At 36.8% G+C, this 72,089-nt stretch overlaps 3 protein-coding genes across 3 annotated transcripts; 1 reads left to right on the top strand and 2 right to left on the bottom strand.

The window, feature by feature from the left end:
• Positions 1 to 7,032: 7,032 nt before the first annotated feature.
• Positions 7,033 to 10,044, bottom strand: LOC145047542 (mitogen-activated protein kinase kinase kinase 1-like). Its single transcript, XM_078995835.1, has 8 exons — positions 8,748 to 10,044; positions 8,502 to 8,586; positions 8,353 to 8,415; positions 8,121 to 8,278; positions 7,967 to 8,039; positions 7,822 to 7,881; positions 7,601 to 7,711; positions 7,033 to 7,527 (listed from the first exon to the last, which is right to left on the bottom strand). Exons 1-8 carry the CDS (start codon positions 9,830 to 9,832, stop codon positions 7,351 to 7,353), a joined length of 1,812 nt encoding a protein of 603 aa, XP_078851961.1. The 5' UTR covers positions 9,833 to 10,044; the 3' UTR covers positions 7,033 to 7,350.
• Positions 10,045 to 45,543: 35,499 nt separating this feature from the next.
• Positions 45,544 to 49,151, top strand: LOC145047541 (uncharacterized). The gene is made up of 5 exons (XM_078995834.1): positions 45,544 to 46,676; positions 46,784 to 47,496; positions 47,624 to 47,713; positions 47,859 to 48,536; positions 48,639 to 49,151. Exons 1-5 carry the CDS (start codon positions 46,577 to 46,579, stop codon positions 48,759 to 48,761), a joined length of 1,704 nt encoding a protein of 567 aa, XP_078851960.1. The 5' UTR covers positions 45,544 to 46,576; the 3' UTR covers positions 48,762 to 49,151.
• Positions 49,152 to 65,809: 16,658 nt separating this feature from the next.
• LOC145046574 (uncharacterized) lies at positions 65,810 to 67,058 on the bottom strand. The gene is made up of 3 exons (XM_078994859.1): positions 66,933 to 67,058; positions 66,368 to 66,561; positions 65,810 to 66,326 (listed from the first exon to the last, which is right to left on the bottom strand). Exons 1-3 carry the CDS (start codon positions 67,056 to 67,058, stop codon positions 65,810 to 65,812), a joined length of 837 nt encoding a protein of 278 aa, XP_078850985.1.
• Between the last annotated feature and the right edge of the window lie 5,031 nt (positions 67,059 to 72,089).

Here is a 72,089-nt window from a genome sequence, read left to right as displayed (position 1 = left end):
AATATCTCTTCATTTCCTCAGTTTGAGTTCAAATACCCCCGAAGGTGTACCCGAATCCCTCAAACCAAGGCTCTGATACCAATTTGTAACACTGAATTTTTCAAACAAAATTTTCGATTTTTATAAAAGCATAATTCCATCAATATTCATAGAATCAACCCCTTTTTTTTAATTGTTCAACATTATATTACAAAATCCCAAGATCAAAATGTCAAGCTCCAAACGTGTGTGTACGGATCAAGCCGGCGCCTTCCCACAGTCGTCACTAGCACCTGAAACAAATAACATCAACACTGTAAGCACAAGGCTTAGTGAGTTCCCAAAATACTACATATAACACATATTAGCCACTCGAGGCTATAACTCTGTGGGTCCGTGCACCCAAACTCTGTGAACCCTCGGGTTCTAACTCTGTGAACCTTCCGGTTCTAGCTCTGTAAACATGCACAACATTAAACACATAAAAGAAATGCAGTACAACACATAACATATATGGCATACAAATACTCTAACACATAACACTGGTTACCTACTCAAGGTAAAGTATAGTGAGAAAACTCACCTCGTGTGTCTCGGTAAACCGTAACCCTGAAATCACTAAACACTCGATCCGCCGAGCTGAAGTCCCCCTATAGCAAAATATATCTCTAATTAACACTTTCTCAACTAGGGTTGACCATACCATAACAGGACAATCTAGGTCAACGCTGGTCAACGGTCAACTTGACCGGACTCGGCGAGTGCACTATAGCGACTCGGCGAGTCTGAGCGCAATCACCAATTTCCCTGAAACCCTGACGAGCATCCCTTCCCAACTCGACGAGCTCCACCTGGCACGAGTTGTGGGGCCACCACGACTCAACTCGCCGAGTCTCAAGAATGACTCGGCGAGTCCGGTTTGACTCGGTCCACCTGACCATCCTGACTCCCCCTTGACCCACTGAGTTCACTCATCCCAACTCGGCGAGGCCACTCGCTGAGTGGTTGTGCAACATTCAAGCTACTCGCCGAGTCTGTTCTTCGGACTCGGCGAGTCCGTGCCATGCACTGGCTCAATCTTGCTCTAAAGGCCAGATCTGTAACACTAATCCATAGATCCAGTCCTCCCATGCTTATTTAGCACGTAAAGTCACAATCTTGATGCATAAATAACCTCTACATGATCACAAATGATGATTTTGACTCTATTACTTCAACACAAGGCCAAGGACTCCATTTTCACCCATAAAGCTTGATGAGTGAGGCCTTCTGGACCTCTATGGATCCAGATCCATGGTCTCAACTCAAAGAAGGAACAAAAGGGCACCAAATCACCCCATAAATGATCATATTAAGCCCTAACTTGCATCAAGTTTCACCAAACAGGAAATGGTCCGAAAATAATACCTCTAGAGTGATGATCCAAGCTCCAAATCCACGAAATAGCAACCTCCTTTTCTTCCTCTTGCCTAGAGCCTCCTTCTTCTTGCTAAACAACACTCACAAGGTCAAGATTTGCTCTCAATCTCTCACCAAACGCTCAAGAACTCTAGGGACACACTCTGGGGGTTGGATGAGCGCAAATGACGGTCATAAGGCCCTTTAAATAGGCCACAAACCCGGAGATTTAGGGTTTCACTACACAGCGCAGACTCGTCGAGTCCATACCTTGGACTCGCCGAGTCCAAGCGCGCACCTTCGCTCAATCCCGCGTCTCTACTCGGCGAGTCTGAGCCCCGACTCGCCGAGTCCCTCTTACAAAATAACATAATTAAACTTTCATTATACCTGGTAAAAATTCGGATGTTACAACAATCTTCACTCTGTAAGGAGGACATAGCACATAACATAGAATGAAAATCAATACCTCTTTTCACCAAATTTTCTCTAGTAGGAAGCCTGTCACGAAGGACTCGCCAAAAGAGCTCATTAAGCTTTATAGGAGCTAATATACACCATCTAGTTTGGACTCAATCTTCCTGCAACATAATACAATCAATATGTTTGTTGGTATTGTAAACTTCAAAACTCCTATCCGTGCCAATTAACCATTCCCATTTATCTGGACAATTACTAAAATTCACTTGATTCAATAACTCCATAAGTTTCTCCAATTGAGCAACCGTACCACCTCCTTCACGAAAAGGACGATGCCAAAAAAAAGACCACCTTTCACCAACCCACTTTTTAGCAACACAACAATCTTTATTCAAATCCAAGGCATAAATCCTAGGAAACCTAACCACCAACTATCTTCCACCTTTCATTTTAATGGATGTAGCTCCCATCCCACCATGCATTCCAAGAATATTTTGAATCACCTTCACTTAAATCAGATCAAATTCATTATAAAAGCGCCAACCTCCATTTAGAAAGTTATTATGAGGTTTTCACCACACTTTTTTTAAAAAATATATACAAGTCTTCTTTATAAAGTTTTTGTAATTCTAATGCATGTTATCACAATGATGAGACCGATAACCACATATGGGATCAAAATCAAGAAATTCATTTATAAAGTCATAGAAATAGACAAATAATCATACAACATATGGTACAAAATCTTAGTCAAGCGTTCAAACAAATAGATGATTGATAACAATACATATCATAACTAAGAAACAACATCACATATTTTTATGTTTGCAGTGTTTCTATGGGTGCAACAAAAAAAAAAAAAAAACAGAGAGAAGGGAGAAAGGGGTGGGGTCGTGGGGAGAGGGATGTGCGAATGGGGGCCAAATAACTAACATGACTTATATATTAGAAGATCTTAATGTAGATGGTAGCAGAGTGAAAGGAGAGGAACTAAAATAATTGCGAAGTTTAGAACAATGGTGTTATATTCATCAAAGATTCAAGACCAAACATGTAAATTATTCTATATCTGGATTTTACAAGTTTTAAGGTTTACCATATTTAAAATCCAAATTAGGTTCTAAGTTCTAATTGCAAATGGTTTATTAGCTGACGTTTTACAGCTAGAGGACATTCTTTTGGAAAAATTATTTACAATTTATAGAATATCGGAATTAAGCGATTCAATTTTTTATAGAAACGTTTTTTTTTTTTTTTTTTTTTTTTTGGTTTACAAAGGTTTAAGCAAAGAGTTAGTTAGTAAGTTGACCACAAAAGATTTCAGTTTGGTTTTCTCCCAACCATCTAAGTACATAAGTCATCACCAAATGATTTCTCTACCCGTACCCTTTTATCCTGTCGGGACTCTAATTCTTATTTATTGAGATATGAAAATACATTTTCAAAAAATAATGTATTTCTTGATTTCATTGTGATGCCTTTGTGAAGGTATGTATTTTAGGCAAATGCACTAAAAAAACGATAGGAACTACCATTTTGTGCATATCCATAATCGTCACTTATCATTATAAAATTCTGAAATATACAAACTTATTTACAAAAAAACAAGGATGTTGCAACCAACCCTCTCTTAACATGAGGCCAAACATAGTTTAGATTGGGTGTTGTGGTGCTTTTTATCTTTTTAATTGTTTTGTATCATCTTTTCTAACGTTTCTTAGTTTTTATATAAATATTTTGTCATTCTAATAAAAATCAAATAATAAAGAAAGTAAAAAAAAAAAAAAAAGTAAACCACAATGACGGATGGAAAAACTAATAACAAAAATACTGAAAAAGTTATAAAAAAAAAAAAAAAAAAAACCTGTGTACTTATGAGTAAAGTAGGTCTTTGGCATCAATAGAGTAGTCATTTCTTTCACAATTTACATATTAGCATCTAAACTTAGGAGATTGCAAGAGGGCCGATATCAAAGAAAGAGAGAGGATCGACTAGTTGAGTTTGCAAAGTGCCATACACCAAACGTGATAGTATTAAACTTATGTTAATAATAAAATATACATTGTACTTATGATTATATATCATTGATTTTGAGCACATGGAACAAAAAACATAATCATTTCACCATGTATGCAATTATAAGAAACAACTACGAAGATTTCACAGGATTTGGGGTCAATGTGTCTTGTTGAGTTGGAACGTCTAGGCACTAAATAGTAAATAGAGATACAATTTAGACTAGTATTGGAAATCAAATTTCAAGACAAAGTGATCTCCCAATATCTGGATATATGTAAGATCGATGAATTACAAGGCAAATCTCCCTTGGCAGTTGGTATTAGCAAATGACTTACTAACTGCCAAAGGAGTAATTACCTGGTAATACATCCATACATTAAAATAATCTTCAAGGGCACTTGATTGATGAAACACATAAGAAACCATTTATAGGCCAAAAAGAAATATGTATACATTAATTTTAGCATATACTTTGCACATCCCTTCTCTCTCCTCATTCACCCAACATCAAATTGAGCATGTTTGCAAATGATACTTTTGTGCCATGACCTTTTACAATTCCAAAAGACATAATAATTAAAATGTGTCATACAAAAATGAGTACGGATTATGTTGCCATATATTAAGTAAAGTGTTGAAAACCATGGATTCGCTTTTTAGGATGCCAATTATGTAAGCAATACCAAGGTCCACAAAATCCTTGTAAAAGGTTCTTGGTCAAGATTGCAAATGTACACTAAAGTATTCCTATATCACCTAACATGTTTCAATAGCTTCAATGTAAATCGATATTTTGTCTATTAATATAATATAATATAATATTTTGTTTTAATAACAAATCGATATTTTGTCTATTATGTAACATTTGAAAATAAATCGATATTTTGTCATTCATGTTACATAATTTTTTGCCTGTTAACTTCAATTGTACACCAAATTATTGGTATATCACTAGCATTTTGTCTATAGATATAAAATACCAATAAACTAAAAAAGCTATCAAAATATATAAAAACTTTAACTTTTGTTTTAAAGTACCATTGTAACCATGAAAAATGATTATTACCGATACGAATTAAAGTTTATTACATGTTCACAATGTTTTTTTTAAGGTTAATGATATTTTCAAATTACTTTAGATGGTTTGTTATCCTATTATATCATTAAATATCTTCCTACATTTTATTCTTATTCATCTTCCTACTATATTAAATTTTGACATATGTCACATTTAATGACATATTTAATAAAATTAATAAAAATGTATTCCACTTGTCACCATTTGATATGGTAGGAATAAAATGTAGGCGGATGTTTAATTTCTTTAACCTATATATTTATCTATTTGTTTATTTGTTTTAGAATGACCTATAAATAATCTTTGTGAAAACGCTTTACTAGTATATCTATTTTGAGTTTGTTAATTTGTTTAGTTGGTGCTGATATGAAAAAAAGAAAATAGCAACCGTCTTCCTATTATTAATACTCTTAAAATAGATATCATCCAATACTTCATATCTTTATAAAAAACTAGACGGAATATCTAGCTTTGCACGGAATGAAATTATGAATTTAAACTTTTGGTAATCATATGATATTGAAATATATATGTTATTTATATTAGTCATAAGATAACACTTATTACATTTAATTGATATAATATTATAATTAATTTGAACAACAGATAAAATAACACTTAAAAAAATCAAATCATTTAATGATTTTTATTCACAATTTATGTTTGTATAAAATTAATTATTTCTCAAATATTTTAATTAATTACTGTTAAGATTTATCATTTTTTAATTTTTTAGGATGATTTTTTAAATTTATTTTGTTGATTATTTAAATTATCAATCACTGTTTGCAATATAACATAATTAATTTATAATTTTATGTTGTTTTTAACTATTACTATTATTATAAGTTAATTGAAAACAAATTAATTGAATTTTACTTAGTAGATCAGAGGGTGTAGGAGGGAAGCTTCTTTCACTTTTTGTGGGCCATAGCCCATTTTCTCCCACTTTTCTTTTTTTCACCTAAAAGCTAAGGAATGGGTGGGAAGTCTTTACCTTATTTTTTTAAATATATTTCATACATATATTATACTTATTTTGTAGGAAACTAAAAACCATGAATTTTGATATATTTTTTTAGTAGGTATATAATTTTATAAATATTAAAAAAGATAAAAAAAAATTATCCAATACCATGAAGAAAGAGAGTGCGGCACCCCCTCCCCCATCTCTTTCCCGCGGGTTGCTTCCCTCACCCAAGGAGTGGTGTTCAAGAGTGAAGGAAGCTCCCTTCACCTCTTTCCCGCTCTCATTCCGTCCAGCCTTAGACCGGAGGGTGTAAGAGGGAAGCTTCCCTCATTTTCTGTGGGTCATACCCTCATTCCCTCACCTAAAAGCCAAGGCGGGAAGCCCTTCCATCACTTTTTTTTAAATATATTTCACATACATATATTATACTCATTTTGTAGGGAATTAAAAACCATGAGTTTTGATATATTATTTATATTTTTTTAGTATGTATATAATTTTATAAATATTAAAAAAAAAAAAACCTGACCAATAGCATGAAGGGAGAGAGTGCAGCACCCCCTCCCCCCATCTCTTTCCCGCAACTTTTTTCCTCACCCACGGAGTGGTGTGCATGAGTGAGGGAAGTTTTCCTCACCCATTTCTCGCACCCACTCCATCCAGTCTTATAAAAAGTAGTCGCTGCACATCTTTTAGTTAATTTAACTTTTAGATTTAGGTTCTTTTACATTTATTATATTTAATATATTTTTGTAGACTATTTTAAAATATATACGTTGAATTTTTTAAACCTTTATTGGATATTTAATTTAGGTTTTAAATTTCACACTATATTTTAAGTTTATTTGATATATTAATATATATTATGCATTTAACACTACATTAAAATCAACAAATTAAATATATCATATTTATAATTCAAGAAGCCTTCAATTTATGACAATGTTTATACTTAACAACATATTTAAGTTAATAAACTAAACATTTCATGTAGAAATACGAAGAGTTTGCCATTTCAAATTAATGTGGTGAAATGAAAAATATACTATATAATATAGTATGATAATGAAATGACCATAACAACAAATAACACCCTTATACCATTATCATCGTTGTCATTAAAAGAAAAACAAAACATAACATTATAATTTATAGAAATAAACACCATTGTATATAATAAACACTCTTATTAAGTGTAACATTTTTTTTACAAGAATGATATTATAGCCTATTTACAACAAAAAAACTAAAATTACAAGAAATACTAACATTAGTATGTTGAAATTTTTCTATTTTCAACTCTTTGTACAACAAAATCACTCTACAAAGGTGGTTGGTTATATACATCTACTAGCTACAACATACCCCTCTCTCCACAAATAAAATCAACATGAGAAACAATACATAACACATCATCTTCACAATTCTCAATTCCTCTCATCCCAATAAATGCTGCTGATTAATAATAGATAGCACTCTCTTAATTCATACAGACCTGTTGTTGTTGTTATTAACAAAGGGGTGCATCAATAATTGAGCAGCAGTTGGACGATTATTAGGGTCAACTTGTAAGCATTTAACAATGAAATCTTGGGCCTCTACTGACAATGTCTCAGGAATAGGAGGGGGTTCACCCCTCCCGATTCTGAACAATGCTTGCATCTGTCAATATTACAACAATTATAAAATTTATAAACAATAAAAGATTCAAGATATATTTTCTATTTTTTTTTACCCCTTCTAAGTGAGAGTATGGAATTTTTCTTGTTAACATCTCCAACACAGTGCAACCAAGACTCCATATATCAACTGCAAGTCCATACCCGTTGTTTTTTCTGTTCACAACCTGAGGACACAATCGTAATTTGTCCTCCTATTACATTGTTGTAGTTTGAAAGTACAACGTTTTAATATAAAAAATAAATATGGGGATATATGATAAAATAATAGACAAACCTCTGGTGCCATCCAATATGGTGTCCCTTTGCAAGATTTAATGTCATTCAATTTGGTTGCCTGTGTTATGTTTAATAAATATAATAAAAGAAAATGACACAAAAGAAAGAAAGAAAAGGCTCTAGTTAGTTAGTTAGTTAGTTACCTTTGCTAACCCAAAATCTGCAAGCTTCACAGATCCGGTTACATCAACCAATATATTAGCACATTTTATATCCCTGCAAAATTAATATCAACTCCTCAAACTAGAAAAAAAGATGCATTGATTAGCATAAAATACAAAAGCAATAAACTTTAACCTGTGAACAACATTCCGCTCATGTAGGTAACTCAATCCACTCAAAATCTGTCTGGTGTATACAGAGACTTGGGAATCTCCCAAATGATATTTTTGATAAAGACTTGCTAGTGAACCTTTAGTTACAAGCTCAAGGAAAATGTAAAGTTTTCCATCACCCTGAAGCACAATTTCAAAGTTAACTCATGTAAATATGGTAATAAAAAACAAAGGAATGTCGACAAATTGCATACTGTATCTGTCCCAAGATATCGAACTATGTTCTCGTGTTTGAATTGGCTTAATAGAGAAATCTCCTGAAGGGGAAAGCGAATATAAATTAGTATAAAGAAAATCATGATTGAAGATGGAAGAAGAACCAAATTATGGATTGTTATATCACCTGTTCGAGTTGAACAATGCTCTGCTGTCCTTGGCTTCCTTCATCAAGAAGTGAAACCTCCTTCACAGCAAAGAATATTCCATGTCTGCAAATAAGTGTCTGTCACGTGATATTAAATAGTTTCAAAGAAAACGATCTTCTGATAATCAAGTCATGTCTACATAGCAGCAAAGATGCAAAACCTTATTGGTGAATGGTGATGACAGAAGTTGTAGTATAATCGCACTGAAATGTTAATGTACTTACTCGGTGAAGCCTTCATAAACGGTTCCATATGACCCCCTTCCAAGAAAGTCACCTTTCTGCCAGTTTTTGTACCTCAGAGGTCCATTAGGTGAATCGGAATCCTCAAGTTCAGTGGCTGCGTTTGAGGAAATTTCATCTTCATCTTCATCATCCAAGGTATTTGAACTACTTGGTGAAACGATGTCATCGTTTCCCAACGTTATCCCCCTGTTTTGATTTTCCTCCTTAACACCAATTTGTTCATGAACATCGATGTTGGCATATTCATCTGAAGCCCCAATTATTCCAATTGGTCCAGCCGATGCAGAGTCGTCGTTAGCAAACCCCCGAATTAGCTCCCAGCTGGAACCCAGGTTATCCACCACCACTCGTGACTTTGATATACCCGGTGGAGGAGCAAGTAACGGCGGCCGTACACCCTTGATTCCACTTTGAACCTCCACATGACGTTTCTCACGAGATTTACACGCGCCGTCGTCATCGAAGACCGGAGAGCTCTCGGCATTAACTAAGCCAACACCAGTTCCCAATTGCGGACCAGTTACGCATTTTACCTCATTAATTCCCCATTCATTGACATCATCATCACGTTCCTCAACCTCGTCTGTCCGAAAAACCCTAGCTTCTTCTGCATGCGGTAACCTAGAACATTCTGATTCACGCTTGACCTCGTCATCATTAACTTTAACTTTACTTCCAAAAATCTTCGACAAACCACTTCCCTGTGATTTTCGAGTCGCATTCTGAGCAGGATCAGGAAACTTAAAACTCGGCGGAGAATCAGCATCCGTAGGGATGGAAGCTTTACGAGCTTTCCAAGCAGCCACCGGAATCTCGAAGTCTTCCGGCCCTGAAAGCCCTAGAGAGCGGCAAATCAAGTCGACTTCACCATCAATCCCTCCAATCCTGAAACTAGTTCGATCAGAGAGCAAAGCAATATCAAGTGATCGAGTACGATGAGCTGATCCACCATGAGAGGATGAGGATGAGGATGACGATGATGATGTAGAGGCGTCATAATCGATGTTCTTGATTGCATTTCTTCGTTCAAGCTTCGGTCCTAACCGGTTGGGCTTCCTTGACATATTCGTGTTGCTTTGTTTGCCTCTACAGAATTCTTCACCAGCATAGATAGAGAGAGAGAGAGAGAGAGAGAGAGAGATAGAGTTTCTCTTTATATGTGTATATATCTATATATGAATCATGAAGAATTAACTGTGCATGAAATGAATAGTGTGCAATGGGACGATGGACCATTCAACAGGATAACCATTTGTCTGAATTCAGAAGAGTCTGCGCATAAAGGTGAAACGTCCTTTCAGGTCTTTGAGAAGCGGTGACCATATTTGGACCACCAAATTCGACAAATATATGATTATAAAATAAATACATAAACAAATAAATTATAGTTTATGGTTCGATAAAATTCACAATTTTTGTTCCTGGTTAAAAATTTAATAGGTTGTATTCTTAATAAGAATCAATCCCATAACTATGACGTTTTCTTGATAGCTCTTGGTCTATCCTCTCTCCATGAATGTCAGAGTTTTGTTTTGCTACAAAGGAAGAGCAATGAATTGTTGATTGTTGCTAAATTGTGGTCTTGGGTGTGTTCATAAAAGATGATCTTTGGTTTGATATCTCAGTTGAAAGAAATGTATGATTTTGATTCATCTCTTTCTAGTCTTAATGTTGCAAGGAATCATTGAATATGTGATCCTAGTGGATTTTGGTGTTAATGATTGATTTCTCCACTTAATCCATAATTCTTCATGTATTTTACTCCAAGTAACTTTCGCATCTCTTCAGACTTTACTTTGTTAATTGGATTTGTCGAAATGTCAGTTTTATGTTCATTTGTACTCATGTGCTTTACTACAACATCACATTTTTGTATGCACTCACAAATAAAGTGAAAACTTGTGTCAATGTGTTTGTTCCTTCTATAAAACCCTTGTTTTTCATCAAATCCAATACTGACTTGTTATCCACATTTAGCTCAAATGGACCAGGGTTTCTTCCTATTAACACAAGTAGTCCGATGATCCAAATACCTTGACATGTTGCACTAGTAGTTGCCGTAAACTTTGCCTCACATGATGATAACGCAACACACTTTTGTTTCTATGAGCTCTAAGTTACAAGGTTTACTTCCAAGTAAAAAGCCATACTAGTTGTACTTCTTCTGTCAATACCTCGTGCTAGGTCATTGTCAGTGTACCTAGTCATGTCATTCTCTTTTCCACCTCTTGTGTACGATAACCCAGATTCAATAATACCTTTAACATATTGTACTATATGTTTCACAACTAGTTGGTGTTACTTGGTTGGTTTCTCAATGAAACGACTTATAATGCCTATATAGTAAGCTATGTCGGCTGAGTGTAAGTAAGATACATTAAACCATTTATAATGCTTCGATATGAGGTAGAGTCCAAGAATTATATTTATAGACATCGTTATGAATAGCTAAATGTTGAACTTATGTAAAAACTTATACATTATTAATGCAATGGTTATTGTACTTTGATTTCTATAATGCATGTGTTGTGATACTTGACATGACGTCCTCCGCCCCCGAATGTTTTCGCTAATTCGGTTTGGGGGTGTGACGCATACCCCTAACAAGAAATGGTAAGAGAAGCTTCACTCATCATGGATTGAACCATGTTTAATATGGTCCGATTACACCTTTCATCCACACCATTAAGTTGTGGTGTCCTAGGAGGAGTGAATTGTGAAACTATTACACATTCCTTGAGATAGTCGTGGAACTCGATACTAAGATACTCTCTGCCTCTATCAGATCGGAGCATCTTTATCTTCATGCCTAAATGATTCTCGACTTATGTTTAAACTCTTTGAACTTTTTAATGGTTTCTGATTTATGTTTGATTAAGTATATATAACCATATATGCTATAATCATTTGTAAATGTCAATTAAAATCGATTAGCATCCCTTGTGTTGGATCTGAAGGGTCCACACACATCTATGTGTATGGGATACAACAAACCTTCACCTCTTTCACAAGATCCAATGAAAGGTGATTTTCTCATCTTGCCCAAAAGACAAGATTCAAATTCCTTATTTGTCCTTAAGTCAAATTATTCCAACACTCTATCCTTTTGGATTTGGGTGATGCATTTCTTGTTAATGCCGACGAATCAATATGAAATACACTATTTCCTAAGCGATCAACACAAATCACAGTTTTATACAAACCGTTACAAGGTAAAGCTTCAAACATAAAAACCCGATTCTTATAAGCCAAAATTGAACCATTCATATCATTAAACAAATATCCAAAACCTTGTCTAAATAGTGCATAAAAAGAAAAAAGCTTACTGTTATTTTTGACGAATAACAACAATCCATCAACTCCATCCTAGCATCACCACCAAGCACAAGACAATAAGTTATGATCTTGGTAACAGGAGAAGACCGGCTATTTCCCATGATCATATTCATCCTTCCATGCTCCACCTCATCACTTTCTCTTAGTCCCTGCAAATCAAAACAAATGTGAAAATCATATCCTATATCAAGGACCCAAGAACGAGTAGATTGTGAGTTATTAGTTTGAAAAGTGTAAATACCTGCTGACAATGGATTCACTTTGCCATCCTTGATGACCTGTAAGTACTTGGGGCAGCTTCGTTTCCAATCATCCTTTTAATTGCAATAGAAGCAAGTGACCTCTTTGGGATCACTAAAATAAGGAATTTCATAATTGGGTTTGCTTTTAGCCCATTTTTAGACGAACCAACATGGGCCTTACCCTTCTGGTTGGAGCTAGGAGCACCTTTCCTTTGATAGGTTTTGTTACATAAAATAGATCTAGTGTTTTTTCTGCTACAACGAGAGGCTAATCACCTTTTACTTCTGTTTGGTGAAGATTAGCTTGATACTTATGTGTTGAGTTCAATTATTGGATTATTATTATTGATTACTTGTGTTTTGGTATATATAAACGCTACCATGCTTTATTTCTAGTTTATATTGCTCATAAATAAGATTTTGTGTGTTAATTGACCATATTAATTGCATGAATCTACCCCTAATTATTTATGACCATTAAATAGTTAGAGCTATGATTAGTCACATCTTAGTTAAAAGTAATTAAATATAGTAACTTGAGTTGTGTTAGAGAGCATAATAAGTATTAATTTGTGCTTGGTTGCTTAACTTGACCATAGAAGAGTAACTAATATCATTCATAGTCCAATTGTGATATTATCAATTTCGTGTTTAACTTGAGCATGACCATTGTGTTGTCATACGTAAATCGATAGGCCTAGTAATATGAGCATAAGAGCTAGATAATTGGTAATCAATATAATCTATTCACTAGAAATCAACCATAGGAGAAAGTAAAATCGGATCTAGACAAGTATTCTTTTAATTCTTGAAGTTGTTTTGTTTTCGTTGGTTGTTTATTTTCTAGTTGATATTAAGTTATTCTAACCTTGAAAAATCACAAGTAGTTAATTTATTAAATTGAATTCTGTTCCCTGTGATCGACACCCGACTTATCATTTACCATCATATTTTGTACATTTTCATGTCATTTGTTTAAATAATGTTCAACTCATGTCTTTTATTAAATTGAAATTGGATCTAGGGTATTTTTTTATTATCATTTACCATCACATTTTGTACATTATCATGTCGTTTTTTTAAATAATGTTCAACTCATGTCTTTTATCAGAATTCCCTTACTATTAGAATTTTTTTGTGTCAATTTTAGATGGTTCGAGTGGAGTGGTACTTTCGGAGCATCTGGATGCATATTTGGAGCCTAAATGGATTTGGAACCGAAGGAGGATGTCGAGGAATTCTTGGAAGATGTTTTGGTTAAGAAAAATTCGATCGAATTGATCATACGAAGATAGATTACTACAATCTGAAGCCTAAAGTATGTTGCTGACAGCTTTGACCCCATGTCAGTGTTTTGACCATATCTCATGACTTGTAACTCCGATTGACGATATTCAAAATTTTCTGCAAACTAGACAAAATTTTGGAAGACTTTCGTATTTGTGAAAAAGGCAAAAAAATGTGATCACAGAGGCCAAAAATGTGATCGTATATGTAACATCCGAAAAATACAACCAATTTAAATTTTTTCAAAACAACCCGATTTTCATTAAAATGTTTACAAAAAGGTTTTCAATACAAATCACTAGGGTAATCCCAGAATCACATTGCTGCAAAATCACGAGGAGCGGTACGATCGCGCCTTCTCCTTGCCACGGTCTCCTGAAGAACCTGAAAAACATTAAACCACAACTGTAAGCCCGAAAGCTTAGTGAGATACCCCCAAAATACCAACCACATGTACGCCCTTCCGGGCTGCGACCTTTCGGTCCAAAACATATAAAACATACATAACATAACAGAACATAGAACAGCCATGCATATCGGGTCTACGGTGTGACTGGTCCGCCGTATCGGGCCTTCAGTCCATCGGATCCATCCTCTAGGTCTAGTCATGTCCTTCGAGTCTACAGTGGGACTGGTCCGCCCGCATCGGGCCTTCAACCCACCTGGTCCACTCTCTGAGTCTACAGTGTGACTGGTCCGCCCGCATCGGGCCTTCAGTCGGCCTGGTCCACTCTCCGAGCCTCGGCACGTCTGGTCCGCCCTCGTGGGGCCTACAGCCTATCCGGACCGCTCGCTGGGCCTTCGGAATAACCGGTCCGCCCTGGGTATCTTGGCCTACAGCACAAAGCAGGACCCGCCTCAACCCATCTCTAGTCCAAACAACCATGTGCGCAAAACATACAATCATATAACAGTCATAGCCAACAAACCGAACAAACAGATCACATAGCATATCATTACCCTACCCAGGTTACCGACCTAACCGGTCACTAGCATAGCATCACTTATATATATATATATCGGGAAACTGACCTTAACAAGGTCCCCTAGCATGTACCATCCTAGCTACCAGAATGCAAACACATCAAACAATAACATAACAACCATATCCGAATCTCAATCCAATAAAGGGCCGGCCTTAGTGCCTTAGACCCTGTTGATATAGTGAGGATAACTCACCTCGAAACTGTCGGCTGAAAGGATAAGATCCCGCTGCTCCGGAGTCTAACACGAACTCCTCCACTGAACATCAAAACATACAACTCAATAAATACCCTTAATTACCAAAATACCCCTGGAAGACAACTAGTCAACCCTAGACAAGTCAAGGTCAACCCCTGACTGACCCTACTCGCTAAGTCAACCCGATGACTCGCCGAGTCCTTATGCTCAGAACTTCCCTCAATTAGCGACCCAACTCGCCGAGTCACCCCAAGACTCGTCGAGTCCAACAACTCCGAGTCCACTCGCACCCAACTCACCGAGTCATCCCTTGACTCACCGATTCATCGACTCACCCAGAAATATTGGGACTTCCTCGACAAGACTCACCGAGTCCAAATGAACTCGCCGAGTCCAAGGCTATCTTCAACCTACTCGCCGAGTTGTTCTTCCAACTCGTCGAGTTCCAGGCCATCTTCAAGTAACTCGTCGAGTCCACCCATGTGACTCGTCGAGTACCACTGGTCTGAATCCATACAGAAGCATCTCAGGCCATGCAATTGATCCAAAACATAGATCCAACCTCCTACAATCCATCCATCACGTAAAGTGGCAAACTTTACGTGAATCTAAAGAGATCTAGGCCTTATTCTCCTTAGAACCAAAGTTTGGGACATGATAGCTCCATTAACAACACAAGAACAGGGACTTTAATGCTCTTAAGATCTTCTCCACTCCAGATCTGAGGTAGCAACCTCAGATCCATACCCCAAACATCAAGATATCACACAACCAAGCTCCCTACTCAACCCCAAAATGAGAAACTAGGAAGATACAACCCAAAAACGAAAGTATTACCTCTAAAAGATGCCTCAATAGCAACCAAACTCGAATCCAAGCAAAGCCCTTTGATCCAAGCCACTTCTCCTTCAAGATTTCTTCAACCAACACCTCTCCAAGCTCTAATTTGCTCAATAAATGGACTCTCCACGAATTTAGGGTTTCTAGGACTCAAGGGGGGAATAAGGGAGGCTGTGGAGGGGTATAATGCTCTTTATATAGGGCCCAACCCCGAAAATTAGGGTTTTCTCCATACAGCACCTACTCGCCGAGTCCATCTTTGGACTCGCCGAGTAGGCCACTTGATACGCGACCATAGTCGCGACCTGACTCGCCGAGTCTATCCATGGACTCGCCGAGTCACCCTCCGAAACTTACACTTTTAGCCCTTCAACTCTACTCTTGCGATCCCGGGATGTTACAGTATAAGTGATCTTTTTTTATCGCATTTTTGCCACAAAGTTTCCTGGGGTTGAAATAAGTCATCTGAAGAAAAACAAACCAAAATATGTGAATGAATTTTTCAGTTTTGCAATTGCATTTTTGTCCTGAAAACGTTGAAAATAGCATCCTGCATCATTTAGAGGTAAATTCTGAAAAGGATCAGAAAATATGCGATTGTATTTTCAAAATATGCAATTGCATTTTTCAGTTTCTTTCACCATAAGTTTTCGTCTCGCATACAAATATGGCCCTCATTATCAAAGCCATAGGTAAAACGATTCCAGACGGCATAATACCCTTCTAAAGGCGAATTCTGATACCTTCAACAATTTCTGAATATCTGAAGATTGTGAATCATCTCACACATTTAGTTTAGAATATTAATTAGTAAATGTTTCTTTTTACTAGTTTAGTTTTGTTTTTAGCGATATGTGGCTAAACCCTAGTTTTCAGTTCTGCATAGACTAGTACTTTTCATGTGATTAGTTTACATATTTGGTTTTTGATTTGTGTTTCTATCTAGATTTTTCAGTTTTGAGCTTAATGAATGTTTGATTTTTAATTCTTGTTAGTCTGATAACCCGGATAGGGTTTTTATCATTCCAATTAATAAGTTAATAGAATCCATAATTGTTCTTGCCAATTGGTAAAAGTAACAAGTATCAGATTGGTTCCGTGTGTAACATCCTGAGATTTTGCAGGTATTTTCGAATCCTCTTTTCTATTATTAAATTGTCAATTGTAGTCCCTTGGGTTGGAAGAGTCAAGCCATAAGAAGTTTAAGGGCTAAAGTTGCAACTTTGGGATCAGGAAGAGTATGCTAAGCGTATATAAGGTATGATAAGCGTACTAGGCATGTCCTAGTACGTTGGGCGTACACTTGTGGATGCTAAGCGTACTCACGTCAGATCGAAACCCTAATATTTAGGGTTTGGGTGCTATATAAACATTCTTATGAGCTCAAAACCCTCAATTATCTCAGCCTTCATAACTTTGAGCCGTTTCCCCAAACCCTAACCCCTTTCTTGAGTGTGTGAGCTAAAAGAGTGTGCTTTGAATAGTTAAAGAATAAGGTGTTGCATCAAGAAGTTGGAGAAGGAAGACAAGCTTGTAGATCTGAGGTTTCTTTTTGCTCTAGAAGCTCCAGGAGGTAAAAAAAACTCCAACCGTGATGCTTGTATGATGTAGATATTTCTATGCTAGCTTTATGAAATCATTTCTTGTCCCAAAAGCCCTAAGCTGGTGCATGTTATGTTTTGAACGAAATAAGCTGGCCTTTAAGACCCTAGAAAGGTTCCTAAGTGATAAAAATGATGTACCAATGGCTAAAAGTGTCCCATGCATGTAGCAGAAAGGTCTTAATGGATTAAGACCATGTATTAAGAGCTTTATGGACGTCCAAAGTCTTAAAGTTCAAAACTTTATGGTTCTAAGGCACATTTAGTCGATGTATCTGGAGTTTGTGCTTAAGTCATTAAGCACTTATTAGGGTTTTGGTGAAACCTTACGTACGTCCAGCATAATTTCTATACACTCAACATACTGAGTCTACCACCCCGATGGTGGTCAACTCAAAATGGAAGCACGCCCAGCATACGAGAGGAGTATGCCCCGCGTACGCCCTCTGTTGGGCTTTTGACGATTTGGGCTTCGGGATTGGACTCCTTTTTGGACTAGTTTGACATGGGCCTTGATGGGATTTCTAAATACATATGTTTTAGGCTAGTAGTGGTAATAGATCTTAAAATGAGGCCCGAATTGGGAGTTAGTGCCCAATTGGGAAAATTGGGCCAATAATGGGCCTTATGTATATGGACTTTTGGATAGTGAATTTGATATTGGGCCTTGGCCCAAATTAGAGAAGAAGGCAAAAATGGACTGTGTAGACTCTTAATCAAGATTGATATCCCATGTGTTGACTTGGTATTCGTCATTTTAGATAGTTCGGGATCTTCGGTGAGACATCAGTTGGAGACTTTCAGTCGAGTTCAGCACTACTTGCAAGGTGAGTTGTCTTTACTATACTAACAGGGTCGAAGGCACCAATGTCGGGCCTTTTCGGATTTGTATCCGGGTTTATTAGATGATATGCTTATTGATTTGCATCCTGGTAGTTAGGATGGTAAGATGCTTAGTGATCTGGTAGGTCGGTATCCTGGTATGTAGGATAATACTATGTTAGTGATTGGTTAGGTCGGTATCCTGGTTATAGGATGTTGTTATGATTAGTGATATGTTAGATTGGTTTGACTGTTATATATGCTAGTGTATGATATCTATGTGCACATGATTGTTTTATTTGAGGGTTGGGTTGAGGCGGACCTGCTTTGTGCTAAAGGCTAACATACCCAGGGCGGAACGGATAGACTGCAGACCCAGGAGGGCATGTCAGTTAGGCCAAAGGCCCGGAGAATGGTCCAGATGGGCTGAAGTCCTAGGAGGGCGGTCCAGACATGCTGAAGGTTCTGAGAGTGGGCCATATAGATTGTAGGCATGGTGCGGGCGGTCCAGTTATGCTGTAGACTCTATATGCATGCTCCTTGTTTATATGATATGATTATGATTGTAGAGCATTGGTATTTTAGGGAAACTCACTAAGCTTCGATCTTATAGTTTTGGATTTTGTTTCAGGTACTTCATATGATCGTGGGAAGGCGAAGGCGCGATCGTGCACCTTCTCGCAATTTATGACTTTGTTTCTTGGATACTCTGATACGAAACTATTTTGAAAACAAAATTTGTAATAAATATTAGTTTTGAATGTTTTAAAAAGTTTTAAATTGGCTTGAAATTTTATGGTTGTTACACCATGTTTGGGATTTAATTCTGATACAAATTGTGAAAATCACATCTTTATGCTTCCGAGATTGTGAGAAGTATTGGGTATTGCTGAGAATTTTACACAAATAATAAATTTGTTATTCTGATTTCATTAAGAGCTTGTTCAAATGAATAGTAAAAGGTTAGGGTTAATTCAAATAGCTAGTTTTGGTTAAGTAATTTAGGTACAAGAGATTATACTAAAGCTTGTTAGTATTTCTCAATATCAACTTATATTGAACGCATTCTGAATAACCAAATTTGAACTGATTGCATGATTTGGAAAGTCGCAGCAGAACTGAATTCGTTTTTATTATTTATTTTCATGTAATTTATTTTCACTGCAATTTTTAGTTTTTAGTTTAATTCAAAAACCCCCTTTTAATAATTTTTTGTTTTGCCTAGAATATGCTTGATGCGAAAAGACATTAACTGTTAGGTTGTGTCCCTGAGGATTCGACCCTCCTTCCATGCATTATATTACTAGTGCAACTAGCAGCTAAATTTTATTTGCTTAATATGTTCGCGACAACGTGTTAACAATGACTTATTAGGAATTAGGGTTTGAGATAAAGAGTTGGGTTATATGAATATGTTGTTTTGAAAAAAGGTGGATGAATCAGATCTATAAAAATTAAGCATCAACAAGATATGGTTTGGTAAGGAGATGGTGTTGAAATAGGGAGGGGTGACTGAACCATATTTGTCATCTAAGAAGATAGGGATTTGGTGGTCGTTAGAGAAGGTTTGGATAATGGTGGTTGCATTTTTTTACATTGTTAGTCAATATAAAAGTTTGTGGATTGCGATGGTGCTGGATATGAAAAAAAGGTACTAGTCATTGGATAAGCTCATGGGTTAAGAAATGGTAGGTATGTCGAACAAGACGCGAGGCGCTGTAAAAGTCGTAGTTTTAGGGTTAGAAGTTTTAACCTTAAAGGAATGTATCTATAAATATTGAATTTTAAAATTATATTAAATAAAAATCTTCGATTTAAAATTTCAAAGTTAGTTACTTTTGAATAATTAGATTAAAATTTATTATTTAATTAGGTAATAATTTGAGGGTGAAAGGTTTAAATTGAAAATTTAGGAATGACACTTAAGTAGATATAGTTCATTAAAATACTTGCTTGTAAGAATTTTTATCATTTAAGGTAAACATAGAATCTTCATTATAAATGTTAGTTAGAAAGTCATTATTTGGTTTTATTGAATAGATGAATAGTAAAAAAGAGTTAAAGGCATGGTTTATGGAGGAAAACCATATGTTACGACGTGACATGAAGGGTGTCATGACGTGCCATATTAAATGATGTGACAACCCATTTTCACGATCAGAAAAGACCGATTTATTTTTAAGCTTTATAAAAATCAGAGTACCTTTTTTAATAAAAATGTTGCGGAATTTGTTCCCAGTAAAACATGATAAATACGTTATCAAAGAATTTACGAAGAAAAGTATTTTCATTCATTTTAAAACATTTTGGATGTCATCGTCAATACAGAAACATAAGCATAAACAGAACTTACATTCATTATCACTAGTGATTTATATCTCCTTAATCTCTTAGTGTAATGTGCATTCAAATCAACATATGTGATATAAACAAACTGAGTGGGTCAGGTTGGGAAACCTGGTGACTACATAGGGTTTTCAACCCACAATAATATAATTATTATGTTTAATCATCAATCAGTTAACCTAATTACCCATCCCCATTATCTTCTTTACTCTTAAGGATCTACCCTAAGAATCAGCTATTTCTCATTCATTCATTCCTAAGGATTATCCTAAGGAATAGGTACGAAGTCCATCGTTGTCAATGACACAGTTATCAAGCACAACTGCTAGTTCTATCACTTAGGCGCAACTGCCATAATTATGACATTCTCTATGAGGCGCAACTGCCAATATTGTCCTTCGAGCACAGTTGCTAGGGTTATCTCGTTTATTGACGATATAATTTTAGAAAGTCCACACGCAATACATGTCAATGGGTTTTTAGAGTACACCGGTAAACACATCGTTCACAACACCTATCGGTTGCGAGCCTGCTAGTGTTCCACTGGACTGTCTAGAATAGTCTGTGGTTGTCATCCATACTCTGCTAGATGACAGGGCCAACATTTGGGAACAAGTCTTCTCACATCGTCCACCTCTCACCCTTACCTCATGGTCTATATCACCTCTCAACACATCATCCAACTCATATTCCATCTACCCATGTTTTACCTAACATATTATGTTGATATAAATACATATACAGTTTAAATCATACAAAACTTGTATAAAATCGTTCATCTAGCATAGATAGCAAGTGTACAGATAATATGCACACAAAGCACGTAGTTTATATAAAATACTTCATATCTATGTGTAAGATGAAAGGGATCAAGCACTCACCTGAAAAGGTGGTGATTCTGAACTTAGAAAACGCTTCGTTACTCTTGAAACAATTCCCTTCGTCAAAACCTAGTATCATTATCACTAGGGTTTAGTCTATCATTCACCGAGACTAATTAATAGTCTAGCTATTATTACTATTATATAAGCATTAAACGATACTTATATAACCCATAATAAAAGCCCAAGTACTTATTATAAGGTCCTAATAACATTACTATATTAAAACATAAGCTATACTAAAGATAGGTTAGGCGCAACTCACTTACAGCGGGTTTTTCTCAAAACCAGGCTTCGCTGGAGCAGCGTTTTCCGAGCCGAAAGGCTCTTTTCTCGGGGCTTCGAGAGCCTCGGGGCTTCCTTCGGGTGCTAGGGGGTTTACCTAGAATTTAGGGGACTTAAGGGAGGCTACAGAGAGAAAGTAGAGAGAGAAAGTGATGTTGGGAAGGTATGAAGAATGAGGGAACCCGACACCTCTATTTATAGGCTGGAAATCCCAAAAACTCATCGAGTTGGCCTCCAACTCATCGAGTTAGCCTCCAACTCGTCGAGTTGGCCTCCAACTCGTCGATTTCTAGGCTAGGTGTCATCATTCTTGTGACATCCCCAAAATCTTGGCCAGAAAAGACCGGTTTCATTTATGTTTTTTAAACATTTTCAGAGTAAATCCTTTTGATTTTAAAAGAGATGCGGAATTTGTTCCCAAAAACAATACATGATAAAATAGATTTTTATCAAAACATTTAATAAAGAAATATAATTTCATTTCATAATCAAAAATCGGGATGTCATGTTCCGATACAGACCATAAAGCATAAATGATAACATTACAAGTCATTCAACAAATATATACATATACAGACTTGTAAACAAAACAACTTGATGATTCATCCATCTTATGCCCTTGCGCTACTTCCTGTAATACAAATAAACTGAGTGGGCCAGGCTTGGGGGCTTGGTGAGCATATAGGGTATTCAACCCACAATAAATAATTATATTTAATTCAACAATCAACAATAACCCGATTACCCATTCCCGTTATCCTCACTTTACGTCCCTAAAATAACATCTATCTCAAGGGACCTAATCTAGGATTTTCATCGGGATGGACATTACTGCAGAGGGGTTTCCTAAACAATAAGTTTCCTAAAGGCAACCATGTGGGGGATTAGAGTACACCGGTGGACATCAAGCTGTGACATCCCCAATTTCACGGTCATAAAAGACCGATTTTGTTTATGCTTTATGAAAATCAGAGTACCTCTTTTACTAAAAATGTTGCGGAATTTATTCCCAGAAAAATACGATAAATACGTTATCAAAGCATTTCCGAAGAAACGTATTTTATTCATTTTAAAACATTTGGGATGTCATCGTCAATACAGAAACATAAGCATAAATAGAACTTACATTCATTTCACTAGTGATCTATATCTCCTTAATCTCTCAGTGTAAAGCACCTTTGTATCGATACCTTTGATACAATTAAACTGAGTGGGTTAGGCTTGGGAGCCTGGTGAATATATAAGGTTTTTACCCCACAATAAATAAATTTATTATGCTTATATATCAAACAATCAACCCAATTACCCAATCCCCATTATCTTATTAATTTCTTATGGATTTACCCTAAGAATCAACTATCACTCATTACTAAGGATGCAACCTAAGGAATAGGCACGAAGTCCATCGCTGCCCAAGGTTTATATTAGAAGCACTAACAACGTTGATCCCCACATACTGATCCTATACAGTGATCTTACTAGATCTAGCCTAAAGGATCGATATGAACAACCAACTAACGAAAGTGCTTCGGAAATTCCCTAGCAGCAAACGAGCATCGAAGAAGACATCAAATGAATGGAATAAGTTTAACCACGAACCTTTGTCCGTAAAAGAAAGAACCACCAGACAATTAAGTCAGGGGTAATTATTAATGCCTAGGCTGTGGTCTGAATATCATGAGGTATATAACCCCTAGACGCACCCTATCCAGCAATGGAAACGTTGACTAATGCCTAGGCTGTGGTCTGAATATCATGAGGTATATAACCCCCAGACTCACTCCTATCCGACATCGAGAATGGAAACACTGACTCATGAAGCTCGTCCGATCACTTCATAGAAGAAACAAAGACTCCAAATCTCTTCAAAATAAAGGTATAGGGAAAATACTAATAAAGTACTCCCATATGCTCCCGTACCCCGACACGTAATAGTGTCACAAAGAAGAACTAACGGATGAACACATAGTTCAAAAACACCTAATGAACATATAGTTCAAGAACACCTTATGAACATATAGTTCAAACATACCTACCGATTTCAAGTCTGCTAACGTTCCACTGGACTATCTAAAATAGTCCGTGGCCGTTGTTTATACTCTGCTAGATGACTAGATCATCTTAAACATCGATACCTCTCATTACCTTTTATTTCATCACACATCATCTAATTCATATACCCATGTTTTACCCAACATATTTGTAGATAAAAATACATATACAGTTTAAAACTTGTATAAAACATCTACTCAACAGTCACCTTAAATAAACAATTAATATAATTACACATAGCATGTATTTAAAAGAAAATACTTCATATATATGTGTAAGGTGAAAGTGACTATACACTCACTTGAGTAGATGGTGACTCAGCACTCGGACAACGCTTCGATAAAACAATTTTTGTAACGACCAAAAATTTCAACAAATTTTAACTTTTCAAAAACAACCCATTTTAATATTGTTATTACAAAAAGGTTTTCAATACATTTATTATCAAAGTATTCCCACAACCATATTATAAAACATAATCACGAGGAGCGGTACGATAACGCCTTTGCCTTGCCACGGTCTCCTGAAGAACTTGAAAAACATTAAACCACAACTGTAAGCACGAAAGCTTAGTGAGATACCCCCAAAATACCAACCACATATACCATACACATAACATGCTATATCACAACAAATCGCAGAACAACCATGCATATCGGGTCTACTGTGTGACTGGTCCGCCGTGTCGGGCCTTCAGTCCACCTGGTCCACCCTCCGAGTCTAGTCATGTCCCTCGAGCCTGCAGTATGGTTGGTCCGCCCCCACCGGGCCTTCAACCCACTTGGTCCACTCTCTGAGTCTACAGTATGACTGGTCTGCCCGCATCGGGCCTTCAGTCGGCCTGGTCCACTCTCCGAGCCTCGGCACGTCTGGTCCGCCCTCGTGGGGCCTACAGCCTATCCGGATCGCTCGCTGGACCTTCGGAATAACCGGTCTGCCCTGGATATGTTGGCCTACAGCACAAGGCAGGTTCCGCCTCAACCCAACCCCAGTCAAACAACCATGTGCACATAAACATACAATCATATAACAATTTACATTCAATCAAACCGATCTAGCAGATCACGTAACACAACATACTCTAAGCAGGATACCGACCTAACCGGTCACTAGCATAGCATCAGCCTATATACCAGGATACCGACCTTAACCAGGTCTCTAACGAATACCATCCTAACTACCAGGATGCAAACATAGTAAAACAGCAACATAACAACAATACCCGAATTACAATCCGATAAAGGGCCGGCCTTGGTGCCTTAGACCCTGTTGATATAGTGAGGATAACTCACCTCGTAGCTGTTGGCTGGAAAGATAAGACCAAGATGCTCCGACCACTAACACGATCTCCACCACTGGCTAGCACCAACACTGAACTCAAAACAAAAGCCAACAATTACCAAAATGCCCTTAGAAGTCAACTGGTCAACTCTTGGTCAAAGTAAAAGTCAAAGTCAACCTTCTGGCTGACTCTACTTGCCGAGTCAGCCCGTTGACTCGCCGAGTCCCCCCCCCCCAACACTAAAAAGGACCCATTTCAACTCACCGAGTCATCCCTTGACTCACCGATTCTTAGCTTAACCAGGAAAGGCTAAGACCTCAAGACCAGACTCGCCGAGTCCAAGAACAGACTCGCCGAGTCCAAGGCTATCTTCAACCAACTCGCCGAGTTGTTCTTCCAACTCGTCGAGTTCCTGCCCACCTTCAAGCAACTCGCCGAGTACACCCTTGTGACTCGCCGAGTACCACTAGCTCTTAACCCATACAGAAGCCTTCCAGGCCATGCAATCGATCCAAAACGTAGATCTACCCTTCTACAACCCTTCCATCACGTAAAATGGCAATCTTTACGTGAATCCAAAGAGATCTAGGCATTTTACACTCTAGGCCTAGGGTTTGGGACAAGATGGCTTCACCAAACACTCAATAACAGGGACTTTAATGCACCCTAGACCTTCTCCATTCCAGATCTGAGGTGGCAACCTCATATATAACCTTCAAACTATAAATACCACAAGCTAAACTTCCCACACATCCCAACAATGATGAATCTAGATGAATAGCAGCCCAAAAACGAGATAATACCTCAAAAGGAAGCCCCAACAGCAAGGAAATCCGAATCTAAGCAAAGCCCCTTGCTCCAAGCCTCCTAACTCTCCAAGATCTTCCTCCAACTTTCTTCTTCAAGGCTCAATTGCACTCAAATCCTTCACAATCACGCTTCTAGAGTTTTCTGGACTTCAAGGGAAGGTAAGGAGGCTGCGGAGAGGGCATAATGTCCTTTATATAGGGCTCATCCCCCGAAATTAGGGTTTTCTTCACTCAGCGCCTACTCGCCGAGTCTAGCCTTGGATTCGCCGAGTTGGCCACTTAAAACGTGACCTGAGTCGCAACCCTACTTGCCGAGTCCACCCATGGACTCGCCGAGTTGCCCTTCCAAATTTCCACTTTGAACCCTGAAATTGCACTCCTGAACTCGGGATGTTACAATTTTCCTTCGATAAAACCTAGTATCAATTCCACTAGGGTTTAGTCTAACGTCAACCGTGACTAATTAATAGTCTAGCTATTATTATTATTATATAAGCGTTAAATAATACTCAATATAACTCATAATAATAGCCCAAATAATTATTTTAAGGGCCTAATAACATTACTCTAATTATTTGAAAGCTATTTTAAAAATTGCGTAAGCGTAGCTCACTTACAGCGGATTTTAAAGAAAACCGAGCTTTATTTGGAGCAGCGTTTCGAAACCGAAAGACTCCTTTTCTCGGGACTCTAGGAGCCTCGGGGCTTCCTTAGGGTGCTAGGGGATCACCTAGGCTTAGGGGAGGGTTAAAACCCTTAGAGAGAGAAAGTTTAGAGAGAAGAAATGAAGAAAGGTGTGAGATTTTCGGAATGGCTCGCATGCTATTTATAGTAAGTTTTTATGACACTTATGTCGTGAGTGTCATAAGACTCAGGTCGTGAATCTCATGATTCACTCTGTAGACTTGCCATTTGCGTCCCTAGCTTCGGATGGTGGCCATGACACCTCACGTCGTGAGTGTCATAACGCTCATGTCGTGAATTGGATCTTATTCTGTCGCAGCTTCTAGATTCCGAATTATGACAGTTTTTCGTGAGCGTCATAATTCTTATGTCGTGAATTGGATCTTATCCTCTCGCAGCTTCTAGATTCCGAATTATAACAGAATGTCTTGAGCGTCATAATTCTCACGTCGTGAATTAGCTAGTTTAGGGTTTTTAAAAGCTAAATCTTCGGAATGCCATAACTTTTGCATATGAACTCCGTTTTTGACGTTCTTTATATCCACACGTAGGTGGAGACGTATTCTACAACTTTGATTTAGATGCATAAGGCTAAAATGTCCTCTATATTAAATTCACTATTTACGTCTCCCGGTGCCATGTCGGTTTTGCCGAAAAACTTCGACGAGCCATAACTTCTTCGTTATAACTCGGATTTCGGCGTTCTTTATCTGTACGGAACCCTTGAGACATATTCTACAACTTGGTTAATATTATTTATTATAAATAATCTTTTGTCGAACTGTCATTTTCGACCCCTATTATCTCTAAATTAACTAGCCCGGATCTACGGGCGTTACACAAGCCCACAACACCTACAAGTTATGATCCTGCCAGTGTTCCACTAGACAGTATAGCATAGTCCGTGGTTGTCATCCATACTCTGCTGAATGAGTAGAATAACACCAACAACGAGGCCTCTCATTAATTTATTTCATTGCACACCAACTATCTACCCATGTTCTACCCAACAGATTAGTAGATAAAAATATACATGTTTTATACATAATTTGAAAAAAAAAATTGTATATCATGCTCTTTCAATACTCCATCCAAATAGCAAGTAATACGTAAACACATAACAAGAAATTTCAAGGACAGTCATATAAGTCTATGTGTTAGAAGGTAATAATAATACCCTCACACAACCCGTATTCTTAAATACATTCAACGATTACTTGTATAAAATCATATATTTAAAAGGGACTATACACTCACTTGATCAGAAGATGATCAGGCAGCACTACGGTTTGCAGAAGTAGTGTTTCTTCGTAACTCAGGAAGATCTTCACGTAAACCAGGCTTCTTGCAGGCAGAGCTTCGACTCGGAAATAACGCTTCTCGAGATCTTCGGGACTTCGGAACTTGCTTCAGGACGCGGGAATGATACCGGGGCTTTGGGATATAATTGGCGCACAAACCAAGGCGAAAACTAGAGAGAAAGAAAGAAAAATGGCAAGGAAAATGGTTGATCTTGGTTTCTATTTATAGGGTGCTGGGTCTGGGATTATGTTGGGCGTAACTCCAAGTACGATGTGCGTACCAAGCGTTACATTGGGCGTACTCAATGTCACTGCATGCGTCACTTAGTGACACTCGAGTATTGGTCAGACAACTTGCACTCATCCGAGTACGCTAGGCGTACTCAAATTACGCTCGGCATAATTTGACTCGACAAACTTCTAAATTGCGTAACTTTCGTATACAAGCTTTGTTTTCGACGTTCTTTATATCCAAGTGTAGGTCAGACCATACTCTATAACTTTCGTTTAGACTCCGTCGGCTAATTTTGACTTTATTTTGATTATTTATTTTTAGTAGGCCGGGACAGAAAAACTTCGTTAGAAATTCATAACTTCTTCGTCTGACGTCCACTTTCGTCCCTCTTTCTATCGTTGCACTACCATCGACGCGATCTTCGATTCTCGTTTAGAAAGTTTCGGCTAAAACTCGCTCGATCTCAAATCGAACTTTTAGGCTGTCTACTGCTAAGCTGAAACTTCGAAAAATTATAACTTCCTCATACGAAGTCAGATTTAGGCATTCTTTTTATGCACGCTCTCGGTTCAACATTATCTACGTCTTTCATGTTGATCACTAAGGCTAAATATCACTCCTTCGTAAATTCACTATTTACATCACACTGTGCCACACCGGTTTTGTCACGAAACTTCGACAGGTCATAACTTATTCGTTATAACTCGGATTTCAACATTCTTTATATTTTCGGAAACCTCATCTCAACCACTACATCTTCATGCGTCGATATTGGGTTTATATAACATTTTATTTTTACGCTTATTTTTTTATTCTTGATTAAATCAAATCACATAATTAAACAAATAAATATAAAACACATAATTTGCAAATAATACATTCTTATAAATTCAAATGGGTTACAAAGGTTAACCTAGAATATTACATTGCTAAAAATAGCAAGCCCAGAAACACGGGCGTTACAATTCTCATGGCGAAACGTGTGTGGCCTACATTGTACCATGTCACCCATTTTGCAGCAGCACCCTGCTGACTTCTAAACCCCTCAACTTTCGTATACGAGCTCCGTTTTTGACGTTCTTTTTTTCCACGCGTAGGTAAAAACAAGATGTACAACTTTCATTTAGACTCCGTCAGCTAATTCTCGACAAATCTTAAATTTAACAGTAGGAGGAGATTAGACTGATAAATGACCGCGAAGAATTCGTAACTCCATCATACGGACTCCGTTTTCATCTGTATTTTTACTGTTGAGTTCCTATTAATGAGATCTTCAATTCTCATTTAGGTCGCATAAGCCAAAAACCGCTCGAACTAAAATTCGAGTTTCAGGTTGTACACTGCTAAGCCGAACTTTGAAAAATCATAACTTCCTCATACGAAGTCGGATTTGGGCATTCTTTCGTGTCGTGTCAGTTTTTTGCCACCTCTAGTTACACATAATATCAAGGTTGTAAAAATCGTTTGACGGTAGCTCGACGGTCGACTGGTGTTAAGGGATTAATCGGTCTTGGCGGAGATTAATCGAGGACCATAGATTATTAATAAAATATTAAAATTAATTAAATATTAATATATCTTAAGAAAAAACAAGTACTTCAAAATTAGAAAGTAAGAAAAATTGTAATTTGGAAATTTGGAAATACGAAAATGTGAACATTTTGGTATAATATTTGAAATTTTGAAAATTTGAAAATTTTGGAGTAAAAAAAGAAAGTTGGTTTTTTGAACCTTTTAAAAAAAAATTAAATTTTTTTTTGACCTTTTTTGGCTTTTTTTTTCGACTATTTTGACTTTTTTGAATTTTGTTGACTTTTGTTGACCGATTAATCCCGCCAAGGCCGATTAATCCCGCCAAACCCAATTAATCATAAATTTCCGATTAATGTCCTAATCCTCGACGGTTGGAGAACGCCAAGCGATTAATCCACGATGAATCGCCGATTAATCCCGATTTCTGCAACCATGCATAATATATGTATGTGGAAAAGAGATTTGATTGTTCGGCTATAAAGACATTTTTGTGGATGCATTTTATATATGATGGAATATGATACAATGGAACTCACTAAGTTTTATTCTTATAGTTGTGGATTAAACATTTTGCAAGTTACTTATGAGAAGAGCTCGGAGAGATTGTACACATGCATGGTTTCAATTAACTTTGATAATGTATGGTTTCAATTAATCCAATGTTACTTAATGGTTTCTAAGATAAAGGTTTTAATCGGTTAACTTATTTTAAAAATGAAAAATCTATTTGAAAATTTTAGGATGTTATAGTAAATTTGAGTTTATAAGCTTCTATTGGAGTTTTTCAAACTATAAGCTCATGATCTATTGGTCTAGTAGAATCCATTTTCATTATCGAAATAGTTCATAGATATGATTATATGTAAGTTTATTGATACAAAGTCAAATTTATGGTGATGAAACCTATAAGCGAATTAATGGTGGATTATTGATGTTTTAATGGAGTTTCTAAGGAAAAACAATTAGGTCACCATCGAATTCATTAGATTTCAATTGTTTATGATTTATCAGGTTAAATTATATTTATGAGTTCGGTAATTTTATCTTAATTGCAAAGCACGGGTGAAAACCAAATTTTGTTTTCGTATATAGAGTTTTTAAATTCTAATGGAAGATAATGATGAACATCATTTACTTGATGGGTTAACAATGTTGGTCATGTTAACCATGATGTAATTAAGTGTTTAATCAAAGCATTAAAATCCAATTAATCATCCTATGTGATTAGAACTGGAATTGGAAAGGTTAAAATCATAGTTGATGAGCTAAATGGTCATTTTCATGTTTTGGCTCTATGTATGCAAAAGCACGGGTCATGTTTTTTCATGCCTAAAAAAGAACACGTGGTGTTCTTAGTCTGTCAAAATTAACAACATTTTACATTTTGACCTTAAGGATGTGGTTGGTCATTTGGTTGCTTCCATACGATCACATATTCATGTTTATGGATCTTGAAAGGTTATTCAAGATTAAAAAGTCTAATTAGCATATTAAAAAACTAGTTAGTGTAAATTATATGGTTGATTATGATCATGTAGGTGTTCAATATCCTTCATATAAGCTAAAAGAGTTCATTTAAGGGATAGCTTACAATAAATGTGATTTTATTACCAAGAACACATGCCCCCTAATATAATAACTTAATAAGTACTTGATTTTCTTTTGTGATTTAGTTAGGAATGTGAATACTTTATGTTAATACTATTTGTCAAACGTGTTGCATTCATAAAATGATTTTTGTAAAACTTTTTTATAAGATGGGCACACCTGTTTTTTTCGAAACGTGTTTTGATCATGATCATATACATCCACTTTATGATGTGTTTGATACTCATATGTTTTCTGGACACTTTGAGACTTGGGATGACTATCCATATAAAAATCATTGATGTCTGTAAGTTGTGATTGGCATTCTAGATAGTCATGGTCGAGGTTGCTTATATTAACCTTTGCTTTTAAAACATTGCTCCCCCCCCCCCCCCCCCCCCCCCCCCCACACACACACACACACACACACACACACACTTTGAGACTCGGTATCATCTTTCCATGATATCATTATTGAAGTCTAAATAGAATAAGAAAACTTTTAATATGTTTTGGAAATCATGAAAAAACACACATAATAAGACTTCCTTGAAAATAGGTTGCGATACACCATCTACTAACTAAAGAATGTAAGAAACAATACAAAATTGGATACAAAAATGGGCAAATGCATACTTTTTTGGGTTATGTTATAATATAAGGACATCTAATGTTGTCAATTAATTGAACACACTAAACCAAACATACACGAAAAAAACCCAATTATTGTGGTAGTCGATTTTTTCGAAGCACACTACAAGAGTAATAATTTAAATACCAAAAAATGAAAGATAAATGTAGAACATATACACAGGAGTCATTTGATTTACTTGTATCAATATAATACATTTTCCATCACATGCATCAAAACTCAAAGGGTATCTAAATAAACAGGCATATGATAAATTAAAGATGAGAGTTACATGTTCATCAACGTTGACTTACTTTCATATGGTGAACCACTTGTTTCGAGTATGTGACCATAATAAAAGCGTTATTGCATATACAAAACTAAATAAATTCTATCGTATAAAGTGATATTCCCCCGACATACATTGCGGTTATTTTGTAACAACTTAATTAAGCTTAAATTATATTAAATATTGTATTTGCATGTATGTGCCTCACTATTGATGTATATCAAAAGTATGAGGAGATATTCAACTGTGTTCCATATCCTCCGAATGGGAGGTATGATCATTTAACCACCAATGATGGACAGATGTCAAGCTGATCAACCAGGTAACTATGCTTGTATGCCATCGTAAAAATAGGAGCCAAAATTTAAAAGATGTAACCAATGCCACAAAAAACAGTATACTAGTCTAAACTTCCTATCTCCATTAATATCTGATATGTCAAAACCTGATTATTCAAGTTAGGCTTTAGGTAGCGAAACATTAAGTTATTGTCATGCATTTTATTTAAATAAATAAAATGATGCATACATTACTAATTTATAGGTTGTCTTTTATATAAATAAAAATATGTTTACTATAAATACACTAAACATTTAAACATGCTACATAATGAAACCTAGATTATTAGTAGTAATAATTTAAAGCTTTAAGTGAAATATACAAATTTAGGACACTTTAAACTATTGAATTGATTGCTTAACCTCCCTGTAGTGACATAAGAGTGAAGATTAAGGTGGTGTTTATTTTTTTACAGCAGATCTTCTTAGCCACTTCTGTTTGCGCGGCGTAGACCACACACAAACATTAGCTTTCACGGACTGTTTGTTTTTTTGAAGACCGCAAACCTAAAAATATCTGCGCGCCCTCTTCTTGGCGCAGATGTGGACCAAAGTCTTCTAACGTCTTCAAACATCTTCTAGTCTAAAAAAACACATATATCTTTATTATTATTTTTTATAGTTTTTTTGAATTTATATTTATTCAAACTTTATTACTGATAAACAATTTGAAAAAAATTACAATATTTAAAAAAAATTGACGACACAAACATGATATTTTTGACAAATTTATAAATAAAAATTATTACAATAATGACCGTTGAAGTTGTTTATATAAATATGAAAAAAATAAAATAATATATTCTTATATTTTTATGTCAAATTTTATAAAACATTATTTAATACAATTTCTTTGAAAAATATTTATGACACGTTTTTAATTGATTTAATTGAAAAAATCAAAGTTTATTTTCATCCATTTATGTATCAAATTCTTTGATTTCTAATTATAATGTTTGAGTATAATTTTGTGACCAGAATTGTTAGTTTTTATTAAATATATACGTTAACTTATACCATTTTTATTTTTACTTTTTTGTACAATAATACATATAAGTTGATTTCGATTTGTTAATTATTTATAACAAAGTCATAAATATATTAAAAAACGCTTTGTAGTTTAAAAAAAATCAATTTATTTAGATTTTAGTTTATTTTAGTAGCATGCAGATGTTAAAAAAACAAACAATATTGTTTTTTCAGACTGCAAACGTTTAGTCCACCTCTTCTGTTACAAAGATCTACAGATGTGGTCCGATACATTTTGCTTCTGAAAAATAAATAACACCTAAATAGTTTGATGAAAATTCCAATAAAATCTAACATTGTTGGACAATGTAATTAGCACATCTAATGTTGGAAGTGACACACAAATGACTTTAATTCTATCAATTAAATTCAAGAATTATCTCAAATAATCATAATGGTATCCGAGACATGTCACAATTACATAATGACTAACTATTACATGTCATATGTTTATGAGGCCAATAATGCGATCTCTAAGGCCAGGCGGAATGTACAGCGGGAAAGGGCAGCGTGACTCTTTTCGCACGGTGGAACACCGCACTGTCGGTGCGAAGAAGGATGATGCGGGAACTCGTGATGGAACTCTTTGCCGTGTTCTTTCTCCTTCGTTGATTTGTGGAAAGTTTTTTTTTTTTTTTTTTTGAAGTATCCGTTTTTTAACGGTAAAAAATGTTTTTTTACCAACAATTATATGCATTAAAATCTATTTTTTTTTATACCTTTTAAAACATCTATAAATACTCATAACCATTTATCTTCAATCAACATTCAAACAAACCCTCTACAACCTCTATTTTCTTCAAAAAAAAATCCCGACAATCAAACTCCAACCTCCGATAGAAGGAAAAAAACTCATGTTTCGAGTTTAAGCACCCTTACTTGAAACATTTTTGCTATCGATTCATCATCACAAAGATTTTATCATCCCTAACTCGATGCTTCCATTCAATCTCCACTACAATTTCAATACCAAAATGTTAGACAATATTACCCGATCCAAGTTCCAAATGTTTTCAGACTTTGTTGTTTTTCCCGATCAACATTCGCCAAATCAACCTCAAATCCAAACCCAAACCCAAACCCAAACCCAAATCCAACAACAATTCCAACTTGTCGATGAGTTGGATGACTCGGAAGAAGCAGAGATGGTTCCCGAAACTAAACCCACACCACCCCCACAACGACGTAAAGGGAAAAAACAAGTGTGCGACGGTGTAGCACAACCGGGAAAACAAAATCCGACAACATGGCTTCCACAAGAAGAGCTAGTTTTGGTAAAAGCTTGGGTTGACATTTCTGAGGATTCGAAGACGGGAAATTCACAACCAGAGAGCATTTTTGATTTCGTATTTTAGAACGGTTTCAGGAGGAGCTAGAAAAAGGTGACGACTACCGTACGGAACACCAATTGAATGCAAAGTTTTGAGAAATAGCAAAGGACGTTTCAAAAATAAACGGGTTGTACAACCTCCTAAAAACCCAAAAAAAGCGGCCAAGGCGATGAAGAAATACTTCAAGAAGGTTTGCAATTTTACCTTGAGGAAGTCGGAAAACCATTCAAGTGACACAATTATTGGAAATTAATGGTTAGATGTCCTAGGTGGAAAAAAATAAGAGCAAGATTTTATTTTTGGAGTACAATAATGTAACATCCCGAGTCCAGGAGTGCAAGTTCGGGGTTCAAAGTGTAAAATTTGAAGGGCAACTCGGCGAGTCCATGGGTGGACTCGACCAGTAGGGTCGCGACTCAGGTCGCGTGTTAAGTGGCCAACTCGGCGAGTAGGCGTTGTGCGAAGAAAATCGTAATTTCGGGGGATAAGCCCTATATAAAGGACATTATACCCTCTCCCCAGCCTCCTTACCTTCCCTTTGAGTCCAGAAAACCCTAGAAACGTGTTTGTGAAGGTTTTGAGTGCATTTGAGCCTTGGAGAAGAAAGTTGGAAGAAGATCTTGGAGAGTTAGGAGGCTTGGAGCAAGGGGCTTTGCTTAGATTCGGATTCCTTGTTGTTGGGGGCTTCATTTTGAGGTAATATCTCGTTCTTGGGTTGTGTTCTTCTAGATTCATCATTTTGGGGTTGTGTGGGAAGCTTAGATTGTGGTATCTTGAGTTTGAAGGATAGATCTGAGGTTGCTACCTCAGATCTGAAGTGGAGGAGGTTTAGAGTGCATTAAAGTCCCTGTTATTGAGTGATTGGTGAATCCATCTTGTCCCAAACCCTAGCCCTAGAGTGTAAAATGCCTAGATCTCTTTGGATTCACGTAAAGTTTGCCACTTTACGTAATGGATGGGTTGTATAAGGGTAGATCTATGTTTTGGATCATCTGCATGGCCTGGAAAGCTGCTGCATGGGTTAAGATCTAGAGGCACTTGGCGAGTCACAAAGGTGTACTCGGCGAGTTGCTTGAAGATGGACTGGAACTCAACGAGTTGGAAGAACAACTCGGCGAGTAGGTTGAAGATGGCCTTGGACTCGGCGAGTCTGGTCGTGAGGTCCTAATATTCTTCTGGTTGAGTCATGAATCGGCGAGTCAAGAGAGGACTTGGTGAGTTGAGTGCGAGGGGACTCAGAGTTACGAGACTCAGCGAGTCTCGAGGTGACTCGACGAGTTGAGTCGCGGATTGGGGAAGTTCTATGGGGACTCGACGAGTCATTGGGTTGACTCGGCGAGTAGAGTCAGTCAGGAGGTTGACTTTGACTTTGACTTTGACCAAGGGTTGACCAGTTGACTTCTAAGGGCATTTTGGTAATTGTTGACTTTAGTTTGAGTTTAGTGTTGGTGCTAGCCAGTGGTGGAGATCGTGTCAGTGGTCGGAGCATCTCGATCTTATCTTTCCAGTCAGCAGTTGCGAGGTGAGTTATCCTCACTATATCAACAGGGTCTAAGGCACCAAGGCCAGCCCTTTATCGGATTGTAATCCGGGTATTGTTGTTATGTTGCTGTTTTACTATGTTTGCATCCTGGTAGTTAGGATGGTATTCGTTAGAGACCTGGTTAAGGTCGGTATCATGGTATATAGGATGATGCTATACTAGTGACCGGTTAGGTCGACATCCTGCTTAGAGTATGTTGTGTTACGTGATCTGCTAGATCGGTTTGATTGAATATGAATTGTTATATGATTGTATGTTTATGTGCACATGGTTGTTTGATTGGGGTTGGGTTGAGGCGGGACCTGCTTTGTGCTGTAGGCCAAGATACCCAGGGCGGACCGGTTATTCCGAAGGCCCAACGAGCGGTCCGGATAGGCTGTAGGCCCCACGAGGGCGGACCAGACGTGCCAAGGCTCAGAGAGTGGACCAGGCCGACTGAAGGCCCGATGCCGGCGGACCAGCCATATTGTAGACTCAGAGAGTGGATCAGGTGGGTTGAAGGCCCGGTGAGGGTAGACCAACCATACTGCAGACTCGATGTATATGGCTAGACGCGGAGGGTGGACCAGGTGGACTGTTGGCCGGTGCGGCAGACCAGTCACACAGTAGACCCGATATGCATGGTTGTTCTATGATTCGATATGATATAGCATGTTATGTGTATGGTATATGTGGTTGGTATTTTGGGGGTATCTCACTAAGCTTTCGGGCTTACAGTTGTGGTTTAATGTTTTTCAGGTTTTTCAGGAGACCGTGGCAAGGCAAAGGCGTGATCATACCGCTCCTCGAGTTTATGTTTTATGAATATGGTTCTGGGAACACTCTGATAGTAAATGTATTGAAAACCTTTTTGTAATAACAATATGAGAATGGGTTGTTTTTGAAAAGTTAAAATTTGTTGAAATTTTTGGTCGTTACAAGTTGGTATCAGAGCCTTGGTTTGAGTGAATTGGAGGAACATTCATGTGAATCCAGTCTCAAATCAGGGAGAGTTTTTAAAAGAGAATTTAAAATGGTTTTCAAATTAAGTAAAAGGAGGACGCAGAGGTACGATCAGCCGGAGCCAGTAAGTAACCCCAAAATATCATACATGATATTTGTTTTCGAGCTTTGATAGAACAGCATGCTAGTACTAGGCTAGGGATCTTCAGGATTTCATGATAATGTTGCCTGTTTTATGATGCCTGCTATCCTAGGGTTTCCTTATGTATGAGATTTTTAGTGTTCCTCTAGGAGTGAGGATTGAGCGCTTGCTATGTATATTTGTCACTATGAGTGTTGTGGTAGTACTTCATACAAATATGGGTAGGTGTGGAAGGTAGTATGGGCCCGTACTACTGAAAGCATAGGACCCATACGCGTATCAGGGAAACCATGACCTCTAGGGTTGGGTTGAGAGTTGGTTCCCGGGTTAGTGGGAAGTATCTGAGATATTGTGGTGTTTTTTAGTATGGTGGTCACGAGGCATGCTGGGAGCGGATCCGGGTCGGGATCGGGAGCAGGAGAGGGAGGTCAGGGCGGGTTTGTCCGAGGTTGTTGGTCAGTTGAGCACGGGCGAGTTGGATGCTAGGATACGTGAGATCCTGTACGATGAGGTTGTTGCGTTGTTCCGGGCCAAGCTGCCGGAACTGTTTGGGTCGCTCAAGACCGCCATGGTGGAGTATTTTGATGAGCGTTATGCAGCTCTCGCAGAGACGGCTGCCGCGGCTGTAGAAGCGGCAGGGGGAGGAGCTGGTAGAGGTTTCCAGTATCGGGACTTCGATAATACGAAGCCCCTACCTTTGATGGAGTCTAGGACCCGATTGTTGCTATGAGATGGTTGTCAGACATGGAGGGGTGTTTCTTCACATGTTCATGCCCTGCTGATCAAAGGGTGAGGTGTGATCTGAACCTGTTGAGACTTGGGGCGAAGGATTGGTGGAGATTGACCACGGGGTCATATTCGGATGCTCAGAGGGCTGCGGTTTCATGGGATCAGTTCCGAGAGATGTTTAGCACTCGTTATGTTCTGCGGGTTGAGAGGGAGAGATTGGCTCAGGAGTTCCTTGAGCTGAAGCAGGATTCGGATTCGGTGACGAAGATCACCAGGATGTTTACTGAGAGGGCGATGTTTTGCCCCGAGTTTGCTTCGGAGCAGGCTCAGATGTCCCGATAACTGAGTATGCTCAAGAGGGATATCAGACAGTTCGTGTCTACGCAGAGGTGCGAGACCTTGTTAGAGTTGCAGAAGGCCGCCAGGCGGCGTGAGTTGGAGATTTAGTTACAGTTGCGAGAGCAGAGGCAGGCTCCGGTGCAGTCGCAGCCGGCGCCGAAACGGTCTAAGACCGTCGATTCTAGATTGGGAGATCAGAGCAGCCACACTTGTGGGAAGTGTGGGAAGGGTCACACCGGGGTTTGTCGATCCGGTGATGCGTGCCGCAAGTGCGGAAAGGAGGGGCACTATGCTAGGGATTGTCGGCAGGTAGTCCCGAGTCGGGATTTGAGGATCTGTTATCATTATCATCAGGTTGGGCACTTGAGAGTCAACTGTCCATAGCTTACTGCAGGACCGGTGCAGGCTCCAGCACCGGCCACGTTGAGGATCACGGGTGGAGGTCAGGGTGGAGCGGAGCCCCCAAGGGCTCAGGGTCGTGCTTTTCAGCTTACAACGGAGGAGGTCAGGGCAGTGCCGGATGCAGCTGCGGGTATGTTCTTCTTGATGTCTTATTTTTTATGATTATTGTGGAGTATTGTTTATCTGCTAGTCTCGTTGCATGGTTTCGGTATTGTATTCTTTGATTTTAAGGGTTAGGGCATGGTTATGGGCTTAGTGTTAGAAATTTCGTTGGTTATCATTCATGAGGGTTGTTCGTGTGAATCGGGTGATGGTCTGGATATCAAGTAGCATTTGCAGTCTGAGGAGTGGTTAGCCGAAGATCGAGTTTCTTTTGTGCCCGGGATAATCAGTATTGTTATGCGATTGGTGAAGGTTGCTTGTGTTAGTGGGAATCGGTTCGTGTGTAAGTGTTTGTGTCGAGAAGGTTTGTTGAGGAAGGTCGGCAATGGCGACCGGTGGTTGATAGTTAGTGCTCTAAGTGGGGGAGAATTGGGGAATTCTCCGGAAAAATCGATGAGTATGAAAGGTCGTTTAGCTGCATGGGATTTAGTAGTGTCTTGGTCAGCCAAAGGCGTAGGCTGGTATGAGTAAATGGCAGGCGTGCGGGGTGGGATACAGACCATTATCGATTGATGGTGGAAGGCCTAGGATCGGGACGGGACTGAGTATATGGGATGGAGGTAGAGTTCGGAACCCTAGAGGGCTAGAACAATATGTATGGGAGGAGTTTCCCGAAGGAATAACTCGGAATGTTGATTGCTAGTTGAGCGGTCCGGATAGACTGAAGGCCGGTCGGCGTACCAGTCAGGCCGAAAGCTCGGAGGACGGTCCAGCTAGACTAAAGGCCCTGGAGGGCGGTCCAAGTCTGCTAAAGGTTATGAGAGTGGTCCAGTCTGGCTGAAGGCCTGGTAAGGCAGTCCAGTCATGTTGAAGACTCTGCAGGTATTGTTAGACCGGTTCGAAGAAATGGGTTGAGTATATCGCGAAATGTTAGCGTTGTAAGGTGTGACCCCAGATATTGATCACGATCAGTGGAGGTAGTGCATGGACTTGAGAGTTTTTGCGAGTGGATTCAGAGTATGTATGGTGCATGGGATAACAGTTATGCCATAAGGAAATGATGTAGTGTTGGGTGAGCACCGTGGCACTTTTGGTAGTGTCAAGGCAGCCAAGTGGATCTCGTTGGTAAGGAAAAAGGAAACGAATGTAGCTCTGAGAGGGAGTGTAAGTCACGGAAGTGAAATCAGTAGTGCGAATTTATGACTGAAGTGTTATAATTAAGGTTATTGCGCAGTGTGTGCGGAGGTGATATGGGATCACATCCGGCTTGGATGTCTGCCAAGGTCGGAAGAAAATTCCGAGGGTGTAAGGTAAAGAGGCTCGTAAGGGATGCAGGGATGGAGTTTTGGATTCCTAGCTTGATTACGGTGAAGGAGTTGTGTATGTAGTGGTAATTCATCATGGGGGGATGTTTGGAGGTATTGTCAGTGTATCGGGTTTTCCAACCCAAGGGTGCTAGAGCCCGTTCAACATGGGTATGAGATTGCAGAGGGGAACTCATGAGAGTTGCTATGAGATTGAGGGATGCGTCATCCTGTCAGCATGGAATGGGTAAAGTGAAATCAGACCGGGATTCTGGTAGTTTAGGGATTAATTCTAGCTCAAATGAGTCAAATGATTGTTGTGAATTGGAGCAAGCGATATATCAGGGAGTGGTACTCGGTGGTTAGATGTGGTTATCAAAGGATGAGGCCGGTGGCCGGCTTGAAGTGGGGGTCAGGACACCGCAAGAGAGAAAGTTGGGTTCGGGTTTCGATGGCAGTGTTTTGAGGAATCTGGTCTGGTTAAGGCCAAGAGGTACATTGCGGAAGTAGTTCTGGAGTTGTGTTGCCGCAGGCTTCGAGGACGAAGCCTAATTTAAGTGGGGGAGAATTGTAACATCCCGAGTCCAGGAGTGCAAGTTCGGGGTTCAAAGTGTAAAATTTGAAGGGCAACTCGGCGAGTCCAAGGGTGGACTCGGCGAGTAGGGTCGCGACTCAGGTCGCGTGTTAAGTGGCCAACTCGGCGAGTCCAAAGCTGGACTCGGCGAGTAGGCGCTGTGCGAAGAAAACCGTAATTTCAGGGGATGAGCCCTATATAAAGGACATTATACCCTCTCCCCAGCCTCCTTACCTTCCCTTTGAGTCCAGAAAACCCTAGAAACGTGTTTGTGAAGGTTTTGAGTGCATTTGAGCCTTGGAGAAGAAAGTTGGAAGAAGATCTTGGAGAGTTAGGAGGCTTGGAGCAAGGAGCTTTGCTTAGATTCGGATTCCTTGTTGTTGGGGGCTTCATTTTGAGGTAATATCTCGTTCTTGGGCTGTGTTCTTCTAGATTCATCATTTTGGGGTTGTGTGGGAAGCTTAGATTGTGGTATCTTGAGTTTGAAGGATAGATCTGAGGTTGCTACCTCAAATCTGAAGTGGAGGAGGTTTAGAGTGCATTAAAGTCCCTGTTATTGAGTGATTGGTGAAGCCATCTTGTCCCAAACCCTAGCCCTAGAGTGTAAAATGCCTAGATCTCTTTGGATTCACGTAAAGTTTGCCACTTTACGTGATGGATGGGTTGTATAAGGGTAGATCTATGTTTTGGATCATCTGCATGGCCTGGAAAGCTTCTGCATGGGTTAAGATCTAGAGGCACTTGGCGAGTCACAAAGGTGTACTCGGCGAGTTGCTTGAAGATGGACTGGAACTCGACGAGTTGGAAGAATAACTCGGCGAGTAGGTTGAAGATGGCCTTGGACTCGGCGAGTCTGGTCGTGAGGTCCTAATATTCTTCTGGTTGAGTCATGAATCGGTGAGTCAAGAGAGGACTCGGTGAGTTGAGTGCGAGGGGACTCAGAGTTACGAGACTCGGCGAGTCTCGAGGTGACTCGGCGAGTTGAGTCGCGGATTGGGGAAGTTCTAAGCATGGGGACTCGACGAGTCATTGGGTTGACTCGGTGAGTAGAGTCAGTCAAGAGGTTGACTTTGACTTTGACTTTGACCAAGGGTTGACCAGTTGACTTCTAAGGGCATTTTGGTAATTGTTGGATTTTGTTTGAGTTTAATGTTGGTGCTAGCCAGTGGTGGAGATCGTGTCAGTGATCGGAGAATCTCGATCTTATCTTTCCAGTCAGCAGTTGCGAGGTGAGTTATCCTCACTATATCAACAGGGTCTAAGGCACCAAGGCCGGCCCTTTATCAGATTGTAATCCGGGTATTGTTGTTATGTTGCTGTTTTACTATGTTTGCATCCTGGTAGTTAGGATGGTATTCGTTAGAGACCTGGTTAAGGTCGGTATCATGGTATATAGGATGATGCTATACTAGTGACCGGTTAGGTCGACATCCTGCTTAGAGTATGTTGTGTTACGTGATCTGCTAGATCGGTTTGATTGAATATGAATTGTTATATGATTGTATGTTTATGTGCACATGGTTGTTTGACTAGGGTTGGGTTGAGGCGGGACCTGCTTTGTGCTGTAGGCCAAGATACGCAGGGCGGACCGGTTATTCCGAAGGCCCAACGAGCGGTCCGGATAGGCTGTAGGCCCCACGAGGGCGGACCAGACGTGCTAAGGCTCGGAGAGTGGACCAGGCCGACTGAAGGCCCGATGCCGGCGGACCAACCATATTGTAGACTCAGAGAGTGGACCAGGTTGGTTGAAGGCCCGGTGAGGGTAGACCAACCATACTGCAGACTCGATGTATATGGCTAGACGCGGAGGGTGGACCAGGTGGACTGTTGGCCGGTGCGGCAGACCAGTCACACAGTAGACCCGATATGCATGGTTGTTCTGTGATTCGATATGATATAGCATGTTATGTGTATGGTATATGTGGTTGGTATTTTGGGGGTATCTCACTAAGCTTTCGGGCTTACAGTTGTGGTTTAATGTTTTTCAGGTTTTTCAGGAGACCGTGGCAAGGCAAAGGTGTGATCGTACCGCTCCTCGAGTTTATGTTTTATGAATATGGTTCTGGGAACACTCTGATAGTAAATGTATTGAAAACCTTTTTGTAATAACAATATGAGAATGGGTTGTTTTTGAAAAGTTAAAATTTGTTGAAATTTTTGGTCGTTACAAATAATCAAAACGAACGAAAAATGGATCTAGTGGTTACACAACTTCCTCCGATGCTCGGTTCGCTCTAGATTTAAATTAGGAGGACGAATTCGAGTTAAAAGAAATTGTCCGACCTATGGGTAGGGACAAAGCAAAGAGGAAGGGAAAATGGACTTCTTCGGGTGCATCAGATTTCATCATGGACCTTGACAAAATGCGGAAAATAACATCGTCGTTTGATCGTTATAATATTAATTTTCCGAACGTTTGGCGTTCAACAAAGAAAAAGAATAAGCAAGGAAGAAGGAGCAGGCGGAGAGACAAGAAATGGTAGATATGAAGTTATTGATGAAGAACACTGACCATCTCTCGGAACCGACTCTCGAGTTCGTGATGAAGAAGAGAGAAAAAATTATGAAAAACTATTTTTCATAGGTTGTTGTTGGTTTGTTTGATTTTTTGTTTGTGTGTTTTTTTTAAATTTAATTGTCTACTTTTTTAAATTTTAGGTTTATTGTAATTTTTATTTTAATTAATGAAATGCATTTTCTTTTTAATTAAAATTTTTGGTTGTTTTTAATTTTAAATTTATAAATCATAAAAATCAATTAATTTTATTTAAAAAAAAAAATAGTAAGTGAAGCTTCCCACCCATTCCTTGGGTTTAAGTGAGGGAAAAGAAAGTGAGAGACATAGTGGTGTGACCCACAAAAAGTGAGAGAAACTCCCCACCCATAACCTCCCATTAGGGATGAGATTCAGAACCGGAAAACCGGACCGGAACCGGAACTGTTCCGGTTCTTGGTTTAAAAATTATCTTTATCCGGGTTCCGGGTAATTCGGGTTTGGGTCCATCGGGTTTGGGTAAACCGGATCTAAAGACCGGAACCGATGTTTGGAACCGAAACCACTTTAGGACCGGAATCAGTTTTTGTAAAACGTTTAAAAGATACATATCTTATTCGTTTTTAACTCCGATTAACATGTGTTTTTTTTCAACATGTATTTTAGAGTTTTTACATGATTTTAGACTATAAATTTGTCATATTTAGTTATATATTCATTGACTTACACTCCCCAAAAGTTGATATATCAAATTTGGAAGTTTTTAGTTTTTCAGTGTTTTGTACTCGGTAAAAGTTTTAAAACATACATATCTAATTCGTTTGAAGTCGGATTGACATGTGGTTTTTTTCCAACTTGTAGTTTACAGTTTGAAATGAGTTTCGACTATAATTTTGTCAATTTTTGGTTTAATATTCAATGATTTACAGTCATCCGAAGTCGGGTTATTAAAACTGAAAATTTTCAACTTTTCAGCTATTTGTTATTGTACTGTGTATTCTGTGGAAATATTAACACATGCATATCTTATTTGTTTAAAGTCGGATTGACATGCGGTTTTTCCATAGTGTATTTTAGAGTTTGTACATGATTTTAGACTATAATTTTGTTAATTTTGGCTTCATATTCAATGAGTTACAGTCCCCTAAAGTTGGGATATCAATATGAAAATTTTCAATGATCAACTCACTAAGTAGTAATTAATTACCAAAAAATTTTGATTTTTTGGTTCTAAACTCACTTTATCCGGTTCCAACCTACCTACTTTGATGTTTCTGGATTTTCCAGTTCTAAACTTACTTTACACAGTACCATACTCGGAACCGGTTCCTATATACCGATCCGGTTTCCGGTCTTACAAAATCCCGTTAACCCGTTTCCGGGTTTTTTGGGTTCGGGTCCATCAAGTCCGGGTTTAATCCCACTTTCATCCCTACCTCCGGTCTAAGTTACACACACGACCACATCAATATTTAAATAAGGAAATGAAGTCTAGAGTAGTGCTATAAAATATGAACTATATTGCGTTGCTGTTCTAAGGTTGCCACTTCAATTTCTAAAAGCGAAAGATCACATTGTTGTGATTTAATGTCGTTCAAGATGAACTTTAATGAATACAACCTATCTAGAAAATGGTTAAACTGAGAATGCATGCTCAAACTCGTGCTGTTTAACAATATTGATTCATTTATCACTAATGATGATGATACTTTTATATTTGGGATGGAGATGAAATAGTTATCTCTTAAGACCAAATGCAAATATTTTATTTTTATTGCTTTGTGAGCTTGTTTAAGAACAATATAAACAAGTGATTCATTTAAACAACCCACACAAAATATGAAAATTCTAAATATTAACGAATGATAAATTTTGAAAAAGCACATAATATGTTACATTTTGAATAACATTCGCTACGGACATTTCTTTTTGATCAAAACATAATGCAAGGTGCGAACACTGTAACGAACAATACAACACTTATTGTTATAGAATTTATTTCAACAAACAACAAGTGTGATGTGTAATTTGTTTACCTATAAAGGAGAATACTAAAATTAGGTCCTCAATTTAAAGGGAGTGTTTTGGGAATTGAACTATGAGAATTCGTGGTAACTATTTTGCGAATATGATGTTCGTGTTGTTGTATTTTCAAAATAAATAAGTATGAGAAATGTGAAGAAACTCATAAATAGTTATGTTAAATAAGATGCAAGATAATTAGGGTTAAGAAAAGCTAAACATAAATTTCTCATATAATTTAACAAAAACAAGCCCTCACGCCAAAGACAGAGCAACATCAATTCCAAAACCAACACCAAACAAGAAAAAACTTCCTCACAATCCCCTTTATCTCACACACACACTGAGATAAAAGTTCTTCCTCCACACGGCGCAATCAAAGAGGCTTCCCGGTGGTTTTCTCATTCTCCATCTCCCCTACACTCACCCATACACAAACACACAGTACATACAATACATACATGCTCTCCCTTTCCGTCTCTCTCCTTCCTTCTTGACAACCCAATTGAGGGACTCTTCGCTTTCTTCCTTCATTACATAGACGAATTACCTCATATAATCTAATCGCACTGACATACCCAAGGGAAAAAATAGAACAGCGGCGGCGACTTAGGGTTTTTTTGGGTCTTCTTTTGATTCAACGGTTAAGGGTTAGTCTAATTTTTGACATTTCTTCGCCAATATTACGAATTTAGAATACCCTTTTCTTGATTATATCGGTTGTGTATCGAACAAACAGAACCTAGGGTTTCGATTTGTTTTACCTGTTTGTGCCGCTTCAAATTTTAGGGTTTGATTCTTCTATGTAATGGGCTTGAAGTGTTCATCAAAAAGGGATATATTTTGTGTTTCTCGATGATATAATACGGTTCTGTTTTCTGGTAGTGCTGATTGAACTTATTTATAAGATGAGGGTCTTGTAAGTTCGTTCAGTCTTGAAATATGAATACCTTTTAAACACTAGAAACGGTTGTTGATCTCTGTTCTCGATTACAATCCAAATTACAGTAAATACCAAGGGTAGAAGGGGTAACACGAGCCCTACCTAACTGTGTACAGCATAGTTTTTGATTCTTTTATCCGATACAGTGGTGCTCTTGAAAGAGGAGTTAGAACCTTAGCTTAGGATTTGCAGCTTTGGTTTTTTCACACGGGCTTCCATAGCTGGTCTTGACTCTTGACTCCTAAAGTGGACGAAGATACACACAAACTTTGTTGGAGGGTGTGGATTTTATTACTCAGATGCACATTTGTCCATTGTTATTCTGTTCTTATGATGTTCAGTACTAGCTATGGAAAGAAGTGAGCCAACATTTGTCCCCGAATGGTTAAAAAGTAGTGGAAGCTTAAACACAACATCCCATCAGTTTCAGTCATCTTCTTTACACTCAGGTAAATCTTTTCAACATCTATCAAGATTCAAGAATCTATGTTATTATTCACCATACGACCATACTTTTTTCTGTTTTTCTTACCTATCTAACTATCTTCTTTTCTAGACGAACAAGGTGCATCAAAGGCCACAAGAAACAAATCGTTTGTTAACATCAATGATAACGATTTAGGTCGCCCTTCTGTTTCAGAAAAGACAACTTCCTCATACTTCAGGCGAACTTCTAGCAACGGGTCATCTCATTTAAGATCTTACAGCAGTTTTGGGAGGAGCAACCGTGACAGGGATTGGGATAAAGACATAATACATGATAAAGAAAAGTCAGATAATAGCCATAGGCATCGTGATTATTCTGATCCTTTGAGTAATATTCTACCAAGTAGGTTTGAAAAAGAAGGGTTAAGACGTTCACATTCAAGTGTATCTTCAAAGCGTGAGTCATGGCCAAGAAAGGTAATATCTGACAAGAATAATCACAACAATGGAAGGTCTGTTGGCATTGGTAATGTGAAGATTGCTTTTGAGAGGGATTTTCCATCACTTGGGGCTGAAGAGAAACAGATTGATGGTGAGATTGGGAGGGTTCCATCTCCAGGGTTGACTACTGCTATTCAGAGTTTGCCGATTGGTAATGCAGCGGTGATTGGCGGCGATGGGTGGACATCCGCCCTGGCTGAGGTGCCTGTGATAGTTGGGAGCAATGGAAGCAACACCTCTGTTCAATCAACTGCAATTCCTTCAACTACAAGCATGACAACTGGTCGCAATATGGCTGAAACTTTGGCTCAGGGTCCTCCTCGTGCTCAGACTGCTCCTCAGGTATAAAAGACATGAATGCCCTTCTCATCCTCATCATTGAAAACTTGTCTACTACTTCTGTGTAACAAATGCAATGCTACCATAGTATGTATCATGTACTTATTACATATTGTTGTGTTCATTGTAGTTGTCTGTTGGAACTCAAAGACTGGAAGAGCTTGCTGTTAAGCAATCCAGACAGCTGATTCCCATGACTCCTTCATTGCCTAAAGCCTTGGTAAGAATTTTTTCAAATCTTCTGTTGATTATTCGTCTTTGATTCTAAGGGTATGGCATTACATTAGAATCAATAAGTAATATGATCTAATTATTGTATGCATTCAAATATCTTGATATTGTTATTTTTGTAATTGTCTTTTTAGGGATCAAACTCTTCAGATAAAACAAAGCCAAAAGTTGCACAAATACAGCTTCAGAATTCTCACCTTGTCAACCACACACACTCTCCAAGATCCATTTCTACTAAAATTGACATTTCAAAAACATCTTCTGTGGGAAAACTACACGTGCTTAAGCCATCACGCGAAAGAAACGGTGTCACTCCAACTCCAAAAGACAACTTGAGCCCAACAGGTGGTGGTGGTAAATTACCAAATAGCCCTCTTGCTGTACCCTCGGTTGTTGGGCCCGCTCCCTTGAGAAACAACAATCCAGTGGCTTCGGCTGCTGAGCGGAAGCCTGGTGTAGCTTCTACACTCGAGAAGAGACCTTCGTCTCAAGCTCAGAGCCGAAATGACTTTTTTAACCTTATGAGGAAGAAATCAATGAGCAACAATGCCCCTGTTACCTCTGATAAGGTTGGTGTACATGATCCAGTGGTGGAGGGGTCCAGTGGGGCCCATGAACCTAAGGTTGATTTGGGTTGCAATGGGGAGAGATGTACTGAAAATGGAAAGAATAATTCAAGCTCTGATGCCATTCTTTACTCAGAGGAAGAAGAAGCAAGATTCCTACGTTCATTGGGTTGGGAAGACACCACTGAGGAGGAGGAAGGACTTACAGAGGAGGAGATAAGTTCTTTTTATCGTGATGTTAGTAAGGTAAAAAGTAAATCCTTAAACATAAACATAAAACATGAAATTGTATTTGATTATATATGTATGGCGTATTCTGAATGAAAGTTTTGGTGTTTTGTGTTGTAGTATTTGAATTTGCAGGCAGCTTCCAAGATCTTGAAAGGGACACAGACAAAGTTACTGATGCCACTCCACACACAAATGGGAAAGAATGGTGATATTTCATCTGACTCAAAGCTGGAATCTTGAATTTACTTTCTTGTTTTTCTGTTTTTTTTTTTTTTTTTTTTTTTTTCTTTTGATAAACATGGGAATGGAAAAGTAAAGTAGTAAGAGAGATGAGAGAGGAGGAAGGGAATGGATTTGGAAGTTTTGAAGTCCTTACAGAGTCGAAGAGGGGAATGAGTGAATAGGAGGAATAAGTACATATATGGTTTTGTGCTTTCAACTGTGTTTCTTTAAGCTGTCTGAACCCCTCTGGACTTGTGTGGGATCTTTCTGATAAAAAAAAAAAATGAGAATAGGAAAAATAGCTGCTTATTGTCTTTTTCTTTGAGAAGGGTCAATTAAACGAAAAATAGCTTATGGTTTATTATTTATTTTTGAAAAAGAAAAAAAAAAGCAACAAGTTTACTTTTATGTGCATTCCTTGCCCATTTTGTTCTTATTTTGTGTTATTTGATTGCCATGAACTTGGAGCGATGAAATCCATCCATTAGTTCACCATTTGTGGTGATGAGGTGGCACCTCACCATGTTTGTGAATGCCACCTCATCTCACTACAATGTGGTGACCATCACAACTGGTTTAAGACCCCTTCAGTGAACGGGTTAACCGATATATAATATTAATATTTTATTATTAATATAAATAACTCTTAAAATTTCCTGTCATTTAATTTACTTAATGATTTATAGCATTGGGATTATCTTTCACAATATTTATGTAGTTTTGAATCATGAAATAATTATTTTGTATTTTACAAAATTTATTTAAAATACACTCTAATATGTATTAAGTATATAGATTTCCTATAATAGATTAATAAACAAATGAGCACCCTTAATTATGTAGTATTATTATCATCGATTTCTTCAATTCCCTCTAGACATCATTATTCATTATTATTATTATTTTTTACTTCTTGTTAATATTTTAACAAACAAAAAGGGGTAAAACTACATTATGAAAAAATATACTATCCTCATTCTAAATTAATTGTTCATATTTGACTTCTAAAGTATTTATTTTTTAATTTTGATATTATATATTTTTGTTTTGATAGATAATACTTGATACAAAATATATGAATGAATTGTATTTTAAATATCTTTTCACTATGATAAGTTTTAATAAGTAATATATAACACAAATAAAAATATTTAAAATCAAAGTAAAGAAAAGACTTTAAAAGTCAAAAGTGAACAATTAATTTGAAACGGATAGAGTATTATTTTTTTATAAAATATATCTTTTTAACCTATTTAATATCATAGAAATGTAATGTTTATTTTAATCTTAATTGTATAAATAAATATATATATTATAGAAATTGTATAAGAAAAAGTCAAATATATATGAGCTCATAAATACCTTAACACATGTAGGATGTTGAGTGTTCTCCATTGAATGTTATATCTTCCATATAATAATCATGATAATTGATCGTTTATGGATCTTATATTCCCGATACAATAATCATGATAGATGATGGTCTAATGCTCAAAACAATTAAAAAACCCAATTGAAAGAATTTTTTTAGTTAATGTTTTTGAAAACGGCAAACATATATAAAAGATAACACTTTACATCAAGATGATGCAAGGAAGTACAAAATAAAACAGAAAAATTGAACAGAACAAAAGAAAAAAATTATAAACAGATAAATGGACAAAAATTCCAAACTCTCCGATCCATGATTTTCTTGGTTGGTATTTAGAGATGTTAAATTAGGACACTTTTATCATATTTAAAATGTGAGAATGAAAAGAAGAAATATTTGTATCAAGTTTTATTTATTTATTTATTTATTATTATTTTTTTTAATAAATCGGTTGATTTTGCAATAATTAGGAGAATTTAAATTTTGCCAAAGCATTGTTTGTTATTTAAATTATTTATTTATACAATATGTTCAATTAGATTTAATTTTTATATTATATCAAATGCTAGAATTTAGTTATTTTGTAAATTTTATAAATATTATTTACTTTAATAAATGAAGATTTTTTTTTGCTACATGTCACATTCTCATTTAATTTGTCAAATGTCATTTTATGGTTATTTTGAATTAATTTTTTTCGACATGTCATTTTATGAATTTTATTATTTTATTAAAATTCACATAATATTTTAATGTAATAATAAATGGATATCGATTTAAAAGAAAAAAAAATTAATTTTAATAATTCATTATTTTCTTATATATTAAAGTTCTTAACCTTTATATTTATTTAATTTTTCAAAATTTTAAAATATCAGTTAACGCCTATTGCATCTTTTAAGTTGATCATTTGTATGTTTTTTTTTGTTATTTTATTTAGTAAAACATGTATTCACTATTAATCAAATATAAATACAAAGTTATGTAATCTCCTATATCATGATGCTTACTGATAATATAAAAAGTATATATATATATATATATATATATATATATATATATATATATATATATATATATATATATATATATATATATATATATATATATATATATATATATATATATATATATATATACTAGCCGTCTACCCGCGCAAAGCGGCGGATGGCGAATAATTTTATCTCTTTAGAGTAAAACCATTTTGCGTTCACTCCGATAAATGAATATTAAATGACATATATTTTTCAAGAACATTACCATACCATATTAAGAGGGTGTTTGGCTAAGCTATTTTAAAACAACTTATTAGGTTCCACATCACTATAAGTTAAAAAAGTGTTTGGATTAAAATAACTTATTCCGGTGGGGAACCTCTAATACGTTATTTTTTCATAAGTTACCCTACACTTACTTATTAACTTATAAGCTAATAAACTAATAAGCAATAAACTTTTTTGCCAAACACCTCCTAAATGGTTAGTACTTCAATTTATACATATACCCAAACCACTTGTACTGTTTATCGTCCTCTTTTTTTTTTTTTTTTTTTTTTTTTTTTTTTTCATTTTCCTTAATTCATTTATTAATTTAATGTCCTACTAAGTAAAATGCTAAAATATATAAATAATAGTTTATAAAAATAAACCTTTAGAATGTCAGGTGTTGTGATTCAAAAGTCGATAAATAGGCCTTTGAGAAGACCAAAATACTCAGGTGTCAACTTGTTCATTGTGATTTTAAACCAAGTTTGGTCACAAATTAAAACATTTTCAACGATAATATGTAATTCAATGATTCATATTGATTTAGGTTCTCGAAACCTTAAAATATTGAACAAAATCTATATAGAACCTTATAATAAGGACAATAATCACCGTAATCAAGAAGTTCATGTGATGAAACGTGATAGTATAAGGACCAATGATGAAAAATGTTTCGTTTTTAGACTAAACAAGATGAAAAATAAACAAACTACCTTAATCATGTCAAATTTTGTGTTTAATCATTCTTTGCAAAAGTAAGGTGTCAAAATATACAAACTAATGATAATACAATGCTCTAACTGTCCCTCTTGGTTGAGTTCTTTGAACCTGCAAAGTCAACACATTAAAGAAACATAGTAAAAACCTTTTTAGGAACAAACCTGATATAATAAAAACTTCACCCAATATAATTATACGATAAAAATACAAAAAGTAAAAAATGATGAAATCAATTACAAGTAAGGATTAAAATAAAAACCTGTTAAGAAAGAGTCATCTGCAGGAGGGATATTTGAATCAACATGTATTTTTTGATGGTTTCAAATTTTGAATTATCCGAAATTCAGGGGAGGAGATAGCATTTGTTGAGAAATATAAGGATTCAAAACACAGGTTAAAATTTAATATTATTTTATTGATGATTACTTGTACTATTAACTTAATGATTTGAACGTCTTAAAAAAAATAATATTATTATATTCTATCTATTTTTTAGAAATAGTGGGATTTCTTTTATAAGATAGTAAATATATATATATATATATATATATATATATATATATATACACACACACACACACACACACGAACGAAATCACAAATGAAATTACATTTGTTAACCTATTTTAACATACCAAACTTATCAAATGAAGGGTTTTTTTTTTATTTTTTTATTTTTTTATTTTTATTTTTATTTTTATCATTTGTCACACCATCATTTAATTTATCAAATGTTATTTTGAATTAATTTTGTTTTCACATGTTATTTTATGAGTTTTTTTATTTATTAAATTTCACATAATATTTTAATGTAATAATTGCAATAAATATAGTAATAAATGAATATCAATTTCGTTAATAAACTTACCTTTTAATTTCAAACTTCCTAAAATTAAACCTTATTAGTTTTTTTTTATTTCAATTTAAAAGATAAAAAACAATATTATTATAATAATTCATTATTTTCCTTATTTTTTCATATAAATTCAAAGTTTCAAATATATATATATATATATATATATATATATATATATATATATATATATATATATATATATATATATATATATATATATATATATAGGTTCAGGTTCATTTGAGACTATTATAATTTTGTGAAACCGTGAGATCAAATCTAAAAATAATTTTAAAATGCAAAATAAATGGAAAAATCCAAAAATTCTTTTTTTAAATATTATTTTCGGAACTTGAATTAACTAAAAAAAATAAAAAATATATATAAAAAAATAAAAAAAATAAAAAAAATTCCGTTTTTTTTTGAAAAATACGTGAAATATTCTAAATAGAATATTACACTGGCATATTCTAAAAAATAATTTTAAAATACAAAATAAATGGAAAAATCTAAAAATTCTTTTTTTTAAATATTATTTTCGGAACTTGAATTAACTAAAAAAAAAAAATTCTATTTTTTTTTGAAAAATACGTGAAATATTCTAAATAGAATATTACACTGACATATTCTAAAAAATAATTTTAAAATACAAAATAAATGGAAAAATCTAAAAATTCTTTTTTTAAATATTATTTTCGGAACTTGAATTAACTAAAAAAAAAATTCTATTTTTTTTTGAAAAATACGTGAAATATTCTAAATAGAATATTACACTGTATATATTCTAAAAATAATTTTAAAATGCAAAATAAATGAAAAAATGAAAAAATTCTTTTTTTAAATATTATTTTTGGAACATGAATTAACTAAAAAAAATAAAAAATAAAATAAAAAAAAATAAAAAAAATGCGTCTCACGGTCTCACAAAATATAGGTAGTTTCAAATGAACCTAACCCTATATATATATATATATATATATATATATATATATATATATATATATATAAATTAACCCATATATATTATATAGATCTCACAAATACTATATTATATATTATTATCAAAACCTAGCATGAACATAATATAACATACTAACATATAACATATATAAAGAAAATGTATAAAGAAAATGTAGTAAAATGTGTTGGATAAGGAAAAAAATGTTTCTACCACTAAGGCTTTTATAAAGCAACAAAATCATGTTGTCCCTTTGAAATCCACATCTGATTCACAAGCAACAACATTTACAATCAAACATCAAGCTGCATCAGAACACAAACCAACTTGGCTTTTTTGCATCTTCACTTTAAACAAAATACAACAAATCTATTACAATTGAGCATCAATCCATTTAGCCTTGTACATAATACATACAAAATTAAAAACTCACAACTCACAATACATATTTTCATATCTAAAAACTCACAAACTAAAAGCAAACTAATTAACCTCATTGCTGCACACATTCTGTTTTACATTTGGAGTTTTGAAAAACTAAATGATCTCATGTAATTAGCCCTAACTAAATGCTGGGTATTTGTAAGAGTAAGAGATTGCAACCGTGATCAGATCTAGCTGAGGTGAAGCTGGTGGTGAATAATTTTGCTGTACATTTTTACATTCTCATCTCTTTATCTTAACTTGAAAAATACAAAAAACCATTAGTAGTTTGACACACACAAACATTTAGCACATCACCATAAAAAACATTTCTTAAATCACAATATGATTAATGGCTTATATGAACATAATATTTGATTATTTAATATGAAAATTACCCAAAAACGAGACTGTTAACACATAATTAAACATATAAACATAACATATAGACACATTGTTAAACATAGATAAACGAAAAAAAACATTAACTTTACAAACACCTAGTTGATCATCTTCAATGGACCCATAATTCTTTTAAAACTTGCCTTCCAACATAACTCGATCAAACAAATGAACTATGTGGTTGTGATGCTTAGGCATTTGAAAAGTGTTCTAATCCAGTGTAAGATGAACAAACTTAACTTTGTGTTCTTATACATATAAATAAAAATGCAAATTTCTTGTTTCACATGAGTTTTCCAACTTATAGTGGAAAAACTTCTTGAATCCTAAGAACATAAGAGGTTTGTCATCTTTCTCTATGCTGTTCAGATTTAGTCCGATTGGTTTTTATGTACAAATATAAAACAATCAAGGGTTTAAGTCAGTTTTGGTCACTTAACTTTTGGTTTTGTGCTCATTTGACCACTTAACTCTTTTTCAGTTTTAAAAGGTAATCAAACTTTTGGCTTTTTGCTCATTTAGTCACTTAACTTTTGGTCTCGTCACATTTAGTCACCTAATTTTTAATATTATGCTCATTTAGTCACTAAACTTTTAAAATTTTCAAAAGTTTAGTGATTAAATGAGCATAATTTTAAAAGTTAGGCGACTAAATGAGCACAAATCTAAAAGTTAAGTGACTAAATGAGCACAAAGTAAAAAGTTTGATGACCTTATAAAACTTAAAAAGAGTTAAGTGACCAAATGAACACAAAACCAAAAGTTAAGTAACCAAAAATGACCTAAACCCAAATGCAACATCTAAGATTACCTATATTTAGGTAAAATTAGATTAACTCAAATTCAATACAGTTTCTTTTTTTGCCCCTAACACTATGCTAGCTTAGCAGTGGAATGCTTCATTCCTTCCCGGGTTCCATAATACCAAACCATATCTATGCATAATAGAGACCATGATTTAACATGGGAAGAGTTAAAAACTATATATGTGCAAATAAATGAAAAAAAGGTTGAATAATTTATTATGTTCTCTAGTTGTTGAGCAATTTTATTTGTCCAGAGTCCAGTCTCTGCCTTTATAGCTCTATCTAATGGATCAACTTGATTGCCAACAAACTTTTCCCTAAAAACTTCACCCCTTCATCTTCATGTACATCACAAGAATGAAACAAGTGCAAGACCAATAAGCATAATGTATGATTATCACCATTTAAAAATTTATTGTACTTACCATCCCATACAGGGCCGGTCCAATGGTATTTGATGCCTAGGGTGAAAGTGTTTAATGATGCCCTATAATATGTAGTATATAGGGTATGTCCATACAATCACAATCAAGTGATATTTATATATTAAAAATACAACATACATATATATATATATATATCATGTAGCCTTAACTAAAATACATATCTTAACAGTTAAAATCAAAAGAAAATAACAAGTAGCATGAACTAAAATGCCACTAAGGACAGTGAATACTAAAATGCCACCAAGGACATTGGATACTACTACAAGCAAAAAGCAACTTTATAAACCAAAAAACCAACAAAGCAGCTAGAGATCAAAGTACAAACAAACTAAAGCAAGAAACGTAGAGGTTGAAAAAAATAACATCTGCTAAAAGAAAAAACAACTAGCTTACAAAGATTCTAAAACAACAAGGGCAAAAGGGTCAAAAAGGGTTTTTGGAAATCTTGTAATCCAGACAATCATTTCTAACACAGAGGATACAATAGATTTTTTTGGGTAAAACACCTATACTTGTCCTACTGCATTGACATAAGAATAGAGAAACGCCATCTCGAATCTTGGAGCAAACAATGAAATCAGCTTGAGCTATCACCATGACAACTGACTCGAGATTATGACTCCCATTTCATCCTCATTTTCATTTGGATGCAAATATAGTCTCTTAAAAGTATAAACAGATGTAAGTTCATGTATATAAAAACATAGGTATGACTTCTAGTAGATGAGTTTAAGAGATCTTATCGTTTATGAGCATTGGAAAAGTCAGACTTGAGTTAGGGGGGGGGACATCAGAGTCTAATTGTTGAAGCAGTCTCCTTGCTTCCTGAATTGGTGTGAAGAGATGACGTCTCCTCATCTTCTGATTTTCAAAATTGTCACTTCATATTATTTTGTTTTTTTTTTCATGAGGCGATACGATGCCCTACTACAAGACTCACTTTTGGATCAATATTTGGACTGGAATTAATATTTGACCCATAATAACATAATAGTTGGACCAAAATTAATGCCCAATGTTTTTATGATGCCTTGGGCTGTGGCCCAGCTCGTAAAGCCCTTGGGCCGGCTCTGATCCCATACAAATCTGTTCCATGTATCACTCCAAGAATAAGCTCCTCTCCTAAGCTTAGTGACCCTAAAAACCATGCTTGTTACATCATTTCCATGATTAATCTCCAAAGTTGAGCAATAAAAGGGAGAAATTAAACAAATTAAATATGAAAACATAAGCAATGCTCAATGAATATGTTTTGGTAGGTAGGTATATTTCATTGAAACATTTTAGCAAACACTTGGCGTACATGTAACCAAGTCCAATAGATATTAGACATTTCTTGCTTCTAGACCAAAATTAGCAACAAAATAATTTGTTGCAAAATTATACATCCAACTTACATTCTCAATTAATTGATTCAAATATCATACAGATAAAAATATCAAGAACAAAAACGTACCAGTGCTGTGAAAAAACATATAAAACAAAGATGATGATGGGGTGGTGCTCGTTGATTTGGAAAATATCATCTGGGAAGAAATGTGGTGGTGGAAGCCAAAGAAAAGGTGAAATAGAATCGTTACCCAAGGGAACATAATAGCAGTAGCCAACAACCGGTGATGGAGGTGGAATCGAGTATCAATTGACGATATGGAGGAGAATAGTTGAAATCACAACAGTGAACAATCTTTGCTAAAAATGTTCAATCAAATAGAAAATCCCACATCAACATAGTTCAGTTTATCTTGTAAGATCCGAATTATGCATACCTTTGAGATCCGAGAAGTGATTATTACTATGGGTAGCGAGAGCCTCAATAAGCACACAAAGAAAGGCGAATCACATATCCAGTAAATGTCACACAAAAACCTTAGAATCAGTGGGTGTTATATAACGACAATTTAGGGTAAATGTGGGCGGTTGTATGATAGATATGGAGGCGTGTTGCGGTTGATTCCACTCTCCATTCTCAACTTTATGCAACTTTGGGGAAGAAGACAGGAAGGATACATGAAAAAAATGCAAGGTTAATGACGTGCTAGGAGGTTATTGACGTAGTTGGAGTTTGAAGACGATGGTGTGGCTGAGAGGAAAAAAAACATGCAAATAGGGATTTAGAACGGTTGTGATGAAAATTTGAACGACCGAACGGTGGTAAATGAAAAAGCGGTTATCGATGTACCATTCTTAGTTATGGTTATCATCATACAACAATTAGAAAGGATGATACGCAGAAGATAACCTTCCGAACTCGTTATGGTCATTACGAGTTCGTGGTGAGGCCCTTCAGGCTCACTGATGCTCCATCCGTGTTAATAAATCTCATGAACTGCATATGTAGGCCTATGCTGGATCGGTCTGTGATTGTGTTTATTGATGACATCATGGTCTATTCCAAGACTTAGGAACAACATGAGGAACATATGAGAGTGTTATTGGAGACTTCAAGGAGGGAGATGGTTGATGCAAAGTTCTCCAAGTGTGAGTTTTGGTTGTGCGAGGTGCTATTTCTGGGGCACCTTGTCAACCAGAACGGTATCGTGGTCGATTTGGCCAAGGTTGAAGCAGTGACGAGGTGGGAGGTTCCACGATCCCCATCAGAGATTAAGAGTTTCCTTGGATTGGCAGGTTAATATCAGATATTCATTTAGGATTTCTCCAAGATAGCGGTTCCTTTGACCCGGTTGACGAAGAAGACCATCACATTTCGTCGAGGCCTCAGCAACATACAATTTTTGAGACCTGAGACAGAGGTTATGTAAGGCACCGATCCTGATCCTTCCAGAGGGTGTTGAGGAATTTATAGTATACTGTTATGCATCGATGATGGGTTTGGGTATAGTCTTGGTGCAGCAGGGTCATGTGATTACATACGCTTCAAGGCAACTGAAGCCTCATAAGGTGAGCTACCCTACATATGATTTGGAGTTGGTGGATGTGGTTTTTGCCCTTGAAATTTGGTGACATTACCTCTATGGGGGTTCGTTTCACCATTTACACAGATCACAAGAGTTTGAGGCACCTTATGGATCAGCCAAATCTGAACATGAGGCAATGTAGGTGGTTGGATGTGGTGAAGCATTATGATTGTGAGATCCTTTACCACCCAGTGAAGGCCAATGTGGTGCCCGATTCTCTCGGCCGCAAGGCAACTACCATGCTGATTATGGGCATTTGTCTAAGGATGACCGTGATTACTCCGCTTCTGGAGCGGATTCAGGAAGAGTAGGTTGAGTCAATGAAGGAGGGTCACCAGAAGAGCGAGAATATAGTGCGCCAGGTGTCTTTATTCGATTATGACAGTCGGGTTTTATCGACTCTTCATCGGAGGGTGTAGGTTCCATATTGGGATGATGTGCGCCAGGTTTTAATAGAGGAGGCACAAAAGTCGAGGTTCTCTATTTATCCTGGAGCGACAAAAACGTATAGAGATCTCCAACTTGATTGTTGGTGGCACTGCATGAAGCAGGATGTAGCCTGGTACGTGGAGAGATGCTTAACTTGCAGAAAAATCAAGGGCAAACACCAGCGTCCTCACATAAGAATGGATCCCTTAGGTATTCCCGTTTGGAAATGGGAAGAGGTCACGATGGACTTCATTATGAAGTTACCATGGGCGAAGTGTGGAGTGGATTCGATATGGGTCATCGTGGATCAATTGACCAAGAGCGCACACTTTATTCCTATCCAGGAGAGTATCTCGGGTGATAAACTAGCCGACATCTACATTAGGGAGGTTGTGGCATGGCATGGGGTGCTAGTTTCGGTGGTTTCTAATAGGGATGTGTGGTTTACTTCTAGGTTCTGGAAGAGATTTCATGAGGAGTTGGGTACTCGTCTGTATTTCAGCATAACTTTCCACCCGCAGACTGATGGTAAAGTGAGTGGACTATCCAGACCGTGGAGGACATGCTTCGGGCATGTGTACCGGATTTTGGAGGGAGTTAGGACATGTATCTTCCCTTGGTAGAGTTTTCATATAACAACAATTATCACGCCAGCATTGATTGACTTCCTTTTGAGATTCTTTATGGGAGGAATTCTAGGACCCTGATATATTGGGGTTAGGTCCATCAACAAGTTATGGGTATTTCGAAGGTGGTACTTTGGACGAACGAGTTAATTCAGTAGGTTTGTGGCAAACTTCAGAAAACATAGAGTCAATAGAAGAGCTACGCAGATTGATGCCGACCAGACTTAGAATTCCAGGTTGGTGACATGGTACTCCTGAAGGTGTCACCTTGGAAAGGTGTCATTCGATTCAGGAAGTGGGGTAAGTTGGGCCCCAAATATATTGGTCCTTTCAGGGTATTAGTCTAGGTGGGCAGGGTTACATATCATTTGGATTTACAAGAGTAGTTCAGTCAGATCCATAGCACTTTCCATGTCTCCCAACTATGGAAATGTTTGGTCGATGATTCCGCAATGGTTCCATTGGAGGAAATTCAGGTGGATGATTGCTTGAATTATTGTCACACCCCCAAACAGGAATGGCATAAACGTTCAAGCATGGTTGAATTCATGTGTAGTATCACAAAAATGCACAATAGTAATCAAAGTACAACATCTATTACATTGATAAAATATAAATTTACATTCGTGTTCAAATCATTGTATATTTGACACCAAAAAGTATAATTAAAAGACATAATTATATGAAACTCTGTCTTCCTCAAAACTTGTGGGTACATGTTTATCGATTTCCTGAAAATACAAGTAGTTTTGAAAAGAGTGTCAACAATTAAGTTGGTGAGTTCATAAGCATATTTGTCATTAAAATATGTTATTTGTTCCTTTGAAAAATTTAAGTATGTTTTCCCCAGAAATTCCTATATTTTATGTTGTATATGTATTTGTGTTCTGAAATAGTATGATCTTGTTTTATATTCCCATAAAACTATGAAAACCATGTTTTCTTTGTACTAGAATAGTATTATGTATTTGTACTTGTATGAAAACTTGTGAAATTGTAAATATCTAGATTCATCAATTATAGTTTTATTTATATAAAACTATGTGAAGTTGTTTACTTATTTTTACACTAAACGCATTATTCAATACCAAATTGTGAGTTATCATAACCATGCTTGATGACCTAAGTCTCGCTTGAAACACGACGTTCTTTAGGCGTCGAAATATGATATAACAATTGTCACCACAGGTCTGCCGACCTAGTTGTAGCGAGCACCTCTGGTACGGGATTGTCAGTCCCGTATAGATCTATACACAAGTGTCATGCTCCCCTCCAGGAGACTCTGGTTATAATTTTCAGGACTTTTGTTTTATACTTAAATATGTACTTGAAGTGTGTCTCACAAATGCTATATTGATATTTACATGTAGAATAATGAAAAATATCTTTGTAATTGATAAATCGTAAATATCTCATAAATTATATTTAATATAATTTATATGGTTATTTTCGTAAGTTACTCTGAATATGTAAAGAAACATGTAGTTCAATAAACTGTATTGATAAGTATGCATGACTCATAAACTTATACCTGTTATAGTTTATATGCTTGTTTTTGTATGAAATCCCGAACTGATAAAATAGTATGTTTATTTTAGTAAAATAAACAATCGTAAACCATTTGAATAATTGTATAATTTATACAAGATTTCTTGTATTTTACCTGTATTTCCCCCTAAAATATTTATAAAGATAGTAAAAATAAAAGGGTATAACCTCACTTGATGAGTGGTGATTTGGGTAGCGTTTTGTTTCTAGGAAGGACTTTTCTTGACGAAACTGAGAGTATTTGATGAAAAGTCGGCTTCATGCAGGCAGAGTTTCAGCTAAAAGATTGAGGACTTCGGGGCTTGCTTCAGGTGGTAGGGAGGTTTCGGGACTTCGGAGGGTTTAGAGAGACTTAATTGAATGTTTAATAGGATGTAGGTTTTGAAAAGTTTAAACTGAATTCGGAAGCCTCACATCCTATTTATAGCGGGCTGGAATATTGATTTACGCTGGGCGTAAATATTGGTATGCTGGGCATACTAATGAAAACCTTAGTACGCTGAGCGTAATTATCGTACGTGGGGCGTACTAGTTTGAATCTTATTAGAACTTTGGTCGTGGCGAGGCTACGAGATACGCGTCAAGGCTTGGCGTAATCTTCTTATACGCTGGGCGTACTAGTGTGAGTAGCAGTACGCTGGGTGTACGTCTTCCTAAGCGGGGCATAGTCCCTTTGATCAATATCTGAAGTCACGGACGTGTCTGACACGTGTTGCATGCGAGGGTAAGGGTGACGTGGGCAATCCGAGGCCTAGTCTTCGAGTACGCTGGGCGTGCTTTAATTTTTGAAACTTAAAAAATTCATAACTTTTGCATACGAGCTCCGGTTTTGACGTTCTTTATATCCACGCGTAGGTGAGACCATGCTCTACAACTTTTGTTTAGACGCCGTCTACTAATTTTGAATTTATTTTTAAAGTTATATTTTTAACAGGCCGGGACAGGAAAAGTCCGTTAAAAATTCATAACTTCTTTATCCGACATTCGTTTTCGTCTATCTTTTTACCATTGTACTACTATTGACGAGACCTTGAATTCTTGTTTAGGTTATTTCGAATTTTGGGCTATGTACTACTATGTCATGTCTTATAAAAATAATAACTTCATCATACGAAGTCAGATTTGGACGTTCTTTTTATGAACACTCTCGGTTTAACGAATACTACGACTTTCATTTAGAGAGTTAAGGCTAAAAAGCATTTGATTGAAAAGTCACTTTTTATGCTAAACAGTGTTTTGCCAGTTTTGTCGCGGATTTTCGATTAGTCATAACTTCTTCGTTATAACTCGGATTTCAGTGTTATTTATATTTTCGGAAACCTTGTTACAATCCCTACCACTTTATTCATCCCAATCAAGATTATTGAACAATTTATTTTTGACGTTTATTTTCATCTCAATAAACTTCTATTTTTATTATTTCAAAATAATTTACAATTTGACCAAGACTATTACATTGAATTGAAATATAGAGTTGTTATATTATCCCCCTGTTAGAGGGAATTTTGTCCCAAAATTATTTCTAAAGTGGTACTCATGGACTAGGGAAAAGATGTGGATATTTTTGTTTCATCTGATCTTCCCATTCCCAAGTGAATTCAGGTCCTCGTTTGACATTCCAGCGAACCTTCAGTATTGGTATAAGACTTTGTTTTGTTCTTTTGATTTCCCTATCCATAACTTCCACTGGTTCTTCTATGGAGTGCAGACTCTCGTTTAATTCAATTTCATCAAGTGGAATTACAAGAGTCTCATAAGACAGATACTTATTGAGATTTGAAACGTGAAAAGTGGGATGAATGTTACTGAGTTCATGCAATAGTTTGAGTTTATAAGCAACCAGACCAATTCTAGCAAGAATCTTGAATGGTCCGATGTACCTTGGACTTAGTTTTCCACTTTTGCCAAAGCGTATCATTCCTTTCCAGGGTGAGACCGTTAGCAAGATGCGGTCACCAACCCAGAATTCCAAAGGTTTTTGTTGTTTATCTGCATAACTCTTCTGTCTGTTTCTAGAAGTTTTCAATTGTTCCTGGATTTGTACAATCTTGTGGTTTCTCAAATGATCTCGGGACCAGTTAGACTATTGTCGGTTACTTGGTTCTTGGCTAGTTGCGTATCGCCTACTTCAGCCCAACACAAAGGAAATCTGCACTTACAGCCATAGAGAGCTTCAAAGGGTGAAACTTTGATGCTAGTGTGATAGCTATTGTTGTAGGAGAATTCAACTAGTGGTAAATGGGTATTCCAAGCTTTATACTAAATCTATTATATAAGCTCTTAACATGTCTTCCAACGTTTGTATGGTTCTCTCACTTTGCCCATCTGTCTGAGGATGGTAGACTGTACTCATGTCAAGATTTGTTCCCAAGAACTTTTGTAGTGATTGCCAAAACCGCAAGGTAAATCTACTATATCGGTCAGAGATAATGGATATCAGCATACCATGTAATCAGACTGTCTCTTTAATATACGTCCTTGATAACTTCTCTATTTTGTTAGTTTCTTTTATTAGCAGGAAGTGTGCAGAGTTGATTAGTCTGTCAACAATTACCAAATGGTATCATAACCACACATTATCTTGGGTAACTTATTTATGAAATCCATTGTAATCAGTTCCCACTTCTATTCGGAGATTTCTGGTTGTTGTTGTAGACCCGAAGGCTTTTGGTATTCTACCTTGACTTTGACACAAGTTAAACACTTTCCCACATAAGTAGCAATTTCAACTTTCATGTTTGGCTACCAATAGAGTTTCATAAGATCCAGATACATCTTGTTTGAACCCAGGTGAATGGAGTATCGAGTTTTATGGGCTTCATTCATGACAACATCTCTATAACCACCAAACTTCGGTGTCCAGATCCAATTTATGAGATAACGAACTCCGTCACCCTTGATTTCCAAGTTCTTTTACATCTCCCTTAGGGCTTCACCCGTAATGTTCTCAGGTTTCAAGGCTTCCAGCTGAGCCTCCTTGATCTGTTTGGATAGATGAGAATGGATGGTCATGGTCAGAGAATTTACTCGATGACTCGAGTACTCTTTCCAACTAAGGGCATCTGCTACCACATTGACCTTTTCGGGGTGATAGCGAATCTCACATTCGTAATCATTTAGTAGCTCTACCCATTGTCGTTGTCTCATGTTAAGTTCTTTATGGTCAAATATGTGTTGGAGGCTTTTGTGATCAGTAAAGACTGTGCATTTCATACCATACAGGTAATGCCTCCAGATCTTTAGAGCAAAAACCACTACTCCCAGTTCGAGGTCGTGTGTTGTAAAGGTTACTTCATGGTTCTTAAGCTGTCGCGAGGCATATGATATAACCTTTCCTCACTGCATAAGAACCAACCTAACCCTTGTTTGGACGCATCCAAGTAAACTACAAAATCTTCTGTCGCTTCAGGGAGGGATAAGATCGGTGCGCTATAAAGGGCTTGATTTAGTGTCTGGAAAGTAGTTTCTTGTTTCTCCTTCCAGCTGAATGTCACACTTTTTTGGGTCAATGTGGTGAGTGGCTTAGCAATCTTTGTAAAGTTTTAAATGAATCTCCTGTAGTAGCCAGCTAGACGTCGACACTAACGAATCTTTGTTGGGGTTCGTGGGGTCGTCCAATTTTCAATAGCTTTAATCTTGGAGGGATCAACATGTATCCCTTCCTTGCTGAATACATGACCTAGGAATTCCACCCTTCGAATCCAGAATTCACATTTTGAGAACTTCGTGTACAATTTCTCTGCCCTTAAGGTTTCCAAGACTTGTCTCAAGTGTTGGCTGTGTTCTTCCTTACTTCGGGAATAGACTAGTATATCATCAATGAAAAATATAATGTACTTGTCTAAGTAAGGTCGATACACACGATTCATCAGGTCCATGAATACTGCATGCACATTTGTTATACCAAAGGGCATTACTACGAATTCATAGTGACTGTAGCAAGTTTTGAAAGCAGTCTTTGGAATACTATCCTCCTGGACTCGTAGCTGATGGTATCCTGATCTCAGATCAATTTTGGAGAAGAGACTTGTCCCTTGAAGTTGATCAAAAAGGTCGTAAATTCGAGGAAAAGGGTATTGGTTTTTAATAGTAAGTTTATTCAATTCCCTGTAGTCTATACACATGTGAAACGATCCATCCTTCTTTTTCATGAACAAGACCGGTGCTCACCAAGGTGAGAAGCTTGGTCTGATAAAGCCTTTACTGAGAAGTTCAATTGACTGGATAGTTCCTACATCTCTGAAGGTGCAAGACGATACTAGGATTTAGCTACGGGGGTAGCTCCAGGGATCAAGTCGATTCAGAATTTGACTTGGCGTTCAGGAGGAACTCCTGAGAAATCTTCAGGGAATACATCAAGGAAATCACAGAATTCAGGAATATCCTTGATGTTTTTCACTTCTTGTGTTTTATCAACTATGTGAGCTAAGAAGGCACAATAATCATTGAGAAGATACTTCTTGGCCTTGATGCAATAAATGATTTGAAGATTTGCACCAGGTTTGTCGCCATAGATAATAAGGGATTCACCATTTGGTAAATTGAGGCGAATGGCTTTTTTGTAACATAGAATATCGACACGATGAGGACTTAACCTGTTCATGCCGATGATGATGTGAAAGATTTTTATGGAAACCAATATAAGGTCTATTTGGAAGGAATAATTGTTTAAAGTAAGTGTACACCCTATGTATATATCGTTTGTGCTCCCGGTGTTTCCATTATCCATCTCTACAGTGAAGGTGTCTTTTAGGGATTGGGGATTTTGTTTTAGTAGATGTTTGAATTTATGGCTCACAAAACTTTTCTCCGCACCACTATAAAAAGAATGCATCCATAAGAATTGTTGAGAAGAAACGTACCGGTGACCATGGTAGGATCTGCCATTGCTTCTTCGTAGCCAATTGCTAAAACTCTTCCTATACCCCCAACATTCTTCGTCTTTGGACAATTTCTCTTGTAATGCCCGATTTCGCCACATCTCTTGTAATACCCCCATGGCAGTATGCCCCTTCTTGTTGCAGTTTCTTCAGTGCATTTCCCTGCAAACTCCTGTATGATGGAAGTTGCACTTATCATACTTCGGCAAAGTTCCAACATATCGACTTGGGGTTGCTGGAGTAGCAGAAATAGTGGTAGATGTAGGATTAGGAACAACAACAGGAATAATATCAGTGTGTAATTCCACAGTTTGTTGCTTCTTAGAAGGCTCTTGCGATGATTGCCCCTTTTGTTTATTCTAAACCTTCTTTTTGCTACTTCCTTCTTTGGATTTCTCAGGAATGGCTGGTATGGAATCTTGAATAACTCCATGATCCACTAATGTTTGTGCTAGAGGTTTGACACTATCAAAAGTAAGTGGATTGGCGGCAACAAAAATTCCTTAAGTCGGGGGAGTTAATCCCCATATATATCTTTTACACCTTTTTATTCTCCGCGGTGACCATCCCGGAACACAGTAAATCCAGGTCATTGAACGTAGCAGTGTAAGCAATGATATCGGGGCCCTTCATCTTCAGATTCCCGAGTTCTTGTTCTAGTTTTTGCATTTCGCCCCTTGGGCAGTATACAACTATCATTATTTCTTTCAAATCATTCCAACCCAGACTGTTGGCTATCAGGAGATTCAAGGACTTGACTTGGGTATTCCACCAAGTGAGTACTCTGTTTGTAAAGGTGCATGCTGCAAATTTTACTTTGCTAGACTCGGGGCATGCGTAGATTTAGAATATTGATTCAATTTTCTTGAACCAACGAGTTAAAGTAATGACACCTCCCATGCTATCAAAGGATCGTGGTTTAGCATTGGTGAAATCCTTGTATGAACATTCCTTAGGATGATCATGACTATCCCCATGATTACAAGGATGGGCATCATTACTTGCCCCATTGATGCCACTGACATTGATCTGTGTTATTGCTGCTGCCACGGCGACAACTATTGCTACTTGAAAGACAGCATCATCATATTGTGGAGGTGGCAACGGTGGTGGATTGTTGTTCTTTCTGTTAGACTTTCTTAGAGGCATCTTTCTGCCAAAGAATTAACAATGAATAGGGGATACGTTTTTGATAATAATTGTAAGTAGGGTGTTAATAACTAAAATTTTTAGTTTATTATATGCATAATGACCAACTTTAAATGTGTTTTGCATTCAATTCATAACAGTAGTTTATATATAAAAAGATAAACTTATGAATTTTGATGATGATTGTAACGCCCGCGTTTCCAGGCTAGGTATTATTGTTGATGTAATAGTCTAGGTTAACCTTTGTAACTCTTTTTGAAGTAATGAAGATGAATTATTTGAGTATTATGTGAATTATGTGCTTATCTAATTGTTTATAAAAATATAATTAAATTAAGGATAAAATAAGCGCCAAAATTTAAGTGTGAGATAAACCCAATATTTTTACATAAAGTTGTAGTGGTCGAAACAAGGATTCCGGAGATATAAAGAACGCCGAAATCCGAGTCATAACGAAGAAGCTATGATCTGTCGAAGTTTCGCGACAGAACCGACACGACGCCGAATGACGTAAAACATGAAATTAAGATAGAGAGATATCTAGCCTTAGTGATCTAAACTAAAGTTGTAGAGTTTGTTAAACCGAGAGTGTGCATAAAAAGAACGCCCAAATCTGACTTCGTATGAGTAAGTTATGATTTTTCCGAAGTTTCGACTTAGCAGTATGCAGCCCGAATCCTCGATTTGAGATCGAGTGATTTTTAGCTGAAACAATCTAAATGAGAATCGAAGATCTCATCGATAGACAGTCCCGTGGAATGCTAGCAGGGTCGCCACCTGTAGGTGTTAATGAACTTGGGTGTTCATTCGCTGCACTCCATCCCCTCATGGTTGCCTTATTTGACATATATTGCTGGAAAACCCCCGAATGCATGTGTTGTCGCCCCGATGAAATATTGTAAGACTAGGTCCCTTGCGTTAGTTGTTTTAGGGATGTAAAGTGAGAATAACGGGAATGGGTAATTGGGTTATTGTTGGTTGGTGGAATTAAATATAATTATTTATTGTGGGTTGAAAACCCTATATGCTCACCAGGCTCTCTAGCCTGACCTACTCAGTTTCTTTGTATTACAGGTAGTGGAGCCAGAGCATAAGTTGGATGATTTGTCAGGATATTTTGGATTATAGACCTGTTGTTGTAAATAACTGTTGTAAGATCTGTATTGAAATGTTTATGCTTTTGGTCTGTTTATCGGAACATTGCATCCCAAGTATTGTAATATAATGAAAAAACATTTCTTTTAGAAATGATTTGGTAAATCTTATTTTTATCATATTTCATTTTGGGAACAAATTCTGCAACTGTTTTAATCAAAGGATTACTCTGAAATTATTTTTAAAGCATAAATTAAACCGGTCTTTTCTGGTCGTGATTTTGGGGATGTCGCAGTTGGTACCAGAGCATTAGTTTAAGCGAAGTAGGAATTTGTAGGATTTCTAAACTTAAACTTAGAATGCTAAGTGAAATTGTGAGATGTGTGTCTGTTATATTTTAGACACGAGAACTAGTTTATTTAGGAAAGTTGCCTAAAATGCTTTGATGTGCTAAATGTTATATGTTTTCTATATATGATGTTATTTGTTCGGATCTACGGTTTGTTGTCAACTGGATCTGGAAAACTTATGTGTTTAGGATTCTAAGCGTATGTATACGATATTAGAACTAGCATGTAATCATTTGGAGTAATAAGGAAGATTTGGATATCTATCGTGAATGACGATCTAATTTCACCTTATTCAGTGTATAGATCAAAAATGGTGAGAACAAGGAGTAGAGTTGGAAATGCTGATGAAAATAGGAATCAAATACCTATGAAAGAACAAGTAAGTGTTGCAGTAGTAGCACCTGAGCCAATAACTATGGCAGGTGTGCAAATAATGATACAAACTATGTTGGATCGCCAAATGGAAGAAACGAGGCGTCTGCTTCGATAGGATTGTGAAGAACTGTCAATTCATGTGGAAGAGCCCGAAGTTAATGGAGGGCAGTCTGAAGGAGAGAACTTTAGTGGGATAATTGGTCAAGACAACCCACCGATAGTTCGACAAAACAACCAAGGTGGAGGACATAATGGACTAGGATGCAAGTACAATGACTTTTTAACTTGCAAACCATCGACCTTCACTGGAAAGGAGGACCCGATCAGAGTTATGGATTGGATCTACGAAATAGAGTTAGCCTTCATGACTTGTGGCTGCAGAGGCAAGTTGCAGACTACCTTTACAGTGCGTCAGTTCCGAGGTGGAGCCGTTCGTTGGTGGAACACTCTAGGGAAGACTTTAAGCCCTAATGAGCCACTACAATTGTCATGGGCAAAGTTCTTGGCGCAGTTCAAGCGTAAGTTCTGCTCGGCTCAAAATATGTTGGAGTTGGAGAACAATTTTTTGACATTGATGAAAGGTAGCATGTCAGTTGATGAATACACTAATAACTTTACAGACAAGATGGAGTTTGCTTTGCGCATCGTTCCATATGAGCTGACAAAAGTAGACCGGTACGCAAAGGGACTCCCATGGGAGTACGCAGTGCCAATGCGTTAGACACCTACTCTAGAGGCCACTATTTGGGCTACCAAGTCTGTTGAGGATATGATCAAGGGAAGAACCACCAACAAGGTTGAAGTTGGTGAGAAGAGAAAGTTTGAAGGAACTTTAGGTTTCTATAAGAAAAGCAAATTTTCGAAGTCTGATTCGAAAAAGTTTGGAGGAAAAGGAGGCGAAGCAAAATGGTGTGAGAAGTGCAAGAAAAAGCACTTTGGGAAATGTAATGAGGATGTAACCTGCTACAAGTGTGGAAAAATTAGGCATTTTTCCAATGAGTGTCCGTCCAACGAAAGGATGTGCTTTGGTTGTAACGAGGAAGGGCACATTTTGAAAGACTGTCCGAAGAAGTTGGAGGCAGCTAAGCCCATCAATCCACCAAAACCGAAGGCGAGAGCCTTTTAGATGACACTTGAGGCTGCGGAAGATGAAGCTGATGTCACTTCAGGTACCTTTCTCGTAAATGAATTACCTACTCAAATTTTGTTTGATTCTGGAGCCAACTACTCCTTTATTTCGCATGAGTTTGGTAGAAAACTAGCTTTGCCGGTTGATGGACTAGATGATGCTTTATTAGTCGAAGTTGCTAGTGGCAAGTTTGTACATGTTAGCCATCGTATAAAAAACATCTTAATCGACCTTAATGGGAATAAGTTGATGGGTTTTAGCCATAAGAACTTTCCTATGTGCGCATGCAAAACCCTAATGCTTGGATCTAGGCTTTTTAATCAAACATGCTTTGAATCCAAGACTTCTAATGACTATTTAGGTGTAATAACAATATTGAAACAGATCTAGAATCATACCTTTGAATTCCTTGTTGATCTTGTTGTCTTGGAGCTTCTAGAGTCACAATTGTTACTCCTCTAATGGCTTACAAACACCAAATAGCAAGGAGGATGATTTGGGAGAGAGGAGAGGGGAGGAATTCGGCCATAGTCTCTCTACTTTAGATGGGGTGCCGAATTCCCTCACCCATAGGGTCTATTTATACTTGTAGACTCCTTAAGGGTTACAGCTTAAACCCTAACTGGATAACTTAGACTTTAAGTTAATCCATATCCTTACCTTAGATACCCTTTGGACGATTTTGGCTTATCTAAGCCCTAGAAATCGTCCAACCTATCTTCCATACGGATTTACACTCTAAAGTGTAACTATCAAACAATTGACAGTTTATACCCTCTTATTTAATTAATCTCTTTAAGTCACCAAATTAATTCCAATTAATTCTATGACTTATATTAATATATTATTCTTTATATTATTCTCATAATATACTAATAATATTTACTCTCTCTTAATAAATCATCCTATCAAGTTGCTATGGTGAAGGCAACCCAAAAGGACCATGCACAATCGGGTCAAATACTTGCCTAATATAGTTGCAGCCTTAGACACTATTCCAACAGTCTCCCACTTGGATAAGTCTAGTAACTATATGCACAGGTACACTCCGATTTGCAATCGTAGCTCTCAAAGACGCTGTCAAACTCTGATCTAATCAATTCTTGTCCTTTAGATAAGGGATCGTACAGTCCTCTGTTAGATATCATGCTGACAATACTATGGAATAGTTAGTCTAGCATTTGGTTTCTCGATCTCCGATTTATATGACATATAACTTAATCGAACACATCAATTCAGTTCTGACCGGGCCCGACACATAAGTCAAATCAAATCATCGAGCGGCCGAGATATCACTTTTTCCTTCTTAGGATAAAAGTTACAGATAAACTTCGACTTATATGCATTTACTTATTCATTAACCAACTACACACAACAATGCGTTTTATAACATCGAGTTACCAATGCGTTTTCTCATTATCAATGTACAATCAATTAACCAATAACAAACCATATATCTAGGTTTTAAGACTATATGATATTATCGTCTTGCGATCACCCATTTACTATCACATTCCATAAGGTGATTCCAGCAAGCGCGGGTTTGTTCCAATGCTTAAACCTAGTTCATAAGCACTCATGAACGTTGTAGCAATCTTTTGC

This window comes from Lactuca saligna, chromosome 5 (assembly GCF_052625555.1).
Source record: "Lactuca saligna cultivar CGN05327 chromosome 5, ASM5262555v1, whole genome shotgun sequence".
NCBI classification, from domain to species: Eukaryota; Viridiplantae; Streptophyta; class Magnoliopsida; order Asterales; family Asteraceae; genus Lactuca; species Lactuca saligna.
Note: the sequence above shows the minus strand (reverse complement) of the source record. Positions and strands in the feature narration are given on the sequence as shown.

Excerpts from the sequence above, each read along its gene's own strand:
- LOC145047542 (XM_078995835.1), bottom strand. The coding sequence starts at position 9,832 with ATGTCAAGGAAGCCCAACCGGTTAGGACCGAAGCTTGAACGAAGAAAT. Across the intron at positions 7,712-7,821 it reads CATATTGGATGGCACCAGAG|GTTGTGAACAGAAAAAACAA; the intron begins GTTTGTCTATTA and ends TTGTGTCCTCAG. Across the intron at positions 7,528-7,600 it reads CATACTCTCACTTAGAAGGG|ATGCAAGCATTGTTCAGAAT; the intron begins GTAAAAAAAAAT and ends TAATATTGACAG.
- LOC145047541 (XM_078995834.1), top strand. The coding sequence starts at position 46,577 with ATGGAAAGAAGTGAGCCAACATTTGTCCCCGAATGGTTAAAAAGTAGT. Across the intron at positions 47,497-47,623 it reads GTGCTCAGACTGCTCCTCAG|TTGTCTGTTGGAACTCAAAG; the intron begins GTATAAAAGACA and ends TGTTCATTGTAG. Across the intron at positions 47,714-47,858 it reads CTTCATTGCCTAAAGCCTTG|GGATCAAACTCTTCAGATAA; the intron begins GTAAGAATTTTT and ends TTGTCTTTTTAG.
- LOC145046574 (XM_078994859.1), bottom strand. The coding sequence starts at position 67,058 with ATGCAAAAACTAGAACAAGAACTCGGGAATCTGAAGATGAAGGGCCCC. Across the intron at positions 66,562-66,932 it reads TCACCGCGGAGAATAAAAAG|GAGTTTGCAGGGAAATGCAC; the intron begins GTGTAAAAGATA and ends TCCATCATACAG. Across the intron at positions 66,327-66,367 it reads CCTACCATGGTCACCGGTAC|TGGTGCGGAGAAAAGTTTTG; the intron begins GTTTCTTCTCAA and ends TTCTTTTTATAG.